Below are 65,543 nucleotides of genomic sequence, written 5' to 3'. Positions count from 1 at the left end.
ACATTTTTGACTGATTTGTTTTCAGTATTGTCACTTGGAGAAAACAAACATCCAGTTTGGCATTATGAAAGATGCCTTGATTTAATTTTACAAGCTCAGATTACTATTGGACGTCAATGTAGAAAAAATAGAAAACAGATATTACATTCAGCAATGCTATACATTATTTTCACACAAGTCCACTCAACATCATCATAATTGAAATTTAAACAAGGTACTATCTTTTGAGTACAAACATATAAAAAATTAATTTAAAAGGGTTATTATATGTTAGGATTGTTAATTTCTCTAGCTTTTATGTTTTTGACAAATTGGTATCCCTGTATATAGCCTATTCCGAAACCTCAACAATCTGATATTGGTTTAACTATTGTACTATAATTGTAAGCTTGAAGTTAGTCACATTTAATGAATGTTAACTGCTTATTAAAGTGCTTCTTTATAACCAAACTAGGGCAGTAATATATGGGAAAGAAAACACAGGGAGGGAGTATATACACATAAGAACAGCAGCATCCATTTTATGGAGCTGCTTGATGTATACAATTCCTGTTGGGAGAAAGGTCCATTGTCAATTATTGTGTCCCATGTTTATCTGGATGTGTTCTAGTGCTATATATTCCACATTTGGTGGAATATTACCAGTAACAGTGAGAGGAACACTGTGATTGGTCATATTACTGGGTTAAATGTTGCCTTTTTTCTTTTTTGGGGGGCCCATCTGGCACTTTTTTAATTACATTTTTTACAGTAGTTACATAGCAAGAATAAAGTAATTTGATATACATTACATCTAGATAGATACTACTTACACATTATACATTGTGTTTTCAGTCATAACTATTAAAGAACATGAGCTTTTAAACCCACCCCTCTGCTACTCTCAGTCCATCCCACCTATCTCAGTAAACCGCCCTCTTATGATTTCCATGTGCAATATATTTTTCAACTGTGCTGTGATGTTTCACATACATTCTGAACCTGTCTAATCGCATAGTATCTACAGACTGTAAGTTAAAGATAAATATTTTTAATTAAAGTATTATTATATTGTTGATTGATTGACTATGGTTTTCCAAATCTCCCAACAGTGCTATTTTTATGGTTCATTTTAGATGAAATGGTGTGATTTTTCAGCCATTCCTGAACCTGTGACCAGAAACAAACTACACTACATGACCGAAAGTATGTGGACACCTGCTGGTCGAACATCTCATTCCAAAACCATGGGCATTAATATGGAGTTGGTCCCCCTTTTGCTGCTATAACAGCCTCCGCTCTTCTGGGAAGGCTTTCCACTAGATGTTGAAACATTGCTGCGGGGACTTGCTTCCATTAATCCACAAGAGCATTTGTGAGGTCAGGCACGGATGTTGTGCGATTAGGGCTGGCTTGCAGTCGGAGTTCCAATTCATCCAAAAGGTGTTCGATGGGGTTGAGGTAAGGGCTCTGTGCAGGCCAGTCAAGTTCTTCCACACCGATCTCGACAAACCATTTCTGTATAGACCTCGCTTTGTTGACCGGGGCATTGTCATGCTGAAACAGGAAAGGGCCTTCCCTAAACTGTTGCCACAATGTTGGAAGAACAGAATCATCTAGAATGTCATTGTATGCTGTAGCGTTAAGATTTCCCTTCACTGGAACTAAGGGCCTAGTGTGAACCATGAAAAACAGCCCCAGACCATTATTCCTTCTCCACCAAACTTTACAGTTGGTACTATGCGTTGGTGCAGCTAGCGTTCTCCTGGCATCCGCCAAACCCAGATTCATCCGTCGGACTACCAGATGGTGAAGCGTGATTCATCACTCAAGAGAACGGGTTTCCACTGCTCCAGAGTCCGATGGCGGCAAGCTTTACACCACTCTAGCCGACGCTTGGCATTGCGCATGGTGATCTTAGGCTTGTGTGAGGCTGTTCGGCCATGGAAACCCATTTCATGAAGCTCCCGACGAACGTTATTGTGCTAACGTTGCTTTGAGAGGCAGTTTGGAACTCAGTAGTGAGTGTTGCAACCGAGGAAAGACGATTTTTACACACTTCACGCTTTAGCACTCGCCAGTCCCGTTCTGTGTGGCCTACCACTTCGTGGCTGAGCCGTTGTTGCTCCTAGACGTTTCCACTTCACAATAACAGTACTTAAACATTGGCAGTAGAAGGCCTTAGTGAAGAGCTCAGTGACTTTCATCGTGGCACCGTCATAGGATGCCACCTTTCCAACAAGTCAGTTTGTTACATTTCTGCCCTGCTAGAGCTGCCCCAGTCAACTGTGTCTATGTTCACATGGCTGTGTGGGTTGGCGCCCCCCCCCTTGGTTTGTGCTGTGGTGGAGACCTCTGTGGGCTATACTCGGCCTTGTCTCAGGATTGTAAGTTGGTGGTTGGGGATATCCCTCTAGTGGTGCGGGGGCTGTGCTTTGGCGGAGTGGGTGGGGTTATATCCTTCCTGTTTGGCCCTGTCCGGGGGTTTCTTCGGATGGGGCCACAGTGTCTCCGGACCGCTCCTGTCTCAGCCTCCAGTATTTATGCTGCAGTAGTTTATGTGTCGGGGGGCTGGGGTTAGTTGGTTATACCTGGAGTACTTCTCCTGTCTTATCCAGTGTCCTGTGTGAATTTAAGTATGCTCTCTCTAATTCTCTCGTTCTCTCTTTCTCTCTGAGAACCTGAGCCCTAGGACCATACGTCAGGACTACCGGGCATGATGACACCTTGCTGTCCCCAGTCCGCCTGGCCTTGCTGCTATTCCAGTTTCAACTGTTCTGCCTGCGGCTACGAAACCCCTACCTGTCCCAGACCTGCTGTTTTCAACTCTTTAATGATCGGCTATGAAAAGCCAACTGAGAGACCTGAGCCCTAGGACCATACGTCGGGACTACCGGCCGTGGTGACTCCTTGCTGTCCCCAGTCCGCCTGGCCTTGCTGCTATTCCAGTTTCAACTGTTCTGCCTGCGGTTATGGAACCCCTACCTGTCCCAGACCTGCTGTTTTCAACTCTTAATGATCGGCTATGAAAAGCCAACTGAGATTTATTCCTGATTATTATTTGACCATGCTTGTCACTTATGAACATTTTTGAACATCTTGGCATGGTTCTGTTATAATCTCCACCCGGCACAGCCAGAAGAGGACTGGCCACCCCTCATAGCCTGGTTCCTCTCTAGGTTTCTTCCTAGGCTTTCGCCTTTCTAGGGAGTTTTTCCTAGCCACCGTGCTTCTACACCTGCATTACTAGCTGTTTGGGGTTTTAGGCTGGGTTTCTGTACAGCACTTCGAGATATTAGCTGATGTAAGAAGGGCTATATAAAATAAAATTGATTGATTGATTGATTGTGTGCTCGATTTTATACACCTGTCAGCAACGGGTGTGGCTGAAATAGCCGAATCCACTAATTTGAAAGGGTGTCCACATACTTTTGTATATACAGTGAGGGAAAAAAGTATTTGATCCCCTGCTGATTTTGTGCGTTTGCCCACTGACAAAGAAAGGATCAGTCTATAATTTTAATGGTAGGTTTATTTGAACAGTGAGAGACAGAATAACAACAAAATAATCCAGAAAAACGCATGTCAAAAATTTTATTATTATAAATTGATTTGCATTTTAATGAGGGAAATAAGTATTTGACCCCCTCTCAATCAGAAAGATTTCTGGCTCCCAGGTGTCTTTTATACAGGTAACGATCTGAGATTAGGAGCACACTCTTAAAGGGAGTGCTCCTAATCTCTGCTTGTTACCTGCATAAAAGACACCTATCCACGGAAGCAATCAATCAATCAGATTCCAAACTCTCCACCATGGCCAAGACCAAAGAGCTCTCCAAGGATGTCAGGGACAAGATTGTAAACCTACACAAGGCTGGAATGGGCTACAAGACCATCGCCAAGCAACTTGGTGAGAAGGTGACAACAGTTGGTGCGATCATTCGCAAATAGAAGAAACACAAAAGAACTGTCAATCTCCCTCAGCCTGGGGCTCCATGCAAGATCTCACCTCGTGGAGTTGCAATGATCATGAGAACGGTGAGGAATCAGCCCAGAACTACACGGGAGGATCTTGTTAATGATCTCAAGGCAGCTGGGACCATAGTCACCAAGAAAAGAATTGATAACACACTACGCCGTGAAGGACTGAAATCCTGCAGCGCCCGCAAGGTCCCCCTGCTCAATAAAGCACATATACAGGGCCGTCTGAAGTTTGCCAATGAACATCTGAATGATTCAGAGGAGAACTGGGTAAAAGTGTTGTGGTCAGATGAGACCAAAATCGAGCTCTTTGGCATCAACTCAACTCGCCGTGTTTGGAGCAGGAGGAATGCTGCCTATGACCCCAAGAACACCATCCCCACCGTCAAACATGGAGGTGGAAACATTATGCTTTGGGGGTGTTTTTCTGCTAAGGGGACAGGACAACTTCACCGCATCAAAGGGACGATGGACGGGGCCATGTACCGTCAAATCTTGGGTGAGAACCTCCTTCCCTCAGCCAGGGCATTGAAAATGGGTCGTGGATGGGTATTCCAGCATGACAATGACCCAAAACAAATGGCCAAGGCAATAAAGGAGTGGCTCAAGAAGAAGCACATTAAGGTCTTGGAGTGGCCTAGCCAGTCTCCAAACCTTAATCCCATAGGAAATCTGTGGAGGGAGCTGAAGGTTTGAGTTGCCAAACGTCAGCCTCGAAACCTTAATGACTTGGAGAAGATCTGCAAAGAGGAGTGGAACAAAATCCCTCCTGAGATGTGTGCAAACCTGGTGGCCAACTACAAGAAACGTCTGACCTCTGTGATTGCCAACAAGGGTTTTGCCACCAAGTACTAAGTAATGTTTTGCAGAGGGGTCAAATACTTATTTCCCTCATTAAAATGCAAATCAATTTATAACATTTTTGACATGCGTTTTTCTGGATTTTCTTGTTGTTATTCTGTCTCTCACTGTTCAAATAAACCTACCATTACAATTATAGACTGATCATGTCTTTGTCAGTGGGAAAGCGTACAAAATCAACAGGGGATTAAATACTTTTTCCCCTCACTGTATAGTGTATAAAGGGGCAATACAAAAATAAGTGATCTAGTGATTCTGTCGCTTCGTAGCAAAATCTGCAGAGCTGAGATGGTTATATGCCCCATATAAATGTTGCCTTGATATTAGATGACCATCATAGGCATTTCCAATTCCATAGAAAATATCTGGCATCTTGAGTAGAATCGGGAAAAGTCCTGTTTCAAATTAAGTATTCTTCTTTCTATTCTTCCTCGTCCAAAATCTCTAGTTGAACCTGCTCGCTTGGAGAGGCACCGCTAGACGTGTCGACAGAATCACCACACTCAGCCTCGTTGGTGTGGTAAGTGCCCTTATGCTTGATAATGTAGCGTAGTACCAGCAACGCCAGACAGAGCAGCGCCAGGAGCAGCGCAAAAATGACTCCTGGGAAGGGAGAGAGCCGGGTAGAAATTAGACTGACAGAGAGGAGAATGGTCTCTGAAAATATAGAATACTCTTTTAAAGAAGAATATGTTTTTTCATACAGTAAGACACGTTATCATAGGAGCAATCGTGAACTAGAACATCAAAGCAACATTCTATTTTTATTTTTTAGTTAATTTATTCAATGTAGGTGGGTCGGCAGGTAGCCTAGCATTTAAGATGGTTGGGCCAGTAACCGAAAGGTCGCTGGTTCGAATCCCTCAGCCGACTAGGTGAAAAATCTGTCGATGTGTAAGTTGCTCTGGATAAGAGCACCTGCTAATTGACTTCAAATGTAAGTAAAGTTCATGACATTTCTTTGATAGAGTAAAATAAAAGATGTCAGAACATCGTTTGCCTTCTCATGGAATTAGTTCCATTCTCAGACTATAGAGAGGACAGTAATGCTTCCACATCTAGATACCCATCTGTAAAGCTTAGGGGTTAGGCCGGGTTCATGTCAAGCACCTCGTGACAACTGCTCATGTACAGTGGGGAAAAAAAGTATTTAGTCAGCCACCAATTGTGTAAATTCTCCACTTAAAAAGATGAGCGAGGCCTGTAATTTTCATCATAGGTACACGTCAACTTTGACAGACAAAATGAGAAAAGAAAATCCAGAAAATCACATTGTAGGATTTTTAATGAATTTATTTGCAAATTATGGTGGAAAATAAGTATTTGGTCAATAACAAAAGTTTCTCAATACTTTGTTATATACCCTTTGTTGGCAATGACACAGGTCAAACGTTTTCTGTAAGTCTTCACAAGGTTTTCACACACTGTTGCTGGTATTTTGGCCCATTCCTCCATGCAGATCTCCTCTAGAGCAGTGATGTTTTGGGGCTGTCGCTGGGCAACACAGACTTTCAACTCCCTCCAAAGATTTTCAATGGGGTTGAGATCTGGAGACTGGCTAGGCCACTCCAGGACCTTGAAATGCTTCTTACGAAGCCACTCCTTCGTTGCCCGGGCGGTATGTTTGGGATCATTGTCATGCTGAAAGACCCAGCCACGTTTCATCTTCAATGCCCTTGCTGATGGAAGGAGGTTTTCACTCAAAATCTCACGATACATGGCCCCATTCATTCTTTCCTTTACACGGATCAGTCGTCCTGGTCCCTTTGCAGAAAAACAGCCCCAAAGCATGATGTTTCCACCCCCATGCTTCACAGTAGGTATGGTGTTCTTTGGATGCAACTCAGCATTCTTTGTCCTCCAAACACGACGAGTTGAGTTTTTACCAAAAAGTAATATTTTGGTTTCATCTGACCATATGACATTCTCCCAATCCTCTTCTGGATCATCCAAATGCACTCTAGCAAACTTCAGACGGGCCTGGACATGTACTGGCTTAAGCAGGGGGACACGGTCTGGCACTGCAGGATTTGAGTCCCTGGCGGCGTAGTGTGTTACTGATGGTAGGCTTTGTTACTTTGGTCCCAGCTCTCTGCAGGTCATTCACTAGGTCCCCCCGTGTGGTTCTGGGATTTTTGCTCACCGTTCTTGTGATCATTTTGACCCCATGGGGTGAGATTTTGCGTGGAGCCCCAGATCGAGGGAGATTATCAGTGGTCTTGTATGTCTTCCATTTCCTAATAATTGCTCCCACAGTTGATTTCTTCAAGCCAAGCTGCTTACCTATTGCAGATTCAGTCTTCCCAGCCTGGTGCAGGTCTACAATTTTGTTTCTGGTGTCCTTTGACAGCTCTTTGGTCTTGGCCATAGTGGAGTTTGGAGTGTGACTGTTTGAGGTTGTGGACAGGTGTCTTTTATACTGATAACAAGTTCAAACAGGTGCCATTAATACAGGTAACGAGTGGAGGACAGAGGAGCCTCTTAAAGAAGAAGTTACAGGTCTGTGAGAGCCAGAAATCTTGCTTGTTTGTAGGTGACCAAATACTTATTTTCCACCATAATTTGCAAATAAATTCATTAAAAATCCTACAATGTGATTTTCTGGATTTTTTTTCCTCAATTTGTCTGTCATAGTTGACGTGTACCTATGATGAAAATTACAGGCCTCTCTCATCTTTTTAAGTGGGAGAACTTACACAATTGGTGGCTGACTAAATACTTTTTTTCCCCACTGTAAAAACGGCTTTATAAATACATTGTGATTGATATATTTCTCACCTCCGAGAATGGCTTCAAAGGATCCATCATTTACTTTGGCGGCGCCCACTGCAATGACACCAGAACAGACAACACAAAAATGACATTAGAGAGACAGAGCCTCGTCGTCAACACACAGACACAGCCTACTGATTTATCATTACATTTCCCTTCAGATTTCACCATACATTTATTACATTAGCTTGTTTGATGCTTGCTTGCATTGACCCTGGGCTAGACTATACAGTACTGACAGAGTTGTATGTACAGTATATGATATGGCTTTGAGCACAGCTATACTGTTGACTTTAAGTAGCCTATATCCCGATTCTCCTGTGAGGCAGCTTGATGTACAAGTACACCGCCTGTATAGGACGCTAGTCTAGCGCAGTGCCTGTTGACTGCATGTTATTCTCTCACTAAAGCAGTGACAGGTAGAAGGTGCCTTTCTACCTGTCAAAAGAGGAAGGGACACTAAATAAAGAGTGATGAAGGAGATGCTAAGTATAAGTTATTGTAATGGAACAGCTGTCCAATCCACCTTGACTTTAATCTAGCTGAGGGACACACACACTCTAATCAGCTCAATGTGTGTCACCCCCCCACCCTGTCTTACAGTGCATCACACACACACACACACTTCACAGAACAACTTCCAGGTGTGTAGGGAAAAAAGTCACACATTTCAAAAGTGCCGAGTAAAAAAAAAAAGTGTGCTTGGACGCTTCAGTGTGCAGTTCTTCAATACCTCATTAACGCTTAATTACCTGCTTCATCAGAGGAGTTAGCCTATCATTAATGATTCATTCATCACTATCATAAAATGTGCAACCCCTTCCAAGGTTGCGTCTCAAATGGCACACTATTCCCTTCATAGTGCACTACTTTTGACCTGGGCCCATGGTGCTCTGGTCAAAAAGTAGTACACTAGTGAATGTGATGCACACCAAGTCATTATCAAGATACATGCGTCGATGGACAAGTGTAGTGGATGACATGACGGAGGTTGAGCTGAGAGTGGGAGGTTGCTGTATTCAGAAGACCAGCTACCCGGGGGTGTAAGAGGGTAAGAGGTGTCAGTAGTGTGTGTGTATGTGTGTGTGTGTGTGTGTCAGTATTGAGAGGATACATGTTTGAGCAGGGAGAGGAGAGTTCACAGGGCTTATTAACTCTCACTGTTTGAGGTCAGAGACAGGATGGTAATTGAGACTGAGGCATGTAGGCTTCTGGGAAAGGCTGCTCTCTCTGTCTGCTCACACACACACACACGCAGTGAGAGACTTCAGGGAGAGATTGCTCCTACTCACTCTCTGTCTGCTCACACCCAGTCTTGTCATATCCATATACCCCTGCCTGTTCTTACAAGAACATAATCTATAGCTTAATTTGCATATCCCTCTCTTTTTATATTCACACATACTGTAGGTATTTTTACACTTTGGAGTAGTCAACATGTTGGCATTTCTCTCTCTTCCCCTTCTATCTGTATCAATGTGGGATTTCTGAAGACAGTAATATTCACCTGTAAAAGTTCCTGGGGTTGTTTCACTCATATCTCCAGAAGCTTCTATCAGAACTCCTGCGAAAGCAAGCACATTGTAAAAAGATACATTGGCTACAAACACAAAATACTGTACTGCTGAAAGAGACAAATGAAAGCCCCATTGCACTTTGCAAAACCCCACCTGAACAAGCCTAAAAAATATTCAATTTGTTGGATATCCTTCCTCTAGCTGGATTCCGATAGGAAGTACTAATCACTAGTGATGGGAAACCGAGGCTTTCTGAATGCTTCAGAGCTTTCACCCAATTGTGCCGAAAAATTGTTAATTACTCTGAGCTTCTTTATCAGTTCACAATGCACTTTAGTAACAGCAATAAATAGCAGCGTGTGATTATCAGATAGACGTTTTTTCCTCCACTGTTTTCATCAGAACTCTATGGCTCAGCGGTAAGTCGTTGGCTTTAGCAGCCTATTATCAGTTGGAATACCAGGACATCATGCTTACCTTTTTTGCCTTCAAGTTGATTATTTTTCAAAAACGGAATCTATGGCTTTATTTAGGATGCTTAAGACAGAAGCATATACTATATAAAACAAATTAAACTATTTTCTAAATAGTGTGCCCTCAACAGGACTTGACCTCATACCCTCAAGTCCCTGAATGTTTCATAGTTCCCTACTCTACCTGCTAAGCTACCGGTCAAGTTAAAATACATGTACAAAATCCTAACTATATTTGGAAGTACGGTGTCCAGTAGAGTTCGCTGTTTGAAAGAAGTTTGGAATCGAAGAAAGCACTGAAACCACGGCCAAATCAACGGTTTGAAAAAGCACGTGATCAAACGAAGCTTCGGACGTAATTGATGACATACTTCTAATAAAGTGATACACGCATCGGCACACTGCTTCAAAGTTAGCTGTTTAGCGATTTCGACACATGCCTCAGAGCTCCGGTATCAAACGTAACATCACTACTAATCACTTCATGAACCATCTTATTGTGACTTGCAGGTCTGATGTGGCCCATGAACCGATATTTTCAGACCACAATGTTGAGGATAACTAGGCCATAACTAAAGGCCTTATGAAATGTATAATATATGGTCAAAAGAGGTTTACTTTTAATTGAAATACAGTCACTTAATGTAAGCAGTCACTTGGTGAAGGACGTAGGACTTTCATTTTTGAATGCAACAACCATGTCTCTGTCACTAACAAACACAGTCATGGGTGGGTATCTCTCACGTTCACTTGAAAGGCATGCTGGGAAATATTCAAATAAGGCTTACAACCAACAATGTAAAAACAACAAACCCCCAAAATAACGTAACTCTACGGGTTACGTATATTTGGCTGGCAATCATTCTGATTCCAATGTAAAATAGCCTTTTGCATGACTAAACTATCACCCATAATATTTTGAGGGGATAGAAATGCTCAACATTTGAGAAAAAGTACTCTTTCTCTCATAACTAACTACCTGGAATTTGAAAAGAGGCTGAGTGGGCAGGGAGCTTACATTCATGAGCTTGCATTGACTGCCAGCTCTTTGAAACACCTATGTCAAGAAATGTGGATGTAGTGAGCAGTGTTGCAGTAAAATCATCTCAAGTTTATTTGGTAACACAGAAAGCAACTCAAACAACATTGAAATTGCATCAATGATGTCAATACATTTTTTATACATCTGCAGTTTTGCATGTCTGATGTGACGCAGTTCACAGCAGCACTGACGGATCTGTTGACATGACAACTGCATCAGAGTTTTGAACGACCTCCATTTTGTTCCATGCTGGCTGGAGACCTAGCTAGCCAGTAAGTAGCTAACACCAGACACAGATGAAGCGGACATAAGCATATTTGCCATAGATGAATAGTGTAAACTTTTAATTATATTCGCTGACACCCTACAGTCAAATTTTGCCACCAGTAGAGTAGCTATATAGCTATATAAACCACACCCCTGCGCAAACACGCCTTCTCCGATGCTGGTTACAAGTTGGTACTTATTTAAAGAAGGGTTGTTTCACTCATATCTGCAGAAGATAGGTACATTAGTTACAAACACAACATAGTCACATTCTTGCTCTGAGACTGAACAAGTGCCACTGCAAGCTACAATACACTAGAGCTTAGGGCTAAGAAGATTAATCAGTAGAACAAACAGGGAAGTGTCTCTTTCTGCCCCTAAGGGTCTGACTCTGCTGGTTCCCCTTACTGCTGAGTTACTGCGTCCCAAATTGCTCGCTATTCCCTATATAGTGCCCTACTTTTGACCAGGGCCCATAGAGTTTTGGTCAAAAGTAGTGCACTAAACAGGTAATAGGGGGCCATTTGGGACACAACCACAGTATGCTATATGCTTGCCTCTTCTACTGTTTCTGCATCCAAAACATCTGTTTCCCCAAGACAGAGCAGAACCCTGTCCACAGGGTGTCTCCTCTGGGAGGGAACAAGTGGCACTGGAGCACAACTACAGGGACTGAGCCAGTAGTTGATGGCACGGCACAAAATATACTCCACAGCCCCTGTCACGGTTTACTAAGCCAGAACCCAGAAGCAGACCAGGACAAGGTAAGTGGTGTCAAAGGTGAGTGTTTATTTAACTGATCCACGAGTGCTGCTGAATAATCCAGGGAACAGAGCGGGCGGCGTGGATGAGTTGTTGAGGGTGCAGTAGTTGATCCAATGATGGCTCGGCAGCCGCCGACCATCAGGCAGAGGTTGGGTGAAGGTTCCGGACGAGTGACTGCAGGGAGAACAAAACGGAGGTAAGCATACAACAAGCAAACAAGGTGCAAAACAACAAAACTAATGCTCTAAGCTCTAAGACTGATCCGCTGATAAACATACTGTTCATGGCTAACGATCCGGCAGGGAATGGATGTTAGGCCAGAGCCTAAGAAGGGTGATGATCAGGACCAGGTGTGCAGATTGCTGATGGGATGCAGGTGCGGAAATCAAGAGAGCTCCCGCCTAGCAACGTTGCCCGGCAACCAGGCAGGGAGCGTTCCAGAACCCTCGGGAAACTGGAGATCACGAGCAGAAAAACTAGTACACAGACAGGACCCGACTCAGACTGCCGGGATCGTTACAGTACCCCCCTCCGACGAACGCCACCGGGCGGACTCCCGGAGCGCCAGGATGGAGGCGGTAGAAGTCACGAATGAGGTCAGCATCTAGGATCTGTCGCCGCGGAATCCAACTCCTCTCTTCAGGACCATACCCCTCCCAGTCCACGAGATACTGGAAACCCCGGCCCCGCCGTCTGGAGTCCATGATGCGTCGCACCGTGTAGGCAGGACCACCTCCGATCATCCGAGGAGGAGGAGGAGGAGGCGGAGGAGGCAACAGAGGACTGAGGAAAACAGGCTTGAGGCAGGAGACATGAAAGGTGGGATGGACTCTGAGCGTCCTCGGTAGTTTGAGTCGAACTGCCACCGGATTGATCACCTTCTCCACCACAAACGGACCAATGAACTTCGGTAACAACTTCCTAGACTCAGTCCGTAAAGGAAGATCCCGTGTGGCCAACCAGACCCTATCTCCGATGGTATAGGTGGGAGCGGGGATCCGGCGACGATTCGCCTGGAGCTGATACCGGTCCGAAACTCTAAGGAGTGCCTTTCTGGCCCGATGCCAGGTCCGGTGGCAACGACGAATATGGGCCTGAACAGAAGGCACTGAGAGCTCCTTCTCCTGAGAAGGGAACAAGGGAGGTTGGTAGCCATACAGGCACTGGAAGGGAGACATCCCAGTGGCAGATGTAGGGAGAGTATTGTGGGCATACTCAACCCAAGGCAACTGAGAGACCTAGGAGGTGGGGTTGGAGGAGACCAGGCAGCGTAGCGTGGATTCCATCTTCTGGTTGGCTCTCTCCGCCTGACCATTAGATTGGGGGTGAAAACCAGATGTGAGGCTGACTGTAGCTCCAATGGCCAAACAGAAGGACTTCCAGACAGCAGAGGTAAACTGAGGGCCACGGTCGGAAACGATATCACTGGGCAAACCGTGGACCCTGAAAACCTCCCTAACCAGGATCTCGGACGTCTCCGAGGCAGAGGGAAGCTTGGCAATAGGCACAAAGTGGGCGAACTTGCTGAATCTGTCCACGATAGTCAGAACGACCGTGTTTCCCTCAGAAACGGGCAACCCAGTGACAAAGTCCAGGGCCAGATGCGACCATGGTCGCCGGGGAATAGGAAGGGGGTGAAGTAGTCCAGAGCTGGGCCGATTGGTACTCTTATTCTGCGCACACACTGGACAGGCAGCAACATAACCCCGAGTATCCTCGGCCATGGCAGGCCACCAAAAAGCGTCTGCGAAGAAACGCCATCGTCCGAGCCACGCCAGGGTGACAAGCCATCTTGCTGGCGTGGGACCATTTGAGGACAGCAGGACGAACCGACTCAGGCACAAACAACCGACCGGGTGGACCGTTACCGGGACCGGGCTGCGTCCGAAGGGCCGCCATCACCTCCTCCTCAATCTTCCACCTAACAGCTCCCACGACGCAGTTCCGGGGGAGAATTGTCTCGGTCTTGGACCCACTCTCCTCCGTCTTGGAGAACATCCGGGACAAGGCGTCCGCCTTGCCGTTCTTAGATCCAGGTCGGAACGTCAGGGAAAAAATTGAATCGTCCGAAAAACAACGCCCACCTGGCCTGACGGGAGTTGAGACGTCTAGCCGATTGCACGTAAGCAAGATTCTTGTGGTCAGTCCAGACAATAAACGGTTGCTCCGCCCCCTCCAACCAGTGGCGCCACTCCTCCAAGGCAAGTTTCACCGCGAGAAGCTCCCGGTTACCCACATCGTAATTCCTCTCCGCAGGCGAAAGGCGACGAGAGTAGTAGGCGCAGGGATGGAGTTTACTGTCCGTGGAGCATCGCTGCGACAGGATGGCGCCAACTCCCACATCAGACGCGTCCCACTTCAACGAGCGAACTGACGGGCCGTGTCCGGCTGAGAGAGAATCGGTGCGTTGGTGAATCGCCTCTTCAAATCCAGAAACGCTCGATCCGCCTCCGGATTCCACTTGAAGGTCCTGATACTGGAAGTCAAGGCAGTTAACGGAGCGGCCACACGGCTGTAATCCCGGATGAATCTGCGGTAGAAATTCGCAAACCCCAAAAATCTCTGGAGCTGCAATCTCGTGCCGGGCTGGGCCCATTCCAGAACCGCTCTAACCTTCTCCTGGTCCATCCTAATCTCTCCCCTGGAGATGATGTACCCGAGAAAGGATGTCGTGTGGGCGTGAAACTCGCACTTCTCGGCCTTCACGAACAGGCGATTCTCCAACAATCGCTGCAGAACCTGCCGGACATGCTGGACGTGGTCGGAAGGTTCCTTCGAGAAGATCAGAATGTCATCCAGGTAAACAAACACAAAGAGACCGATCATATCTCTCAGGACGTCGTTCACCATACTCTGGAATACCGCTGGAGCATTGGTCAGTCCAAACGGCATCACCTGATACTCGAAGTGACCCATCGGTGTATTGAAACCCGTCAACCACTCGTCCCCCTCTCTGATCCGGACCATGTGATACGCATTGCGTAGGTCTAGCTTGGTGAACACCGTAGCACCCTGTAAGGAGTCGAAGGCAGAACTCATCAAGGGCAGGGGATACTTGTTCTTGACCGTGATGTCATTCAACCCCCGATAATCAATACACGGTCGAAGAGAGCCATCCTTCTTACCCACAAAGAAGAATCCTGCCCCCAGGGGTGATGACGAGGGACGAACGAGACCAGCAGCTAGGGACTCCTTGATGTAGGTCTCCAAAGCCTCACGTTCAGGTCGGGAGATACTGTATAACCTTCCCTTGGGGTAGACAGCTCCAGGGAACAGGTTGATGGCACAATCATATGGTCGGTGGGGAGGGAGTGACAGAGCCTTCTGCTTACTGAACACTTCCCCAAATCGTGATATGTCTCGGGAACCAGGGACAAATCTGGGGGTTTAGCCTCAATCACCTGACTGGGAACCGAATGGGGACAGGCAGTCTTGAGACAGTTAGCATGACAATCAAGGCTCCAACTCGTTACCTTGCCCGTCACCCAATCGAACGTGGGATTGTGTTCCTTCAGCCAGGGGTATCCAAGGACCAGAGGAACATGGGAAGACGGCAGAATGAAGAATGAAATCATCTCCGAATGATTCCCCGACAACAGCATCTTAACCGGTTCAGTCCTCATCGTGATACGTGCCAGACTACTGCCGTTCAGAGTGGTCGCTTCAATGGCTTCCGGCAATTGCTCCTTGGAAAGCCCCAGCTGTTCCACCAACTCGGCATCAAGAAAGCTTCCATCGGCACCTGAATCGATAAAAGCGTTAATCGCTAAGCTCTGATTCCTGTTCATAAGGGTAGCCGGGAAACGGGGTCTGACAGAGGTATTGAGAGGTCGAAACTGGCTCGCTAAAAGTCCTCCCAACTTTAGCGAGCCGCGCAGTTTGACGACCGCCGGGAACAGGTGGCGAGGTAATGTCCCGAACCACCACAGTAGAGGCAACAGTTAGTCCCTACGTCTGAGTTGGCGTTCCTCCTTGGTTAACCCGTGCCGCCCTACTTGCATTGGTTCAGAATCGGGAGACAGGACCTCTCCACTAATCCTGTGTGGTGGACGATGATCGACGTATTCTGGTCCAATCCCCGACCCGACTGGAACCTGAGAAGCTGATCGATTGGACGGAACCCATTGCTTCTCCCTCCTTCGCTCTCGGACTCGATTATCCACCCGAATAGACAAGGCTACCAAGCTGTCCAGGTCACTAGGCTCCGGATAGGAGATCAACTCATCCTTGAGCTGCTCCGACAGACCCTGGTAAAAGGCCGCTTGCAGAGACTCCTCATTCCACCCACTCTCCACAGCCAACGTCTTGAACTCGATCACGAAGTCGGCCACGCTGCGAGTTCCTTGGTGAAGCGAAAACAGGCGCCTAGCTGCGTCCCTCCCTCGGACGGAATGGTCGAAGAGCTTCCTCATCTCGGCCGTGAACCCCTGGTATGAAGCCATGCAGGGGTCTTGTCGTTCCCAAACGGCTGAAGCCCACTCCAGCGCTCGACCACGCAGCAACTCAATCACAAAGGCTATCCTAGCCTTGTCTGTGTCATAAGAGTAGGGCTGTAGATCGAACACTAACCCACACTGCATAAGGAAAGAACGGCATCGTCCCAGCTCCCCCTCATATTTATCCGGCGTCGGAACCTTGGGCTCACGGAAGGACACAGCTCCAGAAGCGGCAGGCGAGATGGGTGAAACCGGTAGTGGATCCTCCACCGGAAACTTGCGCTGATTCTGGACCTCCGTCAGACCGGTAGAAAGGTTCCGAACTGCCAACGCGATCTCCTGTAGCTCCGTGCTATGATGGCCCAACATCTTCTCCTGATGGGTAATGGCATGGCGAACAGAGTCCAGGTCCGCTGGGTTCATTACTGGCCGGATCGTTCTGTCACGGTTTACTAAGCCAGAACCCAGAAGCAGACCAGGACAAGGTAAGTGGTGTCAAAGGTGAGTGTTTATTTAACTGATCCACGAGTGCTGCTGAATAATCCAGGGAACAGAGCGGGCGGCGTGGATGAGTTGTTGAGGGTGCAGTAGTTGATCCAATGATGGCTCGGCAGCCGCCGACCATCAGGCAGAGGTTGGGTGAAGGTTCCGGACGAGTGACTGCAGGGAGAACAAAACGGAGGTAAGCATACAACAAGCAAACAAGGTGCAAAACAACAAAACTAATGCTCTAAGCTCTAAGACTGATCCGCTGATAAACATACTGTTCATGGCTAACGATCCGGCAGGGAATGGATGTTAGGCCAGAGCCTAAGAAGGGTGATGATCAGGACCAGGTGTGCAGATTGCTGATGGGATGCAGGTGCGGAAATCAAGAGAGCTCCCGCCTAGCAACGTTGCCCGGCAACCAGGCAGGGAGCGTTCCAGAACCCTCGGGAAACTGGAGATCACGAGCAGAAAAACTAGTACACAGACAGGACCCGACTCAGACTGCCGGGATCGTTACAGCCCCACTGACTGACTGACTAAATGTGCCTGAGAACAAAATTAATTTCCAAAAGGAGAGCTAATCGATTACCTGAATGCTGCCTGCACAGCTTTGAACTATGCTGGTACATCCTTTCCACTAGACCAGGGCAGAGGCATCAGATCCCCTATCCCCACTGCCCAACAGCTTAATGCCGGGCTACAAGATGATAGTGCTTTAGAAACAAGAATTGTTCCTGAATATGGATATATAGGTTTATTTAGAATGAACGTACAACCTGGAACCTAACAAGATTTTTGGATTCAGCCCTCATGTTGCGTTATTGATGTGTACATGTTTGAGGTAATAGTTTCCTGTTCATCAATATTAACAAAATGGTCTCCTTCTTCACTCTCCATTACCTTATTCAAAGTAAGATCAAAACAGTGGGGAGACTAAATACAGTGGGGAGTACTTAGCAATTGTAGTTAAATTCTAGTACAATACACACAGTTGTAGCGCTTGTTGTTCTCGATTCAAACCTTATAATAATAATAATAATAATAATAATAATAATAATAATAATATGCCATTTAGCAGACGCTTTTATCCAAAGCGACTTACAGTCATGTGTGCATAAATTTTAGGTACCTTGACCCAGTTTGCCTCAGATTGTTATATTGAATATTTTCAAGACAAGGCTGATGCAAATATGACATATGGTGGAGTATATTGTCTCGTATCACTGCAATGGAAAGGTACAGTACTAGCTTTGCTATGATATTAGCTGGGTTCTTTTCATGAGGGTGTCCCAGATTCCCAAGTTAACTCCAGGCAGTCGGTTGGTCTTTTGATAAAGGGATGATGGCTGACTGTAACATTCCCCCATATCCCTCTCTGATGTTTCTCCTTTCCCTGACCTCCCCTCAGCCGCCCAGGGGTATAGAGTGGTTGATAGGCCAGACAGGGGCCAAAATGATGGTAATTTACTTTTATTTTGTTTTGAAGCAGCAGTCCTTGGAGAGGAGGGTGAGATGAGATGGCTTTGTTGTGAGATCATTTGGGGCTTTGGCCCAGCGCTCTGTAGTTAATGAGGTACAGACAGAGAGCCTCATATGAAGGAGAGCGGTGTAATGTACTGTAAGTATGGGCTTCCTGGTGCTGCAGGGGCCATTTACTTATTGTTATGGCTTTAAGGGGTTGGAGAAGTATTTTATTGCCTTGGGGGATATGGGCTAGAGGGCATCTGAGGGGTTGTTCAGCTAAGACAATGTTCAACTCATTAAAATAGAGACATCTATGCATTCATGTGGGTGTCAGAGAAAGGGAAAGAGTGAGAGAGATTTGCTGAAACAATAATGGTTGCCATTTGTATAGTTCCTACAGATAAATCCACTATAGCCACATTTAAGGTAGTACTTCTCTATTAAGGTTAACGACACTATCTTAGACCCTTTCCCTAAACCGTTTCCTACAGCATATTTAACAATTCCAAAACAAATGTTCTACTAATGCAAATGTTCTCCCCACACCCAGTCCCCTATATGATGGCCACTTGGACTTCGTCCACTAGCCAGATGTTCTGGAGGAGGATTAGTGTAGAACTGGTCTCAACACACAGCCCCATCCTTTCTTCCTCAATGACATCATCCATGATGCAATAGAAGAATCAGAGGCCAGCGCATTAAGTAGGCTACGCTGTAGTATACTGTATGGCCTATGTGACTGCACTTATGCTATAGTTACTCAGTAGTATCTGCCCTTCTGCTACAGTGACTGTCCCTATAGTGACTGCCCCAAGGGCAGCAATATCAGTAGTATCTGCCCTTATGTTACAGTGACTGTCCCTATAGTGACTGCCCCAAGGGTGACTGTCCCTATAGTGACTGCCTCAAAGGTGACTGTCCCTATAGTGACTGCCCTAAGGGCAGCAACATCAGTAGTATCTGCCCTTCTGCTATGGTGACTGTCCCTATAGTGACTGCCCCAAGGGTGACTGTCCCTATTGTGACTGCCCCAAGGGCAGCAACATCAGTAGTATCTGCCCTTCTGCTACGGTGACTGTCTGTATAGTGACTGCACAAAGGGCAGCAACATCAATAGTATCTGCCCTTCTGCTACGGTGACTGCCCCAAGGGTGACTGTCCCTATATTGACTGCCCCAAGGGCAGCAACATCAATAGTATCTGCCCTTCTCATGAGAGAAGGTTGTTCAAATGTTAAAGCATTTAAAGCATCACAATGGTTTTTCCAGTGAATGGATGATGTACCATATCATTTGGATCTGGCTATTTATTTCGGATCAACATAACACCTATAACGTTTATGAAGGAGCTACCTATAGTGGTGTGGCTGTTTCTTTAATAAGGCTACAACACTTACAGCAATCCATGTCCTGATTAAGATGGCAGCAGCTCATTCTATCTCCTCCTTCTCCTCTAGCTTTATATATGTAGTTCTACTCTGATTTCCCAGCTGTCAAAGTAGCAGTTTGAGGTGAATGCCGCGTCGCCGCCACTCTCCCAAGACCTGACTACGGTGCTGCTCTGAGCCAATGAGGTGACCTTGAGTTCCCTGCCTGGTCTACTGGGCCCAGGCCGTTTGACATGCCTGACAGATGCTTTCTTTCCTCTCATTAACTTGTGAGTGGTGTGGAGAGAGAAAGAGAGGTGGGGGAGAGAGAGAAGCCCCATTTATACCTGGTTCTGACTTGCGTCCTTTGTCCTGATTTTGTCCACATTCTGATTGTGCCCACATTTTTAGACAGGTGTAGATGATTAAAAGACGCATGGTGATCTGATGGTGATCAGATCTTCTTGACCACCTCTGGAGGTAGTCAGACACGTATTATGTCTGGATATCTTACCAGTGTAGACCAACCTGGATAGTGAAACCATTTAATTCATAATTATCCCGCCCTCTAAAATCATTGACAGGTAACGCCATTGACTTATTGCATCAATATGTGTCTTAAAATAAATTAATATTGAACAATTGTCAAATAATTTGCATACAGGGAGGGGCCAGGATATCTGGTCACAATGCAGACACAGTGTACGGATAAGAGACACATCTTACTACCATCTGTAGATGCAACGGCTACAATGTGGGCATAGTCAGAATGTGGATAAGACCAGGACAAAGGACGCATGTTAGCACCAGGTATAAACGAGGCTAGAGAGAGAGTAGGGAGAGAGAGAGAGAGAGAGAGAGAGAGAGGGAGAGAGAGAGAGAGAGAGAGAGAGAGAGAGAGGAAACAGGTCTAATTTGAGGCAGTGGACCCAGACTTGACTCCTCAGGTTTAAACCTCAGTGAGTCATTGAGCTGGAGCTAGAATACAGGCAGGAAAGACACTAATGAGACTGAATGATCATACTGAGATGTTTGAGTAGCCCTTTACACTCGTACCTGTATACGGGTTGAAAATGGCAGATTTGGGCACTGATAAGCTCCTACATTGGAACACAGTGGCTATACAATAACATTCTATACATGACGTCAGATCTCTGCGCTTCACAGCTCTGTATGGGTTTTTGACTGACAGCCGTTCTGAACTTGAGCACCGCATGCGACAAGAAGTTGCCCCCATCCCTCCTGCTAATTGGGCAACTTTTGCACATTTTTGGTTGTCTGAGTGAGGGAAATGCTGTAAATTAAGATGACTCGATGTATTTAGAAAGAAATACCTCTTTTATATCATACAAGCAAGCCAAACACCCATCCAAATGTGCACTTCACATTTCCAGATCATAAAACGTATGTAATATACAGTGTCAACGTTTATGATCAGTATGTTTGATGTACAAGATGACATGGTGTCATACCCTGGGTTGTTCTGAACAGAATGAGCCTGTGTTTGTCTATTGTGAAGAAAATATGCAGTGGAACACACACCTGAATGCAAGCATGACTCCTTTCTATGCGCACCAAAATTACGATTTCTCTGACTTGCCCTGTGAAAGCGTAACACTGTATGATCGTATTTTATAACTAAGCTAGTCATGTTGGCAATAGAACACGCTTTGAAATTATCCCCACCTGACCCAGATTGCGATATATAATGAGCCTCGTTTGGATTGCATAAACAACAACAATACTTGTGTGATGGCGGGGATGAGTTTCAAACAAAACAAATGTGTGCTTGCTCTAGGCCACTTGAAGAGACCAGTTTGTCCTCTCACTCAAACCCTTGTCATTTTTGGTCTTATGTTGCACCTACCCCAAATTTTACAAGAATATTCTTATCATGTTACTGAATGTATCCAGAGTATATTCAGATTTTGTTATCAACAAATGTAGCTAAAAGTACAGTAGATGTAAAATGTACATCAAATCAACAGTGTAATGTTTGGACTGAGTCTCGTCAGGTGAACTGTTGTGTCCTCAACTTTGGTCTAATCATTTTCCCATAATCTCCAAACTGTTCCCTTTTAATTGCTACCATGCTTATGCATTTCATATTTCTTCAGTAAGAAACATTTCAAATTAGCCCTATCCATATAGGCCAATTCCCACGAGTGTAAAGGGTTAATTAACACAGAATGGTAACATAAAATAGTGAGATTTTTGACAGGAAGGCAAGTTAGGATCAATAGACCACAGTGGTAGTGGATGTGGAACTTATCATGTATTTTAAGTTGAGGAACTGCTACCAGCGTATATATTATTTTAAACTGTTGTGTTTCTTTCTTTTTACTTTAGTTAGTAAGAACACAGTTGGTAGCAAAAAGTTATATTTGTCTTCAGTCCATTAACTTGATCAATGTAAACTATGTTTTAATAGCTGACTTTCAGTACTGCTCTCTTGGGAACAACATAACTTAGTTTTAGACACATTTGTAACATCTAAGTCAACAGGAAACAGATGCATAAAGGAATAGCTGATTGTCACACACCTGCTAATCAACATCTGATTGTCTCACCTCAATGAACTCTCCCTCACAAAAAAGACAAAATGACTGCCTTAAAATTCTACTCTAAGCAGTGAGTGCATTCTAGAATGATCTCTTTGCTTCTTCACTGTCTCCCAAGGCTGTTCTGACAGTCCAAAGCATGCTGTGTCCCTTTGGTATTCAGGTATCATTGCCTTCCTCTCAGACAGCATCACGTTGAGCCTGTTGTATTGGCTCGTCAACAACAACTAAAGTACGGAGTCACTTTGATGCAGACATACACGGATCCCGTCACTGAAGAGGGGGGAGTTTCATTCGGTCACTTTGGCTGGTGAAACATGCTGTGTTGGATGGCACTGTGATAGCTGTTCTTTATCAAACAAACTGAGGGGAATAGGAGCAGATAATATTCTCAGAGGAATGTTTTCATGTAGATAGCCTACATGATGTATGTCAGTGAGAGAAAGTGACTCTCTCCTTGTTGTAAGATAACATCTCATAACACTGTGTTTAACAATGATGAAGCTTTGTCAGTTAACAGTTCAAATGTGGTCTAAAATTGTTCCTAAGATTTAATTAGAGAGAAACAGAAAGACACATTTGTTTCCTTTCAAAACTGTCTCACAATATTTCCCCCGACCCTTTATAAATGCAATGGGAGCACAATTAACTCTGGCCCTTAAGTACCCCCAACAGTACATATTTTTGTTATGGCCCCTGGACAAGCACACCTGATTCTACTTGTCAACTAATCATCAAGCCCTTGACAAGTTGAATCAGGGGCTACAACAAAAATCTGTGCTGTTGGGGGTACTCGAGGACCAGAGTTGGGAAACACTGGTTTAATTGGGAGACTGTTACTCTCTTGTGAAATATTTAGAACAATTTTAGACCACATTTGAATTGAATTGGTAGGGCGGCAGATAGCCTAGCAGTTAAGAGCGTTGGGCCAGTAACTTGAATAGATGAAAAAATAATTGTATCATGCAAGTTCTGCGCCACTACACATGTAGGATCATAATTTGAGGCAGTTTGCTGCCGCAGGAAAATAATCCTGCATGAAATGTGGATTATAATTAATGGAGGAGATTGGGACCCGCACACTGTCTGAAAAAATTAATAAATCTAAAACTGAGGCTTGAATGCAAAATAAAGATTTCATGTAATTTAGCAGACACTCTTATCCAGAGCGACTTACAAGAGCAATTATGGCTAAGTGCCTTGCTCAAGGGCACATTGTCAGATTGTTCACCTAGTCGGCTCAGGGATTCAGACCAGCAACCTTTCAATTACTGGCCCAACGCTCTTTACCACTACGCTACATGCCACACAGAAAGCTGTTTATTTTAACATCATGGTGCCCAAAATATCATAGTACCGATCATTTATGATATTTCTCTGTCCGCTTTTGTATACTGTATAATGTAGATCATGCATTCTATTGTATTAGGAACTGATTATAGATTTCCTGATGTATTTTCTTGCCTGATCATTTGAATTTGACATGCAATTATCCTTGAAATAGAAACAGGTGTGTGTGTCGACCATTTATACTGAGGATGGCCTGAGGCCGAAACTTTTGTTTAGATTTTTTGGGCACCATGATGTTCAAATTAGCATCTTTATTTTGCATTCAAGCCTCAGTTTTGGATCTCCATCTCCTCCAGTATTCTTATTTGGACTCCTACGCACCTGGAACCAACACTATTTAGTAGTAACCTTTAAAGAGCGCAGATGGCCTCCTATCATTTTAATATCATAATTAATGGACACTTTTGTAGCGGTTGATACATTTTTCGTAAGGGAAAATCAAGTCTGAAATGTCAGTGGAAATTATAAACTTCAGAAGCCTTTTACACCTTCCGTAAGAAACATAAAAATGTAGCCCTATCCATATAGGCCAATTCCCACGAGAATTGGCCTATATACTTCACACTACAAGTTAAGTATAATAAACACTACACGTTTTACATTTCCTGCATTGCAAGAAAGTGCTCCTGCAAAAGGGTGATCAAATTAAGATCCTACATCTGTATTCATCCACATGGTATTCAGATGCTCATTTTATTTTCAGAGTATGTGAGCGTGCTCTCGTGTGTGTGTGTGTGTGTGTGTGTGTGTGTGTGTGTGTGTGTGTGTGTGTGTGTGTGTGAGTGTGTGTGTGAGTGAGAGAGATAGAGGGTGAAATTGAGCTGCTAACAGTCACTCTGTCCTTATCACTAGAGCAAGGCCTGTGGTGCCAGAGTCTTTCCTACCCAGACTCCTCTCTGGGTTTGCGGCTGGCTGATAAACAGACACTCCCTATAATCTGCAGGTCCATAGTGTGATACCCCCTTCTAACCCTCTCTGGAGACTCTCTCTCTCTCTCTCGTACCTTCTTCACTCTTTCAAAGCCATATTTTCTTCCTGATGAGAAACTAACCACTGAGAGGTTATTTCCTGTATGTTCATTCTGTTGTCTAGAGCTCTCTTCTCCATTTCCTGTTTTCATTATCGTACTCCTCTACATCTCACATACTAAAACTATAATTCAATAACCTGTATGCAGTTGATTAATACAAAAGACTTCCACAGGGTATTTGGTAGCATTCTTTATCATGTGATGAAATATACCCATTGAGATTGATCACAGTAGCCCTATCATTCATATGCATGGGCTGTCTTCTCTTTTGGGGGTGTTCTTCTCACCATATCCCCAGAGAACCATCTCTAGGGCAACCTCCAACCTCCTCAGTCACCTGCTCTGGGCTCTGACACTCTAGGAATATTGGCGTAGATTCTGTGTGCATCCCAAATTGTACCACTGTGTGCATCCCAAATTGTACCTTATTCCCATTGTAGTGCACTACTTTTGACCAGGGCCAATAGGGCTCTGGTCAAAAGTAATGCACTATATAGGGAATAGGGTGCCATTTGGGATGTAGCCACTATCTGAGAGCCTGCTTTAGAACAATGTGGGATTTAATTAATATACCTGCATTTCCTAATGGGTTTGCATAGAACAGGCATTCAACATTACTTACGAGGATAGTAGTAGGTTTGTGCGGGATCCTTTTGGCCTAAGAATATCTCATAGTCTAAATATTTCCCCCTACATAAAGATTTGTTTTAGGTTTTGTCCAAGAGGATACAAACCTTTGGATTAGCTTTGTCTTCACAGCTGGTCCAAGCCAAGTTTGTCCTCTCTTGTCTCGTCCAGCACTTCTCTAAATACCACTGGAGAGTAGTTCCTAATAGTTGTATGGATGTATCATGTGTAGAAGAATGTGGTACACTCACCAGCTCTGAAGTGTTGTGTGACGTGTTCTGTAAAACTCTGTGTGACGACCTTAGTGAACACTTGAGCTGGATCTGTTTCTGGGTCTGTCATGGTTATTGCCATACCTGCTGTGGTTGATGCGTCCATGATGATGTCAGTCAATACTGGATTTACAGAATGCAGAGAAATAGTGAATGTGTTATTTCTTAAATGAAACATAGCTGTTCCCCCTTTTACATATACAGTATTGCAGGTGGTTAAGTATGTGATAACATTTAACAGAGTGGAGATTTTCTCATACAGTCAAAACGTGGCATTTCACTATTCAAAACCACACAAATTACACCAATGACTACATGCATTATCAGGATTATTCCTCAATCTGAAAAGCACTGCTATGACAGAATGAATCCAGCTATTAGGGACATTGGCATGAAGCTCTTTTCACTTTTTCTCTCTGTCCTTCTCACAGTGCAACTTGTCTACAAAGTCTATCATAGATCAATACAAACTCCTTAATAGAAACTATAACAGTCAAGAAATGCAGAACTCACCAATTCCAAGTCAAGCAACACGTTTTCCTTTAACTCCCTTTCCTCTATGAATTTCTGCAACTGTTTTGCTGTTAAGTTGACAGTACTGTTAAGTTGGAGACCCATGCGCAATGTGTTTTTTCTCTCTCTCTTGAATGGGTGTGGGCCACATCTGTTGCTCTGTGAGCTGATCTGCTAGTTCCCCTGGTGGACATGGGCTCTTACGTAGCCAAGAGTTAAGCATGCAGGCCCCTCCCTTTTACAAATGGACCACAGCTGCTGGGTGATTGTCTCACACAATAGAACTGGCTGGGATAGGGTTATGGATAGGGCTAGGAGATTGGGAGGAGTAGAGGTACACACAGGAAGCCTGGGACCTACTATAGTGTAGAGTGATAGTGTCACACAGTTAGAGTCCTGGGATAGAGTTATGGATAGGGTTAGAGTAAGGGCTAGGGTTATGGAGGTGAGGGAGACTGAGACACACAGGAAGACTGAGACCTATAGGGTGGGAACTGGTGGAAGGTAGCCTTGCGGCAGGTAGCCTAGCAGTTAAGAGAGTTGGGGCAGTAACCAAAAGGTGTCTGGTTCGAATCCCAGAGCCAACTCGGTGAAAAATTGGTCGACGTGCCCTTGAGCAAGGCACTTAACCCTAGTTGATATGGATAAGAGCATCTGCTAAATGACTTAAATGTAAAAAATGGAACCAGTCCTTGTCTGGACAGCTAGGCAGTGTTAAGACAGATAGGAGTTCCAGACAGACTATTAGAACTAAGCTGAATCTCTCCCTCTAAACTAGATATAACAACTAAGTGTTATTACACATGGTCTCCCTCTGTGACTGCTAGTTGAGTATTGTTATAGCAGTCAGGGTAGGGGATCTGTAAACATAATTACTTTTTAATCACCACCCTTTTTCAGTGAAACTGAAACTAATGTTTGTTGTCATGTCTGCAGATGCTAAACGAACCGTTTCTAAGCAGGGCCAGATGGTGCTCAGTTGTATAGGAAATACCATGAATTACAAAGACAGATATTTACCTGTGGAATAGGCCTATATAATTAACAAAGATGAAAATGCCCACTTGGCAGGTTTAATCACAAGTTTGTTTAAATTGTACTTTTATACTAAATCAATTACCTACCAAGTAGCCTACAGACTAGAATTAAAATCCAGTTCCATATTTGGCAGGCAGAAAAAAAGGTAGCATAATCACATCAATGGAGCAGCCAACATATTGATTGGCTGACTGTGCAGTTCAGGCTGGATGGGACAGTGTTGTGTGTTGTGTAGTGTTTTGTGTGTGTGTGCACAGTGGCGGCTCCTGAAAAAATTCTCAGGAGGGGCAATTTTTCTGATGATTTAGGTGACCTACACACGTGCACGAGTCCGTGCACGCGATTCCAGATATCTTTACCTCTGAATAAACTGCCTTTATTATACCATATCCACCCTGTCCAAAGTCTCTACTTGGTCTCAGTTCTCCAGTAAACTTGTGATTATCAACAGTACACAACGGTAACAAACAATTGGGGGAACTCACGGGGCAGATAGTAACCACTTAAAAGGAAGCGATTCCCAAACCTTCCATAACAAAGCCATCACCTACAGAGAGATGAACTTGGAGAAGAGTCCCCTAAGTAAGCTTGTCCTGGGCCTCTGTTCACAAACACAAACAGACCCCACACAGCCCCAGGACAACAACAACAACAACAACAACAACAACACAATTAGACCCAACCAAATCATGAGAAAACAAAAGAGAATTACTTGACACATTGGAAAGAACAAACAAAAAAACAGAGCAAACTAGAATGCTATTTGGCCCTAAACAGAGAGTACACAGTGGCAGAATACCTGACCACTGTGACTGACCCAAACTTAATGAAAGCTTTGACTATGTACAGACTCAGTGACCATAGCCTTGCTATTGAGAAAGGCCGCCGTAGGCAGACCTGGCTCTCAAGAGAAGACAGGCTATGTGCACACTGCCCACAAAATGAGGTGGAAACTGAGCTGCACTTCCTAACCTCCTGCCAAATGTATGACCATATTAGAGACACATATTTCCCTCAGATTACAGCGATCCACAAAGAATTCGAAAACAAACCCAATTTTGATAAACTCCCTTATCTACTGGGTGAAAAACCACAGTGTGCCATCACAGCTGCAAGATTTGTGACCTGTTGCCACAAGAAAAGGGCAACCAGTGAAGAACAAACACCATTGTAAATACAACCCATATTTATGTTTATTTATTTTCCCATTTGTACTTTAACTATTTGCACATTGTAACAACACTGTATATATACATAATATGACATTTGAAATGTCTTTATTCTTTTGAAACTTCTGAGTGTAATGTTTACTGTTAATATTTATTGTTTATTTCACTTTTGTTTACTATCTACTTCCCTTGCTTTGGCAATGTTAACACACGTTTCCCATGCCAATAAAGCCCTTAAATTGAATTGAATTGATAGTAAGGTCGCAATGACACAGAAAGCAGTTCAATGTCGGGGTACAGAGTCGCTCTCTTACCAGGATCGCGGTCCGCTCTGACCAGGGTGAAGGTGGCTGGCTCCACTTCTCTGTCCGGGACTCATCCAGCCAAGTCTCCCAGCTGTATTGGGATTCAGCTGCCAGCAGCGTTTTCATTATTTAGTCCGTTCGTAGCGGGTATGTACACGATCAACAAGATCAGTCCAAAACCAACCACTGGAAATCCATGGTTGGCAGAATGTTTGTAAACTAAGTCTACAAATTAAAAACATAAAATAACGCCGCACTGCAGGTCGCAACAGAGACGCTTCTAGCCGCCATTGTCTTGAGTTACGTTCAACGTTACGTCACGTATGACGAAAGCGCGTAAGTGCAAGCCCACAGACACCCATAGAGAATGTATTGAAAGCTTTGAAATGTGAAAAAAATAGATTTTACATGACAGGCTATGAGAGACTTCTGGGCGATTTTCAACTTGACTGAAATCGCCCCAAAAACGGGCGGGGCCATTTGAAGCACGACTTTAGCCTGATTTGACATTTAGTGGCTGGCAGATCAGACGTGAACACTGATAACTGCTGTTGCCGTGATATAATTGATTAGAAAAAAAATCCCTTCCTTTTCCCGTTTGGCAGTGCGTCGCCCATATCGCCCTATTGAACAAGCCGTCCCTGTGTGTGCATTAATGCGTGTGTGTGTTGATGTTTGTGTTGTGGAGTTCCCCTTGTTGTTTCTGGCCTTTCGGACATTCAACCACAATGCTCAGCCTGTCATTTCATATGACCTGTGCTTGATGAGAGCCTGACCACCGCTAGGCTTCCAGAGCATTGAGGTCTTGAGGGTAAACATCACAGCTGAGAAAATATTGAGGAGGCTCGCTCCCTCCATGTGAGAGTGGCTGAGTACTACGGTCTTCACCAGAATTGATTATACAGTAAGTATTACCTACTTTGAAGAGTATCTGTTATCATGCTGAAAATGACAAGATGTTCTGATTACTGATGATGGCACAGAGAAGAGGCTGTGATGTGGTAGTTAAGTGTTAGAAAAACATCTAGCCCACTTTGTACCTGAGCAATTTCACGCCTGGTAATCAACATACTGTATGAGATGTGCCTCTTCACAGTCAATTTCTCTTGATTACCACCTTCTAAAGAATCTTATTATGAAGTCGTTATTTTTGCTAGATTTACTTAGATGTTGTCAAAAACACCATACAGCTATAATTAACAGGTGTATTCATGATCTCTTCTGGATCTTCACACCCATGCACAGCCACACACCAGTTTGAGGTAGACTTGCCTCTCCTAATGTTGTGGCTGGCTGGAAGTGCAAATATGCCATGACAAGCAATTTACTGCATGGAAGTGGTGAGAGACAGAGCAGAATATTATTATCCTCCCACACAGAGGCTCAACTTCCTAGCCTACCCTACAAATAAAGGTTTCCTTGTGTTTCCCTTTAGCAAATAGTCCTCGGTTCAAACAGCTAGACCCATTGAATCCCAAAGTACTTCTTTATCAATTTCTGTTCTCTATGTGCTATTTCAGGACCAGAGATGACACAGATAATTCTGACATTCCATCACAGGGTTTAGAGTTAGCCCTTTGGTCCTAGGAAGGACTCTCAAACCCTCCCTCAGGAGCCTGAAAGGTCCCACTGATCATTGTTACTGTCGTTTTTATTTGACAAGTCTTTCGCTAGGAAATTGCTGTCATGTGGCTCTGGTGTGAAAGGAGCGTTAGTGGCACAGCTACAGTAGCTGAATCTTAGGGATATTTTTCACGAGTGTCCCTGGAGAAAGATCTGAGGGTCTATGTTTCCCTATAGGCTGTGAGTGACAGCTGGTAATTTTGTTGGCCAAGTTGTTTACTCCTCTGACCCGACGGTCCGCTGCCCGCACCTTGACTTAAACGCTTTAGACATGTCTTATTTGTTTTCCGGTTATTTTTAGGTTTCATATATTATCTACAAGGTTGGCACATTCATCAATGCCAATTTTTCTTCTCTCTTTTCAGTTTTTTTTTCTCTGTTTTTTACACCCTTTACATTCCACGTTAGACATTTCCTCCTTCCCTAATACCGCTTAGTCAAAGAGGCCAATGTATTCCGTTTGCAAGTGGAAGTAGAATTGAAGTAGTCACATTTGCCCTTACCCTCATCAGTCTGTGGATAGGTAGATGGATAGATTGGAAGCTTATGGGAAAGGTTAACCTGGTTTAATGAGGGAGTAGAGTAGAGATGAGGAGAGCAGGACAGAGATGACGGGATGCTGGGAAAGGTCAGGGTGACACTGTCGGAGCGACGCTCTCGATCTGTCTCTCTCTCTCTTTCTCTATCTCTCTATCTCACTCTGCATAATGGATGCTGGTTGATGCATCATTACAGTCAAAGACTAAGCACCATGCTGTTCTCCTCTTTCACTCAGTCTAGCAATGGACTGAAAATGACCTACTAACAAACTATTCATTCATAACTTTTACTGTGAAAAACACAATAAGTTCCTGACTGTAATAAATGTATGTAATAAACAAACGAATCCATGTGAAGTAGTTTTTTGCAGTCATGATGATTTCTTTAGATATGACCTAATCAGACACAGGTAGAGAACTAGGGAAGACAAAGCTCTCAGGTAATGTGGCATCATCATCTTCACCATGTCTATCTCTGTAGCTGTCACAACAGCTAGAGGAAGACATATAGTCTCATTACCGACACGTCCCAGCAGTATTCAATCAACAATTCTGTTATTTTCTCCCTCTGCAACCAACCTGAGGCTAATGTTGCTGGCTTTGTTGTTTCTCAACATCCAGACTAGATTTCTTCCAGTGTTTTCCTTTTGCTTGATAATAAGTTGAACTAGTATGAGGTGCTAACTTTGCCTATGTGCAAATGCTTAGTACCACTTTTTGAGTGTTGAACTAGCCTTCTTCTCCCACTGCTTGCCATTTTATTTTGATAGGAGGAAAGAGAGGAGAACAACAGCAGTGGTGTGGACCAGAGTATAACAGCACAGTTTTGATTTTAGGATCAGCCCACAGCTTGTAATTGTATTATTAACTAGCTGAGGGCAGAGGAGAGGGTAATGGTCTACTTCATCACTCTGGGCCTCTAGAACCGCTTCTTCCCCAGTGATATATGATAACACCAGTCATCTCAATCATCCAACCACCCCACTTTTCCCTAGTCTCCTAAAACTAAAGCTTGCCTTGAAGGCTAAATGAAAATAAATAATGGCCGCAAAAGAGCATTACTCATAAATATGCTCTTCCAGCACTTTTTAGGAGTTTTCTTTTTCTGGAGGGGTGGTGTGTGTCACGCTCGCTGATTGACGGGACGGACCAAGGCGCAGCGTGATATGCATACATGTTTATTATAATGAATAAACACAACGACAAAACAATAAACCAACGACACGTGAAGTCCTAAGGTAACACACAACAAACCTTAAACGGAACAAGATTCCACAACCCACTAGTGCCAAAAGGCTGCCTAAGTATGGTCCCCAATCAGAGACAACGAGCTACAGCTGCCTCTGATTGGGAACCACACCGGCCAACATAGATCTACACATAATAGACCTACAACATAGAATATACAGTGGGGAAAAAAAGTATTTAGTCAGCCACCAATTGTGCAAGTTCTCCCACTTAAAAAGATGAGAGAGGCCTGTAATTTTCATCATAGGTACACATCAACTATGACAGACAAATTGAGATTTTTTTTCTCCAGAAAATCACATTGTAGGAGTTTTAATGAATTTATTTGCAAATTATGGTGGAAAATAAGTATTTGGTCAATAACAAAAGTTTCTCAATACTTTGTTATATACCATTTGTTGGCAATGACACAGGTCAAACGTTTTATGTAATTCTTCACAAGGTTTTCACACACTGTTGCTGGTATTTTGGCCCATTCCTCCATGCAGATCTCCTCTAGAGCAGTGATGTTTTGGGGCTGTCGCTGGGCAACACGGACTTTCAACTCCCTCCAAAGATTTTCTATGGGGTTGAGATCTGGAGTCTGGCTAGGCCACTCCAGGACCTTGAAATGCTTCTTACGAAGCCACTCCTTCGTTGCCCGGGTGGTGTGTTTGGGATCATTGTCATGCTGAAAGACCCAGCCACGTTTCATCTTCAATGCCCTTGCTGATGGAAGGAGGTTTTCACTCAAAATCTGACGATACATGGCCCCATTCATTCTTTCCTTTACACGGATCAGTCATCCTGGTCCCTTTGCAGAAAAACAGCCCCAAAGCATGATGTTTCCACCCCGATGCTTCACAGTAGGTATGGTGTTCTTTGGATGCAACTCAGCATTCTTTGTCCTCCAAACACGACGAGTTGAGTTTTTACCAAAAAGTTATATTTTGGTTTCATTTGACCATATGACATTCTCCCAATCCTCTTCTGGATCATCCAAATGCACTCTAGCAAACTTCAGACGGGCCTGGACACACTGTCATAAGCAGGGGGACACGTCTGGCACTGCAGGATTTGAGTCCCTGCAGCGTAGTGTGTTAATGATGGTAGGCTTTGTTACTTTGGTCCCAGCTCTCTGCAGGTCATTCACTAGGTCCCCCCGTGTGGTTCTGGGATTTTTGCTCACCGTTCTTGTGATCATTTGACCCCACAGGGTGAGATCTTGTTTGGAGCCCCAGATCGAGGGAGATTATCAGTGGTCTTGTATGTCTTCCATTTCCTAATAATTGCTCCCACAGTTGATTTCTTAAAACCAAGCTGCTTACCTATTGCAGATTCAGTCTTCCCAGCCTGGTGCAGGTCTACAATTTTGTTTCTGGTGTCCTTTGACAGCTCTTTGGTCTTGGCCATAGTGGAGTTTGGAGTGTGACTGTTTGAGGTTGTGGACAGGTGTCTTTTATACTGATAACAAGTTCAAACAGGTGCCATTAATACAGGTAACGAGTGGAGGACAGAGGAGCCTCTTAAAGAAGAAGTTACAGGTCTGTGAGAGCCAGAAATCTTGCTTGTTTGTAGGTGACCAAATACTTATTTTCCACCATAATTTGCAAATAAATTCATAAAAAATCCTACAATGTGATTTTCTGGATTTTTTCTCTCAATTTGTCTGTCATAGTTGACGTGTACCTATGATGAAAATTACAGGTCTCTCTCATCTTTTTAAGTGGGAGAACTTGCACAATTAGTGGCTGACTAAATACTTTTTTCCCCACTGTAGCTAACAAAGAATATACACACCCTGACTCAACATATAAGAGTCCCCTGAGTCAGGGCGTGACAGTGTGTGATAGCGTGGGGTCAATTATATTGTGGATAAATCACAATGCCAGACTTTGATAATGAATGTTTTTAAGATAATATGACAGATAACAGTGTGTACTTTGTACTGACCCAAGCTCAGATAGAAGAGGCAAAATAGATTTGGGAAAGTGAGATAAGAATAACATATTTCATATCAAATCACAACATACACTGTTATTCACATAAACCTGTAAAAATGTCTTTATTAAATATACATTTGTTTACAATATACCTGAAGAATTCTATAAAACTAATTCAAAATTAATTTAATATTTCAATGAATCATATTCAATAATTGTGTCAGTGGGGTTTGTAAATCTTTTACAGTAAAATACTTTAGATAAATGACCTAATGCACTTGAAATAATATAATCAGGCAATAACAATCCTTTATTGTGGGTCTTTCATGACAGAAGATCATCCCCTGAATACATGTTTCATTCGTATAGCAAGCTTTCTACACAGATTTGTTGTCCAATTTAGTTGTTCTGTTGGTTTGCTAAATGTGCAAAATATAAAGCCTTGCTTTTTTACCAATGTAAGAGCAAGTAACATGGTTTCTGGAGGAGACTGTAGCAAATTTGTACAATACTGTACTTCTCTGTTCAACAAAACTCACAACAACAACCAGGACAAGAGCTCTCCTGAGAATGAACCTACCTTTCTACCCTAGATTCCCTCTAATTATCTTCTTAAGGTCTAGAGATAATTAAGTTACTAGCACAATCACATAACATTGTACTGTACTACATTTGGACTTTCGGACATCTAGTATGCGTTTACTGTACCACTCTTTGGTGATTCATAAAATCATAACATGTTGCAGGATGTCGGTGATGGTGGATGAAGAAATAATAAAATGGTTATTTGCAGTGAGGGCGCAACAAACAACATATTGGAAACAGAAAACCGATGTGTTCAGAGAGCAAAAGGGGCCAGCCACAAAGTCCTTGGCACACAGCCACAATGCTTTTCAGTGAGATTTGATCAGTGGTTTAGCCAGGGAGCAAGAACAGGTGCATTGCTTGCCCAGACCTTGCCTTGGCAGATGGTCGAACATCATTATCACATTCAGAATCCACAAGTGAATACAAGTAAGTGAGTTAGAGTACCGGTACCCAACCAACCCCTACAGAAAATCCCTTTAATTATACATTCAGAATGCAAGGCTGTATAAAACGGGCTTATGAAGTCACTGGGGTGGATCTGATTCTTTGAATTTGAGGCTTTTTGTCTCCTGACTTTAGAGCAATATAATATAAAGTAGATATGTGATCAACTTAATACATTTTCTCCAATTGTCATTGCACATCAAAAGTGGTACAGCTCCCATGCCCCACTAAACAGATATAAAGCTGCAGAATTACCATCCTCCATTGGGTCATTCTTGTAGTCACACAGGGAATAAATCACCAATGATCACTGCTCCTAGAAAGCCCAGGGACGGGCAGGTGACTAACACTGGGTTTTGTGTCGAATGGCTGCTCTACCCAGAGGGGCCTGTTCTGTAGTTGAGGCCAGGCAGAACAGTGCGCGGAACAGGAGGCAGGAGGGTGGGCAAAGAAGGCTATGGTGAGTAAGACTCCATGGCATCAGATGTAGTATTCCTTTCTGTTGTGTCTCACAGAGCTGTGCAGGTCCAGGTCTAGATCCAAGACCAAGTCTACAGGGTAGCTGTGCTCCAGGCTGTGTCTGGGATCCTTCTTCTGTGAGATGGAGGCCTTCTCCTGTGGGTGGGTGCGGCTGCAGCGGCGGTACAGGAACCATGACGTCACGGCCATGGCACAGAGGGTGATGAGGAACACAGCTGTGATGAGACCTGGGGAGAGAGAGCCAGAGAGAGAGAACATTGCTTTTTCTTTAAAGTTAATAATTCTGGGGGTTACTTGGTAAATATGATTATCCCAATCCTGCCGACTACGCCAAATGTAAAAAGGTGGTAAAGTCACAAGTATTTTTTTCAAAGTTTCAGGGAGAATGGCAGAAATTAAATAATTTGCTATTTAATTTCTAATCTGAAGAAACACAGATAACTGGGGATGATCTTCTGGCTAACCTCCAATTACTGCTGAATCACTCCTTGTCTTCTTCAGTCGATCTACGTCGCTATCGCCGCCCTCTGAATGATTTATTCCAGAAGAAAGGAAGCAAGCAAACAAAGGAGATGTCAGACATGACCTTCAATTATATTTTGTGGACGATGAAAGGCATAGGCTACGTGGAATTTATAAAGGCATTTCAATCAATGATGTTTAGTAATTTAGTCATTATGACTTTTCATGTCAAAACCTAAAAGAGAGAGGTCAAGTTAATGAGTCATTAAAGGCCCACTCTGTGATATTTGCAGCCGTTACAACCCGTTGCATAATTTTGGTTTATGCTTATAGAATTACATAAATAAAATCCATATTGTGAAACCAAACATGATTCAAATCAATGCTATTAAACACACCAGATGCTGATTGTGAAGTTGCAGCCAAGGCTCCACAGTTCGATTCAACTAGATTGCCAAGAACACGGACCAATGAGCTTCCATGATTCAGAATGGCTGTCTTCAGTGGTGTCAAATGATTGAACTGGACAGACGACAGGCAGCCAATGAAACCCTTCGATCCTGCCCTAAGCACCTCCTCATCCAAACCAGCAAGTCCTGCTGATGTACCTGTGACTTTACCCAAAGTCACTGTTCGTAGTGTGTTCATCTTCGTGTCAGAAGAAAGGTTGTATTTTTGGTCGATGTCTTTGTCAATCTGGTTTAAGAAAAAAGCACACATTTCCAAATACACTTGAACATGCCATCAAGGTGGGATGAACGTCTATGATGTAAGCATAATGCTTTGCTATAGAGGAATGATGAAATAGATTCAGATAGATTTCACTGACCTGGACATAAAGGTCTTTACCCTCCCGGTGTACTTGGACACGGTGGAGCTGCCCATCGGCTAGGCTGGAGGCTTTGGGAGTAAAGATTTCTGCTCTCTTCTCTCTGTTCAAACGGTACCAGATCTGCAGACTCCCTACAAAAGTTAAGAAAGTCTGAAAGTCTGAAAAAGCTACTCATTTTACAATCTTGTTAAGAGATAAAGACAGAGAGAACAATGGATGGAGATAGCACAAGATAGCTACCGTTGTTAGCGAGGATGATAGCCAGGTACTGTTGATGGTAGGTGCTGACACAGAGCAACATGGCAGGGGTGTGAGTTGTCAGAAAGCTGAAGGCGACGTTTTCTCTGAACTCGATGTTGTGGGCATAGATGGCTGAGGACTGGCTATGGACTGGCTGACTGCTAGACGACTGGCTACCTCTGTCTCTGTTGTGGATGACTGGAAAAGGCATCTGGAAGGTAAGGGTCACCGAGGAGCCACTCTCAAAGGACATTGACACTGCTGTTACAGGGATACAAACATGGATGGCGTTATTAGTGTAGAATGGTCCTATTCAGTAGTGCTGTACTGTGCTGTTGATCTCAAAGAAACTAGATCAACAATGCATCACAAATTCTCTGAGGTACCAAGTACCCCTACCCCTAAAGCACGACCCTGTCCAGAAACCTCATTCAAAAACGCTGGGAATAGGTTATATCTGAATATCTGAAGTGATAAAACCTGCTTTGATGCCAGTGGATTCATACAGGATTCATCCATAATGGGTGGTGTAGTCTCAGCAGTCCCGTTGTGTGCCAGCCAGGCCAGCATGTACACAGCTTTTGAATGGAATTCAATCCAACAGAAAATATGTCCTGGCCTATCATATTAGTTTCAGATTTATGGAAATGAATAAGCCAATGGGATTGAAAATAAAGTATCTCTGATCTTTTTAATACATGCTTTGATCACTCTTTTGATCAAATACACTTCCCAAATCTTTTGAAATAATACTTTTCTAAATCTAATTTCATACTTTCAAATATTGTAGCTACATTTTCCTAACCACAAAGACAGCCGTTAACTCAGCTTCTCACAATATTTGTAGCTTATTTGTGTTTGTTGGGGTGACTCGCCTTTCTTGCAGTGTGGTCCATTGTAGGCAGAGTGTGTACAGTCACAGACGTATCCACTGTTCTTCTCCATACACCGCCCTCTGTTATGACAGATGCTAGCAGAGCCGCTGCAGTGGCCAGGGCAGCCTGGGGTCACTCCTGGGGTCAACTTGGCCCGCTCCTCCAGGTCAAGGGTCACGCCGTTCAGGGTCAATGCACGGATGCAGCCCAGGAAACTGCTCTCTCTGAAGGTGGATCCTCCTGACAGGAAGTAGGAAGTAGGAAACACAGGGAGTATAAGTAGGACGTTTAAACTGCTCTAAAAATAGAAGAATACTACTTCCTATGTGGAACTAAACAGTAGCTAATATGCAAAGAAAGTGTTGTTGTGGTTTGACCTGGGTCTAGTGCCTACCTATGAACAGTAAGCTTTTGAGCTGCAGGCGGTAGTGTCCTTCAGAGGGGGCCTCCAGAGTGTGTAGGGGCAGCTGGTCCACTTGCAGGGAGGCCTCCTTCAGGTTGCGTTCAGCCCTAACGTAATGCCACTGCTTATCATTTAGGGGGACAGGGGACGTCACCGTCAAGTCCACCGGGCCGTTCCCCACGTCAAAGCTGAATGTTACAGCCGAGGTAGCTGAGGGTGACAGACAGAAATTCAAGTTCAAAATGTGGCCCACTTTTGTTTAAGATGGATTTGTCTTTGGCTTGTAGTCTTTGGCTCCAGGGCCAATGTATTCTCCCCACTCAACCACCGTTTTCCATAATGTTATCAGAACTATCTAATCAAATACCAAGTCATCTTTCATCTAGAAACAGAAAAGGTTTAAACTTAAGGTGATCATCTATCATTTACACAAGTGCCTAGGGAGGGGGTAGGGTTTGGTTGATTTGGGATTCAGGGAGAAACCGACTCACATGTCAACTTCAGGGTGATGAAGTCAGTGGTCCCCATGTTCTCCAGGAGAACACCAGATGAAGCTGTGGTCTTGAAGTACAGGGAGATGTCAGCACTGAGCTCAGCCTGGAACTTAGGGAAGTGGAGGGACGATGACCCTGGATAGAAAGAGGCTGCATTCCACAGGAACCCTGCAAAGACAGGAAAGCGCAGTTAGAAAATAAACTGAAAATGTAAAAACTTTACCACACTCCCCCCTACTGTTACAAAAATACAGCACTTGCTCCACTCTTCCCTACTGTTAAAAAAGACAGCTACAGAATTTTTGTTGGCATAGTCTGTATGAACAAAAAAGATGATTAATATTGGCACACTCACTTTTGGGATAATTATATGAACTGAACTAAACTTACTGTCACCATTGCAGTGAAGGAAGCTGACTCTGTAAACAGCTGCTGAGCCTGTCCTGTTGGTGTCTCCTATTACAATCTCAGTCAGTGGTAGGTGATCTTTGTAGGAGAGCAATCCTGTGTCGTTTACCCTGTTGGAAAAAGTTTTGATCAATTTAGACATTACCTCAGTTTCCTCAATTTAAAGATGTACTCAAATTATCAATTTATAGACGGAAAGACTGATTGGTAAAACACATAAATGTTGTTAATGCAGGTCATAAAACATATAAATACATTGGCATCCACGGTACCATAAGTTTGTGTCTGCATCACAGTTGCAGAAGTAGTTCATGTCGATGCAGTTTTCCTCCAGGCTGCAGGAGCACTGTTGGACCCCAGGTACAGAGCCTCCCCAGTAGGTCTGTTTCTCTCCACTTCGGTCCAGCCACCATGATAGGGGCCTTCCATCTACAACCAAGGTACATTTATTCCCATCATGTGATCTCTATAAAAAATATATATATTACACCATCAACTATACTCTTTGTCTGGCCAATGTGGTCTGCTTGGCACATCGAACATGTTCACCTACTACAGAGGTTTATCTTCTGCCTTCATAGAAAACACATGATTGATTTTTTGTCTTGTAAACCCGACCCTACGCACATTGTGGGAGGCAAACGCCTTCCTAGGGAGACTAATTGATTTTGTAGGCAATTCAACTGTAAATTGGTGAAATACCCTGTCTTGACATATTGTCTTGCCTGTATCCAAAACAAGACCGTCTGCATCAATATTTCATATGAGAAACATAAAATCCCCAGGCGAGACAGCAGAAGAACTCAGTGAGGCTTTTTTCACAGTGGGAGCTGGAATCAAAGGGAGCAGAGGATTCGGCAATACTTAGAACTCACTCTGAATATTTCTGCACAACTTTTTGCACAATTCCATTATGTAGTTTGAATTAAACTTGAGCTCTCTGTATACTGTTTGCACTTACCAAGCTTCCATTAAGACTCACCCCAAGTATTGAAGAGACGGGACTTCCTGCAGCTGTAGACCACTTCCTGTTGACATTGCTCAGACCGTCCAATCAGAGTGCGGAGCTGCTCCAGAGAGGCAGTGTAGTTGAACCGCATCACATACGGCTTCTTTGTTGTGGCTCCAGTCACATTCACAGACCCACTGTTGTTGTGGCCCACCACTGTCCATACCTTGTCCTCTATAGGGGAGACAGAGCAGGCATTTCACTTTATATACAGGATAATCAGGTTAACAGCACAGTGGATAATCCAGATTATCATATTAGCATGAGAAAGACTTCTGGTATGTAGTTTTGTTTTCCCAGATAGGTGTCCTTCACATTTCTAATTATGAATTAAATTGAGGTCAGTCAACTGTATGGAAAAAACACCAAAGATAAACAAAGATGTGTAAAGTGGTGGACACACTTAATCGCATTAGCCTCATATTATCTAATTGAGAATATCCAAAGCTGCACTAGTAGCTTCCCTAGCCTGGTTACCAAACGCTGTGCTCACCATTGTTTCACTACATTTCAGTCTGGTTTAACCAGGCTATGCCAAGCCATGAGCTCACCAGTCATGTTGCAGTAGACCAGTGTTGCCTTTAGAGGACCACTCCCGTCTGGATCAATGTAAAAGTTGCCAGACGTACTCCCCATTTGTCTGTGTGCCTCACACGACGCTTCATAAATAGCTGTGGGAAGCAAGATCAAAACTTTAAGTTACAGTGTGTTGCAGTGAATGTATTAACGTATGTCAAGAGCACTAGCTTAATTGAAAAAAAAATCATGAAAAATGTGTGAACGGTATTGGTGTGAAGTACAAAGCCACGGCAGCTTTTAACCGGGGATGAGGTACATTATAATTCAGCAGTCAGTAAAGTGCCCTACACTTCACAATTTATGATACCCTGGTGGGAATATCAATGAGAGTCAGAATCAGTGATGGAAAATAGTTTAAATACTAATGTAACTTTAGTCACTCTATACAGTATATTAAACACAATATACACTCAGTGGCCAGTTTATTAGGAACAACCATCTAGTAACAGGTAGGACCCCCCTTTGCCTCCAGAACAGCCAGAATTCTTCGGGGCATGGAAACGTTGCTCAATTGGTATCAAGGGACCTAACGTGTGCCAGGAAAACACTTCCCATACCATTACACCGCCACCAGCCTGTACCATTGACACCAGGCAGGATGGGGCCTTGGACTCATGCTGCTTACACCAAATCCTGACGTAACAGGAACCGGGATTCGTCGGACCAGGCAATGTTTTTACACTCCTCAATTGTCCAGTGTTGGTGATCGCGTGCTCACTGGAGCCGCTTCTTCATGTTTTTAGCTGATAGGAGTGGAACCCGGAGTGGTCGTCTGCTGCAATAGCCCATCCGTGACAAGGACCGACGAGTTGTGCGTTCTGAGATGCCGTTCTGCACACCGCTGTTGTACTGCACTGTTATTTGCCTGTTTGTGGCCCACCTGTTAGCTTGCATGATTCTTGCCATTTTCCTTCGACCTCTCTCATCAACGAGCTGTTTTTGCCCATAGGACTGCCACTGACTGGATGTTTTTTATTTATCCCACCATTCTCGGTAAACCTTAGACACTGTCGTGCGTGAAAAGCCCAGGAGGCCGGCCATTTCTGAGATAATGGAACCGGCGTCCCTGGCACAGATGATCATACCATGCTCAAAGTCGCTTAGGTCACTAGTTTTGCCCATTCAAGCGTTCAATCGAACAGTAACTAAATGCCTCGATGCCTGTCTGCCTGCTTTATATAGCAAGCCACGGCAACGTGACTCACTGTCTGTAGGAGCGAACCATGTTTTGTGAATGGGTAGTGTTCCTAATAAACCGCCAACTGAGTGTATTTGTACTGTATATTTTCACAGGTGAATATTTTCATTATCATGAAGGAGTCAGTTCAAAGGGTGACTGCACTTCCTGATTTCTCCTCGTTTTAGATTTGGTTCATTAAGAAATGCTAGCGGCCATGACTGAATTCAAACATTATTTGGTTTTGGGTTGTGGTTTGATGTGAGTGTCTCTTGTGTGTCTTCGCCGGTGGGAAGAATTAACCAAATAATTTAGCCAATTAGCTTCAGCCGGCTGGTGTGCGACCATGACAAAATTGGTTTGACTTTGTATAGTTAGGGAACATCAATAAATTACATCAATAAATTACACAATGTAAAAGAGAAACTATTTTCAAATTACACACCTTTTAGTTTTCTCATTAAATGCTTTCAATATTGGTATATGAATTTCTACAATTTATAGTTGGTTTGAGGTTTATAAGCATTTTAAATTTGGAGCTATTGGAATTTTAACACATTGTCCCATGTTCATTGTGTAATTTACTGATGGTCCCTAACTAGCACCATAGGGATATCCAAAGTCATCCCAAATGTATCACGGGCATTACAATTGGGCTGCAGTTGTGACAGGTTGACTTACAGTTGTGACAGGTTTCTCCAGTGTAGCCTGTCCCTGAGCAGTCACAGTAGAAAGTTTCCCATGATTGGGTGCATCGTCCGTCATGCTCACAAAAATTAGGCAGACATCTATGGAGAGAGAGAGACATGTTCAAACTCCAAACATAACTCAAGACAGCAGAGCTGCATACAGTAGCATGAAAAGCCATTAATAGAAGATAAAAGAGATATAGAAGGCAGTTCCTCTATCATAGTGTTGTGTCCTTGCATATCCACTGTCTATAACCCTCGATATAGCCACTGTCTGTGCTGTCTCCTCTGCCTGTTCCCTCCATCACTCCACCCCTCCATCTCTCCATTCCTCCATAGAGCAGGCTTAGGGAGGAAACAGAGCGTGACTCCTGGAGCGCGTCAACCTAATCACTGCTGCCTGCTCTGGCACAGCCACAACATATTTCTCACTCAGCCTAATAGTCAGAGCTGGCACACAGGCAAATCAATAGTGGCAGGGATAGATGCCCAGGGAGGGATGGGAGATACGCACACACACACACACACACACACACACACACACACACACACACACACACACACACACACACACACACACACACACACACAGCTGCCACAGAGGGATGGGAACGAATTATTCAGAGGATGTTTCTGGCGTTGGCAGTGTGACAGTACAGGCATACAGTCCAGGGTTGCGTCCCAAATGGCTCCTTATTCCCTATATAGTACACTACTTTTGGTCAAAAGTAGTGTACTATGGTGCCATTTAGGATCCACCCCCAGGAAAAAGCTCTCTGTTGTCTCTGTTGAGCCCTTCCATCGGATCTCAGGTCATACACATGTCATACTGACAGATTCAAGAGACAGAAACAGAGATACTTTCCCTTATATTACATAGAACAGTGTCACAAATGACATACTGTAGCCTAAATATAAGATATAAAAACATGAATTGTTGAGATTTTGTGAGCATACCTGTTGCGGATCCCACAGATGTCAAACTCAAGCTTGCTGTAATTACCCAAAAGCCCTTGCTGCACACGGGGTAGATCCATAAGTTTGTTGTTTAGGAGGATCTGACGCATGCACCCCTGGAAGGCCACAGTAGGGTTCTTACAGCCACCACTGTGTTGGGGACAACCTGATTGGAAATCATGACAATCTTTTCATTGCTAAATCATTCCAGAAATAGTAATCAAACACATTTTGAGGATGCACTGATCTAATTAAAACACACACTTAAAGAAAAACCATGCATAATTTAAGACACAGTCATTACCAATTTTCCACTAATAATAAGCAATAGTTAAAAGACTGCCGTCTTACCTCCAAAAAATACACTATTGCCTGAGTCTGCATGACTTTGTACATCCATGGTAGATGCTGGCTCATTGTCCAAGACCAGGGAAACCTTCAGATCTCTGTAGCTCAGACTAACAGAATGCCACAGTCCATCAGTTACACTGACGTCTAGTAAAACAGAACACACAGAAAAACACAGTATGGGTTAGCCTACATTTACTTTAGTCCTATAATGCTGGCAGTTGTTATTAGCAAACTTAGCAAACATTAGCTACAGTAAAGTCACTGTGACATGCCGTTAGGTGGCTTTTTCTAGCTAGGTAGCTGCTAACCTATGGAAATGTTTGTTTTCTGCTCAGCAGCTCCATGGACCATTAGGTGCAGTTGGCCTCTGCTGATGTGCAACACCAGGTGCTGTGCCAGGCCGGTGGAGAACAGAAGTCCTTCCTGGTTCCAGGTCCTGAAGTGGAAGTGTACGTCCAGCCCCCACACTCCAGGAGGCTCCAGGGGTAGAGACAGGTAGCTACTACTGGAGGACAGGAAGGTGGTGGACACCATCTGGGGCTGGGTCTCGGAGCACGAGAAGGTCACGTTGCCCTGGGGAACAGGGGAAAGGATAGGTAGGGATCAATACTATACCCATTCAGTGGTGGCCTACTACTGTCTTTTATTGAAATGTGCTGAATAGCAACTGTTCAAAGAGATGGAAATGGTATACAGTATGGGAAATCATTCCTTTTGTGTGTGTGTTCTGGAGTCCTTTGAGTCATGGGTCCTTTCCTGTGACATATACAGAATGAATGTGCATGCATCACTGACATACTGTACGTCACACACTAGCAGATACAATGTTACTCATGGTCATCTGAGTGGAAAGGCAATGGAAATGTCATATGTTATCACTAATTCAGCTTTTATGTCCCAGGGAGAATGAAGGAGCAGTGAGAGTGAATACAGAGTTCAGTATTTGTCCGATACACATGCTCAGCTTAGCTGTGAATACATCATCGATACTGCTGCCTGCCACAGAGGAGAACAGAACTCAGGTGCTGGCTGTCTATTTGACACTGTCCCCTGACAGATAACATACTCTCTGCCAGGCAACATCTCAAATACCTTTACTGTCTCTTTCATTGGCTTCTGTAGTTCACATGGATGGTAATGAGTTCAGCTGAATAATAAAGAGAGCCAATAATGGGCAAGTATTGTCCATAAAACAAAATTGGCTTCTAATACATTTGAGCACTTTTCTGTTTAATCTACACATGAATATTTGCCATGGCAACTATGCAATGTGCCAGGTACGCCTTCTGCACAGTTGGGTCTGAAAAGAATGACAACAGTGGCTTCCTTTCATTTCTCATTACTGCCGCCTCTTCAACATGTCTATCTACCATGTATTCACATTGGTTGAGTCCCAAATGACACGCTATTTCCTATAGGGTGCCATTTGGGACGTACAATTACCTCCACAGACAGAGCTCACCGTAGGTTGGGAGGGAGTGGGTGTCCATGGCTCAGCGCCTGCCTGTAATTGGTCACCAAAGGGTTCTAGAGATAGCTGTACATTATTATATTAAAATAGACAGAGCAGAGGCGTTCTGTAATGGACTGAGAAAACTGCACCTACTTTGCCTCCTCCTAACCACCATTTAATTTGATATCTTCATCATCTTCCAGCATTGTAGTTTTCTAAATGTATTTTGAGAGGTGTGAACTTTCATGACACAAAACGAATTTATAATTAAGTAATAAGTCCCAAAGAGGTGTGGTATATGGCCAATATACCACGGCTAAGGGCTGTTCTTTCGCACGACGCAACGCGGATTGTCTGGATACAGCCCTTAGCCGTGGTATATTGGCTAGATACCACAAACCCCCGAGGTGCCTTATTGCTATTATGAACTGGTTACCAACGTAATTAGACCAGCAAAAAGTAAAAATGTTGTCATACCAATGGTATACGGTCTGATATACCACGGCTTTCAGACGATCAGCATTCAGGGCTCGAACAACCCGTTTTTTTATGTGAAACACACCACATTCATCCCTACTGGTTCATTTAGTTGTAAGGTATTGAATGACTTTAATTAATGGTTATTCTTATTGGAGTTTATTCAGTTGGAGTGCAGTATGTACATACAGTATGCTTTATGTATAGTATATTATAGATCCCTACCACACTGTGAATCTGGAGCTTGCGTCGCTTGGCCAGGTTGATGATGTTGATTCCATTATAGTAGAGGTTCTCTATGCAGCCATGGAAGTTCTTCCTCAGGAAGCTTCCTGGTTTACCGGGTATAGGAATTCCTCCGAAGCTGAGCTTTGTGACACAAAGAGAGTGGGTTCAAAACAAAATATGTCTAACTGATTACACTACTAAAAAACATCTAAATATCTTAATAATTATCTTATAAATATCTTATAATATGAATTAATTTATAATTTATGGCACATAATTAATTATGGGGCATAATTTGAAGTGGCTATAATGTAATACAGTACATTAATGAGTGATGACGCACCTCATAGTCCACCTCCAGTGAGTCATCCACACCTGTGGTGCTGAGGTGACATGTGTGCCCGTCCACGGTGAGGTTGACCTGCTTGTTGGAGCGTTTAACTAGGACGGAGTGCCAGAGCTGGTCATCCAGGAGACTGCCCAGGCCCACTGACACGTTCCCACTGCTGGGGTAGAGCTTAGCGTCGTCTGGAGAGAGAAGGAGGAGGAGGAGGAGGAGGTGGAAGAGAAGGAGGAGGAGGAGGAGGAGGAGGAGGAGGAGGAGGAGGAGGAGGAGGAGGAGGAGGGAAGAGGAAGAGTAAGACACAGAGAGGTGAAATGAGGAGTCTTCAGAATCAGCATCTCATACTGTATATTTGATTTTGTCATAATGATAGCACCATTCCCTTTAGTAGTTCTATGAGACCATTGGCCTGTGCTTACCCAGGTTGAGGTGCAGAGCCAGGGTCCCGTGGTGCAGCTCTAATGTCAGATAGTCTCCTCTGTGTCCCTCCCCGTGCACCAGCACCCCGTCTGCCCCATTGCTCTTAAACCTGAGGGAGATCACATCCTTCACCGTGCTCTGGGACTTCTGGTTAAACCGGTACAACAGAGCACTCCTGCCGTTGAAGTCTGCCACATCTGACTCTGTGAGCCAATAGTGGATGAAGATAAACATGAAGATTACGGTCAGATTACCCATCTACTGAATATTGGCATAATGTTCAAATTTATGCTAACGCTTTATAATACATCTGTGTATAATCCGAAACACAAACACACACGCACACACATGCACACACACACACAAATATTGTGTGGATAAAGGGCAGGGGCACTGTAAAAATAACCATGAAAAGTAGTGCTCCTAATCTGAGATCTGGTGTTTGGGGGGTGTTTGAATGAAAAACCCAATGTGAGTGTTTTAATACACAGAATCAGAGTGTTGTGAAAACACTTTTGGGGGTTTCAGTGCATGTAAAAGGCAGCATCAAAACACAAAAACTGTGTTTCTCATACAGTCAATGGTTTATCGATTGATGATAAGGGCCAATGGATATTTTTTGGGGTGGAATTCCACCTTTATTTTTTCAATGCTTTATTTGGACAGATTAGAAACAGGAGGGGCAATAAGATGGTACATTTTGTTGGAATTTTACCCACTCAACCACACAGCCACACTGTAAGAAATTATTCTGGGGTGAATTGAAATTGACTCAAAAAAACAACCAACATATGATGTACTTAATAAAAATGAATGCAAGTCGTGCAGAGCCCGTTGTATAGCGGTAGGCCTAACGCACCCGGCTTAGACATGTCACCCCTCTCCCCACCGAAGACCGGGGTTCAATTCCACTCTCACACATATCTGTATCCCCTCTGTCATTTCATAACAGTCTCAATAAATTGTCAAAATACCCCCAAAATATTTTTTTACAAATTATGCAAGTCATTTCAATGATTTGTTCATTTCATTTTAACAAAAGAATTTCAGAATAAATCCAACTTAATATGTTGTTCAAAATGCAAGTACAGTATCTTTCATGAGGATAACCTGAGAGAAAATGTAGTGATTGAACTCATTGGAAGTCTTTGGTTTTAATCACCTTGAATTTTGTATCTTGGCTCTGTTTTTAGAGGATTGTGGGTAATTCAAAATGTTTTCTTTCTGTATGCATGTTTGAAGAAAGAAAAGTATATTTCTATATTAGTATTAAAGCAGCTTGTTGTGCCATGAGGTGTAATAGATGAACGGATATCAAAACCGTCAGGCAAATTGACATTCATTGAGGACAGCACTCATTCCCACATTCATGGTTGTCAACTGTACCGCAGGACTGGAACGTAAATCACAGAGGATAAATGTTGTGGTGGCAGTTGCAGAGAAGTACTTGGGTGTACGAGATTTTACTGCAGAAGAGTTACAAGAAGTTGTTTTGAACAATAGTGTCCCGTCCTTCCAGGCTGCTGGCCTGGTGTAGGATCAGATAGGGCCAAGTAGTGGAATAGTTGTGAGGTTTTAATGGGTGTAGGGTTAGTTGGTAGGGCAATTTTTTCACAAGGTGCAATGAATTTATACTACCAAATAGTAGGCTGATACACAGCCAATACAGTAGGTGGCAGCAGGCACATATAACATTTATTTGCGGACCGCCATAATACCAAAGAAGAAGAAGAAGAACCTGGTTGTCAACAAAAGAGGCACATACAGAATCCTCAATTCTTACAGGTCAACCTACAGCTACTGCTGGTGATTTGAACACTGTGCCTGACAATGTCTGCCAAAATGGTATAAAATGGCAAATATATAAAACAATGTGAAACATTAAGAGACTTCAGAAAAGGGGATTTAATTCTTCACTAGACAGGATTCAAAACACTATAATTGAGAGAGAGGAAACGGCACCAAAAGAGAAGTTCATCTAGTTCTGCACTAAACAGGTCTCAAAACACCAAAATAGTGTTTTCAACCTTTTCTGTAAGTGCTCCCAGACCCTGGCAATGTGTTGCACAACACTTGATTAAGTGGTGTTCCAACACACCATGTAATGTTTCAGAATATCTCAGGATGATGAGTTTCAATACTCCAGCAAAGTTAAGGTTTCGTCTCCTTCAAGTTGGTGGCAGCTCAATTGCCACTAGTTTGGGTGTTACATGGCGCTTCATTTTAACAGTGGGCAGCAGGCAGGTTGAATAAAGCAATGCATTAAAAATCCATAAATGTATCATTCTTGTGCAATTCTTATCTACAGGCTACATTGAGGTTTTTCTTTCATTATTTTTATCTGCCGTTAGTGCGTAGCCTAAACCTAAGCTTTAGGGCTTAACTGTAGCAAGCCAAATACACGCCATTTGCCAAATGCTTATGGGAACTTGATCCACTGAGGCAAAAAGGGCAATGTCGGAGTTTAATTCAGTAAGATAAAAGCTGTGAACAGTAGACTGATGTTTGGGAAAGATTTGGTGAAGTGGTAAAAGAGGATGATAGCAATGCCGGGCTGGCTATGTTATGTGTGATGATTGTGAGGCGCTATTCAAATTTGACAGTCACAAGACGGGTACTTAAAAATGGCACGTCAAGGGAACTGTACTGTTCAGATGGGTTAAATGGAATAGTAGCATTACTGAAATCTGGACACTAACTGTAGGTTTATAACCTCTCACATAGCCTAATAACCTATAATATTAACTCCTTCAGAATTAAGCATTTTTTGCAGTAAAATTATACACCAAATGTAAATTTTGACTCAGGAACAGGAGTGGAAAAATATAATGTATTTATTTCAGCATCTTGAGAGAGTGACTGCGTGGTTAGGGACCGTCTGTAAAGGTGGCGGTGATATCTTTATCAGCAACATAAAAGCTGATAGTATTTCAACCACATAAAATATGCATCCAATCCGAATTGAAATCTTATCAAAAACATGTTGGGTCGTTTTAATTTCATTCAAACCGGTCAAACTGATGTCATTTGGCCGTTTTGCTCTGAAAATTGTTCCATTCTTTTTAATTTTTTTGCATTTTCTCCCCGGTCCCGAAACATCTTTGCTTCGCAAGAGAAGCAGAGATTAAAGAGGAAAGCGAAAACAAACTTTAGTGATGTCAACTAGATTAAAGCATTAATTCTATCTATTTATTTTTGCCATCTCTGACGGCACAGCATATTTTCTATATTTGTGGGTTAGGGTCAGGTGCGGGCCTCAGATTTTCACTTTATCACGTATAGTCGGGCAGTTGCGGGTGAACAAACAGCTGACCCGCGCATCACTAACACAAACAATATCCTGATTAGAGACAGCCTGATGTGATGATCTACTTACTGTACACACAGCCATAGACCTCCACTCTGAGGCCGATCCATCCTGTAGTGCTCCAGTCCAGTGGGACAAAGCGTAGGAACCTAGCTGTGACGGAATGGACCAGCTTGTGTTGGACTACACCCTCTGAGTTAGTGTTCCCTGTGAACGTCTGCTGGGAAGAGGAGTGGGAGAATAGATCTTTACTACATTGGTCAAACACATTCAAATTAACGTTCTTTTTTCAATTGGTAACAGATCATGAAAAGTCATCATTCATTCAAAGATAATGTGAAAAAAGCCACGAGTAGTAACCAGTCAATGATACTAACTAGGGCAAATGAGGGCTTTGCTTTCGTGCCAAGATGCAGTTTTTCTATTTCTTTCCCACAACTTTTTAGAAGAACCAGCAGGAACATTAGATTTAAGGGGATGATGAAGCTCTTTTATGACTTGTATTGATTCTTCTATGGAGGCCTAAGCCCATCTGAGCCCATTTGCTTTGCCTTTCAGCATGAGAAGAAGCAATGCGACCTCTGTCTCTGGTGGGCCCAGTGGCCACACAAATCAATTCAGAAGTGCAAATAAAACAAACCCCCCAAAATAAAGTAATTCAAGTCAAGCAAAAAGGAAGGCAGCAGAGCTTGGACCCTAGAGGCCAGAAGACTGTGTTGACTGTTTTATGCTCTGTGTAACTCTCAAGCGGCCAACCGAAGCTTCTGGGGTGAGAGCGTTCAAGTACAGAGAGCAGAAAATAGCTGGGGGTTGCTGAGGTAAACAAAAGTTTACATTTGGTATTTTCAGAAGTGTGACATTTTCTTTCTTTCTGATTTTCTTTCTTTCTAATTTATTATATTATTTAGCCACTTTCCAACAGCAAAACATTTCATTTTCGCATTATACTTTTCTCTAAATCTCTCATTTACAGCTTTAAAATGTCTTATAATATCTGCCATGGAAGGATTCCCCTTAAGACCTGAAATGAATCCCTACTTCTTATGGCTTACACAAATTCTATTTTTCTCATTATGCTTTTTGAAGGGACTTGTCAACTTCAAATGCCCTCTAAAGATATAAGACATGCTGTTCAGTCAATCACCGAGGTACAGGCACATATTTCCGGTATGTTTGAATGCTACGACTGAAGCATCCCACTGGGCAAAAACTGGGCTTTTAACCTAAATCCAATAACATGGTGACATTTTTTGTTGATTTCACGTTGAATTCATGTTAGTTGACAACTCAACCAAATGTAAATCAAAACTAGATGTTGAATTGACGTCTGTGCCCAGTGGGATTGTAGCAAAACATTTTCTTTTTGCAATGTTTAAATTTTCCCGCTTCACCTCACCTCACCATTCCTATTGTTCAGAGTCAACAGCAAGAAGCACAACCCCCCACCCCTCCCACTCCATGCAGTCACGTTGTCATGCAACTGAAAACTGCTGAAAAGAAAGAGGGAATTCATTATTCCACTGTTTAACAGGTAGACAGACAGGTGCAGGTTGGCATTTATTGGGATAACTCATGTACTGGAGGCAGCTCTGCAGCGTGTTCAGTAGCTGGCACAGCCACAATGTCATACGTTTTACGTTTTTAGTCATTTAGCAGACGCTCTTATCCAGAGCGACTTACAGTTAGTGAGTGCATACATTTTCATACAATTTTAAACCTAACCCTAACCTTAACCACACTGCTAACCCTAATGCCTAACCCTAACCTTATATTAAGACCAAAAAGCTCATTTTAGTTTTCACAATTTATACGATATAGCCAATTTTGACTTTGCAGCTGGCCCATCTAGCCGAAAGATGCTTTTTCTGCCTCCAGGACAAGACTCATGACAATAAATGTCAACCTGCCAGACAGGCAGAGCCTCACCCCAGTGTCTTCGCTCTGTCCGTACTGCTTCCACACCAGGCCACAGTCACTGAACAGCAGCATATAGCTGTTCACCCAGTCAGAGCTCCCTGAACGGCCCTGTGTAGCGATGGCCGTGACCTCCATCTTCTCCCTGAGGTCCAGCTGGAGCCACGGCTGTCTGTCTGACCGCTCCGGGGCCCAGCCACCCTCTCCTGGAGCCGGAAAGGGTACCATGGGTGTGTGTCTCTCCGCGTTTGTGTGTGTGTGTGTGTGTCTGTGTCTCTGTGACAATTAACAACGACATTCATCACTGTTGCAGTTGTTAATATGTATATTATTGATGTATTTTATTTTATTATAATTGTTATTGTTTTTATTTCACTTGGTCCTCACCCCCCCCAAATTGTCATGCTGCTCCCGCTATGGCCATTCCCCCCCACCCCTTCAACTGTCTTTACTCTGCCTCCACCCCAATGGACCTTTATTTATTCATCACTGCTACAGTTATGATGTATATAGTGCTATTTCTATTGTTGTTGTTTATTACCATTTTCATTATTTTATTTCACTTAGCATGTTGGATCTCGGAGCCGAAGATTGTCCCTGTACCCTGCAATCACACCTGCAACCCTGTACATGTGACTATTAAACACTGAATCTCTGAATCGGAATCTGATCTTCTTCTTCTAATGATGCAGGCCAATACAACCAAATCCCTCACTAGATCTGATAATATTCTGCTTACAGTGAATGTGGCAATACTTACCCTCTCTTCTGTTTAGCTTAACAAAGTGAGGCAGCTGACTGTTGGAGGATGTTGAAGAGCTTTTGAAGGATGACTCAGGCAAAACTGATAGCAATGGTCCATTGCAATTATCTGAAAGAGGATCATGGTTATTTTCTACAGTGCGTGAACAATAGTGTGAAACACTGCCACCTGGTGATGGAAAGAGGGAGTGTCCCAGCAAGCCCGCTTCATCTGACTCCTCCAAAACAGCTACAATGAGTAGCCTAATAAGCATTTAACACCTGTCAACTTGAAGTCAACAAAGACACCATGCAATTGTATACAAGACAACTGAATATTAATTCATTCTACAGTATGTGTAACATAACAAGTGTCCTAATGTGTTAAAACAATAGCCCACCGGAGTTATTATGGGAAAATGATATATACCTCTCAAATATCATAACAACACTTGAGTTGGATGAGTGTCGGAGTGTGACAGATATATTTGGCAACCTTAAACAACAATATCGAATAGGCTAGCCTACTGTAAATATACTTGCACTTGACTTACTTGCTGCATGTGTGGATCCACAAATACTCAAAACAAAGACACTGAATGCATAGAACCATGAGGCGCTTCTCGAGCTCATTTTCGCCAACACAGCAGGCATTATATCCAAGTTGCGTTACAGCATCTGCCCGTGGTCTACAGAAAATATCTCCAAACGTATGCGCGTCGCCGCTCAGAATGTTCCGGTGGCTTTCCAGCTCTACCCCCGAGATATTTTTGGAAAAGCCATGTGATTAAATCGTAGAGACCCTTTCACAAATATCATCTTAAATATGTTGTTTCCAAAGCAACAAAAGTCGCTATTTATAAGGACAATAGCTTTACGTTCTTCATCAAGGATTGGTGGTTACTTCTGGTGCGTTCCAACGCACTAGCATCGTCGCGACTCCAATGGGAAATCAATCCGAATTTTGAGCACGCAGTGAGCATCTCACCTGCTTCATTTTCAAGTGTGTGTGTGTGTGTGTATATATGTGTGAGAGAGTAACTGTCAAATAGATAGAAAGAGAGCGAAAGCGAGAGCGAGAGCGAGAGAGAGAGAGAGAGATTCAGCACAACAGGCAGCTCCAGGCGCGTCGTAGCGTTGGCCAGGGCTTGCATATCCCGCTGTGCTTTCACACTATAGCATCAAATCATGACACCAACAAATTTGACGCATATAGATTGTTCAGTTCAGATGCCAAAATAAACTCATCAGGCCTATATTTAATTAGACGCTGTTTAGCATTTGATTGTGATTGCCTATCACAGATTATTGCATTGTAACATGTGTTAGTCATCATATACTAATGCTAATCCTAATCTCTCTCATATCGTCTCTGCACCGTTAATCCAGCAAGGCCATTTGGACTAAAAGTGAAGTTATCCATCCTATAACAGTATCCATTTGAAATTGTATGGTCAGATCCTCTAAAACCATGAATAAATCATGTCATTTATAAATGACTTATTTGCGATAATATTTCAGATCTTGCTGCTCTCTCTGTACTTTTATACTTTTGGTTTCTTCTCTCATTAAATGTCTCATAAAAAATATTGTGCAATACATATGTCCATATTTTCACGATCAGTAGACTTGATCAAATGAACATACTTTACAGTTTAGTTCAGACATTACAATGATCTGTAGACTGTATTGTATTTGATAAGTGACTATTTGTTGTAAACCTAACCAATAGACAAACAATGTGCAATTGATAACAGTGATAGTGATTATTCACATACAAAGCACAGGGCACTTCACCACCACCAGTTTACAACATCGACCAAAATCCCTTGAGTGTACTGTAGCGAACGGAGGGGCACTCTACGCATCGCGACAATAGGGTTAAATCACCTCGTGGGAATTGTAAGGTGGCTCATATAGCGAGGAAAGCTATGCTCCCCCCTCCGAACCGGAAGACACGTCCCCGTGTTTCAACTACTTAGCCCACTTACACGTCCAGGCCGTTCGTTCTGATGGCCTCACTGGTGCCATTCCACTTCTGACACCAATGTAGCGAATCACTACAATACAAAATAATAAATACAGTCATGCCTCTAAACAAACAAACACACACACTCTCTCTCTCTCTCTCTGAAGTGCATCCTGGGTCATATAAGAGCATTGTTCCATAGATAACATAGTGCAGTGCTCAGTTGGGTTGGCTGTCAACATCTGTTTTCTGTGGGAACACATGCAGCCTTAACCCTGGAAGGCCAGATGGAAGGTTTAGAACAACGTTAAACAAGCCCTATTCTGTTTTCACCAACTCAGGTTGGACAGGACAAATATACCATCCATCCAAATAATCAAAGTTTTGTTGTTCATTTGTTGTGTTTTCATGTCATTTAAAGGCACTTTGAAGGACTAGTTTCAGGTTCAATACAAAGATAACTGGATCCAATTAAATAATGGTAAATATATATTCTATGTGAAATATGAACTTTACTGCCATGCCAATCGAAGTTGTTAGGAATTTGATAACTAAACATACTTCTGATAATGCCATGTTGTTGTGCTGTATAGGAGATGTGTACACATCCTGTGCCATTCTTATTAGACTTACTAGAGTGTGAATCAGCCAGCTCTTAGGATCTCACCCTGTGCATAATTAACTTTTTAATGACATTACATGGTCTGTTACACAACAGTAGACACGTGGTCTTATTGTCACCCACATTCCAATTAAAAGTGCACAGATCTGAAAAAGAACATATTTTTTTGGGACAGCAAAAATAATGTACCATCTATAAAACCTCTAGAAACATCTAGAAATGCACTGTCCCAAAATACTGTAGAATAGATGAGTAAATGTACAGAAAATATACAATGCATACACATAACAGAAGATGGTCTTCTTTCCAATGAGACATCTTATTACAGTAGTAATCGGTCCATGTGAAAGGTTTTAAGATATTCAAAGACCAATGGCAGATTGAATCCCCTGAGGTCATGATGTCAGAGAAGTCCAGGATTAATTGTATTCTGCATGCAGCATAGAATGAGTAATATACATTGGCACTTTCTTAGTTATTATATGTGACCCCACCAAAATAGGATTAAACTCACACTTTTCAAAGTGTTGATAAACTTACACCCCAAGACTGTTGGGTCACTAACACCATGGGTTTTGCAAATTCCGACTTAAATGAATACTTTATTAGAGCTGATGCTGTTACACTTTAATAATATAATAATATAATATAAATAATAATAATATAACTTTCTCAGTGTTAACATCTATGGTGTTACAGTAACTAGTTTTGGGGTGTTGGTTTAACACTGTAGGATGTAAAGCATTATTTGCATATTTATTTCCCAGGGTGCCTATTGAGTGAATTTATAGTTACCAGTACCACCCATGACTGTGTTTTCTAGTGACAGAGACATGGTTGTTGCATTCGATGGCTTTCAGTCCTGTAGCCTTCACCAAGTGAGTGCCTAAGTTAATATGATAAAAATGTAATTATTTATTATATGACAATGCATTACTTTTTTTGACAATACCATGCTTCGACAGTCTAGTTTTACCATAGCACAGTGGTCTGAAACTCCTGGTTTGCAGGCCACTTTGGCAAGTCATATTATGCTGCCTTGCAAAGTGTTATATTATTCCTATTGGAATCCAGCCAGAGTTAGGTAGTGATGTTACGTTTGATTCTGGAGCTCCAAGGCATGCATCAAAATCGCTAAGCAGCTAACTTCGAAGCAGTGTGCCGATGCGTGTATCACTTTATCAGAAGTATGTCATCACTGATGTCCGAAGCTTCATTTGATCATGTGCTTTTTCAAACCGTGTGTCAAAAAATGCGAGATCCCATTGATTTCGCAGAGGTTCCGGTGCTTTTTTCAATTCTGCTTTCAAACACCAACCTCTACTGGACACTGTACTAACAAATATAGTTAGGATTTTGGACAAAAAGGTTCACCTGACTGGTAGCTTAGCAGGTAGAGTAGGGAACTATGGAACGTTTAGAGACATGAGGGTAGAAGGTCAAATCCTATTGAAGGCACAATATTTTGAAAATTGTTTTATGTTGAAACCACACTTTCTGCACTGTTGTTCAAATATTTTGTTTTATTTAATATAGTATAAGCTTCTGTCTTAAGCATTCTAAACAATGCCATATATTCCGTTTTTGAAAAGTAGTAAACCTGAAGGCAAAAAAGGGAAGCATGATGTAAGATGGAAACCTGGTATTCCAACTGATTATTTAAAGGCTACTAAAGCCAATTACTTACCGCTGCACCACAAACTTTTAATGAAAACAGTGGAGAAAAAAAAGAAGATAATCACATGCTGCTATTTATTGCTGACCAGCAGATGTCAATAATGTGTATTGTGAACAGAAGCTCCGAGTAATGAACCGTTTGACACAATTTGGTGAAAGCGGCGAAGCCTTCAGAGAGCCTCGGTTTCCCATCACTAGAGTTAGGAAATCCAACAATTGGAACTTTTAATCACCCGCAATCTGCAGTTAGAATGACTGCCAAGGTAGAGAAGATTGATAAATGGAACTAAACCATCTAAACTGACATAACCATCTCAATAATGTGTGAAATAAGTCCAACCAATTACAGATTGGATTAGTTAAGAATGTTTTTATTTATCTTTGTATAATATAAGATCAACTAATCAATCAATGTGCATGCAGAAACATACATTTTAAAACAAACTATTCTAAAAAGCAACCTTCAACAAAAAAATGTGAATTATGTGGATTATAGTTCATGGACATTTTCGTAGGGTTTGATACATTTTTCGTAAGGGAAAATCAAGACTGAAAATTCAAAGTAGAAATTACAAACTTCAGAAGCCTTTTTGAATGTCAAATACATTAAAAGTTTGAATTCCTGCATTGCAGGAATGTTCTCCTGCAACAGAGTGATCAAATTAAGATCCTTAATCTGTACTGGTATCCAAGAGGCTGGTGACTGAGCATTCAATATGTCGAATTCATACTTTACCATGCTATGCCCTTGACATATCTCACTGGTTGTAGAAGATCGGCTGTGAATCAGATTAGGTGCGAATATAAGGGGGAAATAAGTAGTATTTTATATGAAGGTCACAGTGGCATTGCTTTTAGTTGCTGTGAGGCAGTCTGTCCACAGAGACCATAAAAAAAAAATTGTTTAAGTCTTCTAGAGATTGTTGTTTTGTGAGGTTCACTTTCACCTGATGGCCTGTAATTGGTCAAGGGCAATTTCACAGCTGTCTGATTCCCTCCCAAGATTGGCCAGGTCACAAGAAGCCCACAAAGGAGGAAAAACTGAAAATGTCTTCTCCTGCCTTTCCATGACTTTTGCTGTCCTTATACAGTGTATGCCTGCTTGCTCCTGCTTTAGGCTGGCCTCAGATCCTTACGACGGATATTATATGTATTTGTGTGCACCTCCAACATGTATGATATGTACTAATGGTCTGGTTACTTAAGACAGAAACGAAAGTAGGGAGGTTGGTCGGGGAGGATGGGTGTGCGTGTAATGCAACCGTCTAGCAATCCAAAGGTTGAGTTGCGTCGGAGACAACTGTCGAATTTTAGCTAACCCTTCCCCTTCCTAACCTTAACCTAATTATCCTTACCTTTTACTAAAATTATCCTAACCAGCCTGGTCTCAGAGAAAGACATACAGTGCATTCGGAAAGTGTTCAGACCCCTTCACTTTTTCCACATTTTGTTATGTTACAGCCTTATTCTAAAATGTGTTAAATATATTTTTTCCCCTCATCAATCTGCACACAATATGCCATAATGACAAAGCAAAAATATGTTTTTAGAAATGTTTGCAAATGTATAAAAAAAAATATATATATATACATTTACATACGTTTTCAGACTCTTTACTCAGTAGTTTGTTGAAGCACCTTTGGCAGCGATTACAGCCTTGAGTCTTCTTGGGTATGACGCTACAAGCTTGGCACACCTGTATTTGGGGTTTTCATCAAGGATCTCTCTGTACTTTGCTATGTTCATCTTTCCCTCGATCCTGACTAGTCTCCCAGTCCCTGCCACTGAAAAACATCCCCACAGCATGATGCAAACTCCAAGCGGGCAGTCATGTGCCTTTTACTGAGGAGTGGTTTCCGTCTGGCCACTCTACCATAAAGGCCTGATTGGTGGAGTGCTGCAGAAATGGTTATCCTTCTGGACGGTTCTCCCATCTCCACAGAGGAACTCTGAAGCTCTGTCAGAGTGACCATCGTGTTCTTGGTCACCTCCCTGACCAAGGCCCTTCTCCCCCGATTGCTTAGTTTGGACAGGTGGCCAGCTCTAAGAGTCTTGGTGGTTCCAAACTTCTTCCATTTAAGAATGATGGAGGCCAGTGTGTTCTTAGGGACCTTCAATGCTGCAGAAATGTTTTGGTACCCTTCCCCAGATCTGTGCCTCGACACAATCCTGTCTCGGAGCTCTACGGACAATTCCTTCGACCTCATGGCTTGGTTTTTGCTCTGACATGCACTGTCAACTGTGGGACCTTATATAGACAGGTGTGTGCCTTTCCAAATCATGTCCAATCAATTGAATTTACCACAGCTGGACTCCAATCAAGTTGTAAAAACATCTCAAGGATGATCAATGGAAACAGGATGCACCTGAGCTAAATTTTGAGTCTCATTGCAGGTAGTCCTGTGTGGCTCAGTTGGTAGAGCATCGTGCTTGCAACGCCAGGGTTGTGGGTTTGATTCCCACGGGGGACCAGTATAAAAAAATGTATGCACTCACTAACTGTAAGTCGCTCTGGATAAGAGTGTCTGCTATATTACTATAATGTAATAATAATTGCAAAGGGTCTGAATACTTATGTAAATAAGGTATTTTTTATTTTATTTTTTTTATACATTTGCAAAAAATTACAACAACCTGTTTTCACTTTGTTATTATGGGGTATTGTGTGTAGATTGATGAGGAACAAAATTAATTTAATCCATTTTAGAATAAGGCTATAATGTAACAAAATGTGGAAATAGTGAAGGGGTCTGAATACTTTCCGAATGCACTTTATACTAGTATATGTCCTCCGAGATGAATGATAAGTAATGTTATCCAATTCGTATATATTGTACCGCCGGGTAAGACATATGATACTATACGTCCTCTAATTTGTATGATATTGTATAACCGCTATTCTATTCTTATTGTAACCAAACGTAACGTACTATATCATACTAAATGGAAGAATCAAATTAACGTACCAAATCCTGCGAATTGCCCTGAGACCACCAGCACATGTTTTTATGCCATCAGATGTTGCCTCCATGATGTAGGTGGCAAACATCCTATTCCTTGTGCCAAGATGCTCTACAGATGTATACTAGATAGTGTGAATAGATAAGCTCTGGTTGAGTAGGCCCCTGGAAAGAAGGTGACACCCCCCCTCCCTTGGTGCTAACATTTGGAAAGATTCACAGACCAGTACACTCTTACAAAAAAAAGGTGCTATCTAGAACCTAAAATATTTATTTGGCTGTCCACATAGGAGAACCCTTTGAAGAACACTTTTTGGTTCCAGATTAAACAATTTCTACAGAGGGTTCTACATGGAACCCAAAAGGGTTCTACTTGGAACCAAAAAGGGTTCTCCTATGGGGACAGCCGAAGAACCCTTTTGGAACCCTTTTTTCTTAGAGTGTAGTGCTAGTCAATGCAGTAACATTTTATTTTACAATAATGTGGTTGTTGTATGGTTGACGGGGAACCGGGATCATCCCATGTACCTTATAACCATATTACCCACTGAGCTAAAGCCTCAGGGAGCTAGCACAAGTCTACAAGGTCTCAGTCTACTGAGTCAAGGCTACCCATAATGCTAGTGTAGATCAACAAACCACCTCCATTACAGTTGTAAACATGACAGAAGACCTGTCATAAGGTGACATGTCCATCCATGATACTTTTGCTTCACTGTAGAGATGAGTGGGATATCCTCCATGATCCATCCTATGTATATGGTTCAGAAAAACATTCTCTCCCTGCATCCCAAATGGCACTCTATTCCCTATGTAGTGCACTACTTTTGACCAGGGCTAATAGGGCTCTGATCAAAAGTAGTGCACTATATAGGGAATAGGGTGCCATTTGGCACGTATCCTCTGTCCCTCTCTCTCTGTTCATTTTCTTTGTCATTAGAAATGTGGCTAGCCATCATCAGCTAGACTTGTACCCTTCTGGTGCCTGATTGCTCAATATTGAGGCAATTGAGAGACAAGATTGCTCAGTAATAGCTTGGAGAAATGTGAGCCGGGCTGAAGCGGAAAGCCATTCCACATTACATCTTATCTATATGGTCATGTTTCGTCAGCTTATAGCTGGTCTTATTGCTGGGATCTTTGATGCATCTGAACAATTCAGCTGAAGGATTAAGGGGTAGGCTATCATAAATCTTGTATTATGAACATGTGGTAACACTACGTAAAGCCTGCATGTAATGCATTGTGAGGCAGTTATAATGCATTATAAGACATGCCATGAACACGTCTTTGTTCATACACGAAAACCTTATCTTTAAACCCTCTGTATGAATTACAAATACAGTGGGGAGAACAAGTATTTGATACACTGCCGATTTTGCAGGTTTTCCTACTTACAAAGCATGTAGAGGTCTGTAATTTTTATCATAGGTACACTTCAACTGTGAGAGACGGAATCTAAAACAAAAATCCAGAAAATCACATTGTATGATTTTTAAGTAATTAATTTGCATTTTATTGCATGACATAAGTATTTGATCACCTACCAACCAGTAAGAATTCCGGCTCTCACAGACCTGTTCGTTTTTCTTTAAGAAGCCCTCCTGTTCTCCACTCATTACCTGTATTAACTGCACCTGTTTGAACTCGTTACCTGTATAAAAGACACCTATCCACACACTCAATCAAACAGACTCCAACCTCTCCACAATGGCCAAGACCAGAGAGCTGTGTAAGGACATCAGGGATAATATTGTAGACCTGCACAAGGCTGGGATGGGCTACAGGACAATAGGCAAGCAGCTTGGTGAGAAGGCAACAACTGTTGGCACAATTATTAGAAAATGGAAGAAGTTCAAGATATATATATATATATTTTTTTCTTTAGTCATTTAGCAGACACTCTTATCCAGAGCGACTTACAGTTAGTGAGTGCATACATTTGTATACTTTTTTTTATTTCATACTGGCCCCCCATGGGAAACAAACCCACAACCCTGGCGTTGCAAACACCATGCTCTACCAACTGAGCTACATCCATGCCAGCCATTCCCTTCCCTGGGCCAATTGTGCGCTGCCCCATGGGTCTCCCGGTCGGAGCCTGGATCTGAACCAGGATCTCTAGTGGCACAGCTAGCACTGCCTTAGACCACTGCGCCACTCGGGAGTACACCCTTGGTCTGGGGCTCCATGCAAGATCTCACCTCTTGGGGCATCAATGATCATGAGGAAGTTGAGGGATCAGCCCAGAACTACACAGCAGGACCTGGTCAATGACCTGAAGAGAGCTGGGACCACAGTCTCAAAGAAAACCATTAGTAACACACTACGCCGTCATGGATTAAAATCCTGCAGCGCACGCAAGGTCCCCCTGCTCAAGCCAGCGCATGTCCAGGCCCGTCTGAAGTTTGCCAATGACCATCTGGATGATCCAGAGGAGGAATGGGAGAAGGTCATGTGGTCTGATTAGACAAAAATAGAGCTTTTTGGTCTAAACTCCACTCGCCGTGTTTGGAGGAAGAAGAAGGATGAGTACAACCCCAAGAACACCATCCCAACCGTGAAGCATGGAGGTGGAAACATCATTCTTTGGGGATGCTTTTCTGCAAAGGGGACAGGACGACTGCACCGTATTGAGGGGAGGATGGATGGGGCCATGTATCGCGAGATCTTGGCCAACAACCTCAGTAAGAGCATTGAAGATGGGTCGTGGCTGGGTCTTCCAGCATGACAACGACCCGAAACACACAGCCAGGGCAACTAAGGAGTGGCTCCGTAAGACGCATCTCAAGGTCCTGGAGTGGCCTAGCCAGTCTCCAGACCTGAACCCAATAGAAAATCTTTGGAGGGAGCTGAAAGTCCGTATTGTCCAGCGACAGCCCCGAAACCTGAAGGATCTGGAGGCGTGGGCCAAAACCCCTGCTGCAGTGTGTGCAAACCTGGTCAAGACCTACAGGAAACGTATGATCTCTGTAATTGCAAACAAAGGTTTCTGTACCAAATATTAAGTTCTGCTTTTCTGATGTATCAAATACTTATGTCATGCAATAAAATGCAAATGAATTACTTAAAAATCTTACAATATGATTTTCTGGATTTTTGTTTTAGATTCCGTCTCTCACAGTTGAAGTGTACCTATGATAAAAATTACAGACCTCTAAATGCTTTGTAAGTAGGAAAACCTGCAAAATCGGCAGTGTATCAAATACTTGTTCTCCCCACTGTATCTCTCAAAATGACAAACATGAAGTTTTTAAATTCAGTAAGCCAGTAATGGAATATGAAACACAAGAATGGCGGGACAAAATCTGTGCTGAGCTCAGGCATCCTGTAAATGCCTAATTTTAGATCTCAATATTCGCTTGATATTCTTCTAGTAAGGCCACTGCACAATTAGAATCTGAGTTTCTGCTGCCTTATTGAACATGAAGGCGGTCAGGCTAACTATGGGGAGCAAATACTGTCTGTGGTTTCACAGCCGCCCACAGAGTCACATTCAATATATCAATATGACGATGAAGCCGAGACGCCATCAGATCTGAACAATTAGATAACCTTATAAAGAGGCCACAGTCAGACTGTACTTTGTGAGGGCGCTGGATAAATGTTGGACAATAATTTAGGTTAAAAGGACATGATCCTGAAAAATATTAGAATTACGTGAATAAAGTACTCCCTGACGAAGGCCATGCAGCCGAAACACGTCAGAGTTTTTTAAATCTTTGTTTCCATTGAACATGCCATACAAAGAAAGGCATTTTAATTAATTATATAAAGAGTGCCTTGGTCCTCCTTTCTTTGTGATGGGCGAATAAACTGATGTTTCTGTCTCTGGACTGTCTTTGAATGCCTCGCAACATAGTCAAATCAACACAGTCACATTATTGAGGCGATTACTAAGTGATTACTAACACTGTTACTGAGCTTGTATAAAAATAGTACTTAACTCACTTGTTTAAAACCAGTTTAGTGCTGTAAGAGAACCAGTGGTATCCTAACCAATCCACCACAAGGGTCAAGAGAGGGAGCCATCAGACATAATTTCCCTGCTCCACTGACCCAACACATTCTCTGTGCTTTATTCACCCATGTCTGAGGGCCATGGCATTTCTCATTTCATACCCGTCACCTGTGTCTTCTAACAAATCAAAACATGCCTGCCTAAGAGACAGAGGAGTTGTCCAGCTAGAATCTGAAAAGATGTCGGATGTCTGAAAAGTAAACCTCTATGGCCCCAAAATTACATTATTGACTATTGTTGTACTGTAATGCACATGAAGATTGAGAGCTTGTATCACATTCCCTGAGCTTAGTTTTAGTTGGATTAATCTATCATTTTCGATCATGAATCATGATGCCTTATTTAAAAATTTACTGAAACAGTGGTCAATAATCACTTGCAAGAAATGGGAGGATAGCATTGACACTTGACTCTCCAAGAAAGAATACATTTTCCAGTAAGGTGGTCTGTTTTGTAATGCATCTTCATTAGTTCTGTTGGATGAATACATTTTGTCCCAGAGGGTCCATAGTGCATGTAGATCCAAATCTCTGAGGATGATACATGAAAGTTTCAGATGTCGTGAGAGACGAGTGGGGAGGACATGGCGACAGTAGGACTGTGACCCTGGCCAATAAATCCCTTTCTGAGGACAGACATTGTGTCTCAGTGTGCTCCAGCCATTACAAGATCATGTTCCTCCTGCAGATCAAGCTTCTTAGATGAAAAAGCAACTTTTCTCTCAGTGTGTTTGTACAGTATATACAGTATGAATGTTTATAAGTGCCTCTACTAAATAGCACCAACAGCAATTCACTGTTGCAAAATATTTAAACCAAATACGTTATCCTTGTAAAAAATGTTGGATGATCCTTTCGCTCAAAGAAAAGACTGAACTAAGAGCTGCAAGAGCTGCAAATAGTATTGGAATGTAATTTTTTTAAAGGTTAATGCCTATCAATCAGTTTGTTTATTTTCATCAAAACATTACATTCCCCATTTGCATAGAGTTTAATCTTATATATAACCAGGGACGACTATGCTTGAAGTTAGGTAAGGTCCCACCTTAATATTCATGTTAAACATTGGTGCACAGACGCAATTATTGGTTATGCCTAACGCTGCTTCAACAAATTACCTCCGTTTAGGTATGTGTCCTGCACCTAATTTGCTATTTAGATCTGCTCATTTATCAATGTGTCAATCTGTCTCTGACTGTCATTTAAACAATGGTTTGGGATAAAAGAGAAACCAAGCACCTGACTTCCTGATTATCACATTGTCCTACCCTCTCTGAGTGTCTCCACAATCTCCAGGCTATTTTGAAAAATAAAACCCATAGAAGGGGAAAAAGGACCTATAGGCCCCTTGTCAGTGCACAACACACTGAAGTCACGCACAGATGCGAGCAACATTTGGCTGCAGTAAGAAAGCCATCGCCATCTGCGTCCATTCAACATAATCTAGATTTACGTTTTTATTACAAAATAAGTCGCTAAGATTATATTTGGTTGTGGTCTTTGCAAAATAACTATTTTGGATGCAGCAGTTGTTAGCTAGAATGCTAACATTCATTGACATAGGCTGACAACATTTACTGTAACAACATTTACTGCAGCAAAAGCTAGCAAAAGTGTAATGCAGTTGATTTTTCGATGATGACACAAACATTATATTAAGCAGGACATTCATACGAGCCTTAAAAGTAGTGTGAAATGCACTCATAAGCAACATTAAATATAGTATTTTTTTTGCTGGCGTTCTATAAGAACTCCCCCTTGTTCTGCTACCAACTTGCGTGCATCGCCCTCGTGTGGCAATGTTTGCAAACACAG

The 65,543-nt window shown here is 42.9% G+C and overlaps 2 protein-coding genes across 2 annotated transcripts; both read right to left on the bottom strand.

Moving 5' to 3' along the window:
- Positions 1 to 4,972: 4,972 nt before the first annotated feature.
- Positions 4,973 to 25,919, bottom strand: LOC121556382 (glycophorin-C). The gene is made up of 5 exons (XM_041870291.1): positions 25,766 to 25,919; positions 25,232 to 25,375; positions 9,101 to 9,157; positions 7,600 to 7,647; positions 4,973 to 5,424 (listed from the first exon to the last, which is right to left on the bottom strand). Exons 2-5 carry the CDS (start codon positions 25,356 to 25,358, stop codon positions 5,243 to 5,245), a joined length of 414 nt encoding a protein of 137 aa, XP_041726225.1. The 5' UTR covers positions 25,359 to 25,375; positions 25,766 to 25,919; the 3' UTR covers positions 4,973 to 5,242.
- Positions 25,920 to 33,508: 7,589 nt separating this feature from the next.
- On the bottom strand, positions 33,509 to 53,512 carry cntnap5b (contactin associated protein family member 5b). Its single transcript, XM_041870290.2, has 23 exons — positions 53,035 to 53,512; positions 52,500 to 52,610; positions 51,752 to 51,945; positions 49,895 to 50,042; positions 46,518 to 46,721; positions 46,099 to 46,283; positions 45,753 to 45,896; positions 43,906 to 44,170; positions 43,598 to 43,741; positions 43,247 to 43,412; positions 42,282 to 42,388; positions 40,396 to 40,515; positions 39,818 to 40,018; positions 39,108 to 39,264; positions 38,818 to 38,945; positions 38,425 to 38,595; positions 37,925 to 38,143; positions 37,531 to 37,770; positions 36,656 to 36,916; positions 36,413 to 36,546; positions 35,982 to 36,279; positions 35,586 to 35,648; positions 33,509 to 35,348 (listed from the first exon to the last, which is right to left on the bottom strand). Exons 1-23 carry the CDS (start codon positions 53,132 to 53,134, stop codon positions 35,122 to 35,124), a joined length of 3,987 nt encoding a protein of 1,328 aa, XP_041726224.2. The 5' UTR covers positions 53,135 to 53,512; the 3' UTR covers positions 33,509 to 35,121.
- Positions 53,513 to 65,543: the final 12,031 nt, after the last annotated feature.

This window comes from Coregonus clupeaformis, unplaced genomic scaffold (genome assembly GCF_020615455.1).
Source record: "Coregonus clupeaformis isolate EN_2021a unplaced genomic scaffold, ASM2061545v1 scaf0351, whole genome shotgun sequence".
Lineage (NCBI taxonomy): Eukaryota > Metazoa > Chordata > Actinopteri > Salmoniformes > Salmonidae > Coregonus > Coregonus clupeaformis.
This window is presented reverse-complemented; position numbering and strand designations above follow the sequence as displayed.

Coding starts and splice junctions, on each gene's coding strand:
- LOC121556382 (XM_041870291.1), bottom strand. CDS start 25,358: ATGGACGCATCAACCACAGCAGGTATGGCAATAACCATGACAGACCCA. Junction 7,648..9,100: donor AACCCCAGGAACTTTTACAG/GTGAATATTACT, acceptor GTGTCATTGCAG/TGGGCGCCGCCAAAGTAAAT. Junction 5,425..7,599: donor CTTTGAAGCCATTCTCGGAG/GTGAGAAATATA, acceptor CTCCCTTCCCAG/GAGTCATTTTTGCGCTGCTC.
- cntnap5b (XM_041870290.2), bottom strand. CDS start 53,134: ATGCCTGCTGTGTTGGCGAAAATGAGCTCGAGAAGCGCCTCATGGTTC. Junction 40,019..40,395: donor GGTCTACTGCAACATGACTG/GTGAGCTCATGG, acceptor TCTCCCCTATAG/AGGACAAGGTATGGACAGTG. Junction 36,917..37,530: donor TGGACCACACTGCAAGAAAG/GCGAGTCACCCC, acceptor TCCCTGTAACAG/CAGTGTCAATGTCCTTTGAG.